Genomic DNA, 52592 nt, shown 5'->3' with positions numbered 1-52592 from the left:
AGGGCCGGGTATAGGGGGGGGGGAGAGAGATAGACAGACCCGGGTATATGGTGGGGGGGGGAAGAGAGAGATAGACAGACCCGGGTATATGGGGGGAGGAAAGGGACAGGAAAATAGGATAGAGAGGAAGAAAATGCAAGCAAAAAGAACTGGAGTTAGCATGAGAGCCATACAAGATAGAGAGACAAGAAAACATGGGTGCTTTGTATATTGTATATACAGATACATTATACAGGGGGAAAGAGAGATCTGGTATGGAGGGAATAAGGGCCAGGTATATAGAGGAGATGAACAGGGAGAGAGACATACACAGAGAGAAAAGGGAGGCACAAATATTGTATAACGAGGGGGATAACTGCACATAGTGAGAGAGGAAAACAAGGGCAAGGAGGAGAGATCCAGAGAGAGAGAGGGGGCTCACACTTAGAGACCCAGTCAGAATGAGACAGGAGGGAGAGTGACAAAAGGGCAATAGCGGGAGAGAGTGACTTGTGTAGTTTGCAAATTTTATGTGTAAGAAGATAATCTCATTCTATGCCAGAGTTTTAACTACCCACCCTATTATTAATATTTTACGAAGCAGTATCAACACTAAAACAATAATAATACAAAATACCAAGGTGTAAAGCCCAGAACCTGGAATTCAATTATATTTATTGTAAATATGATCTCTGTTGGTGTAGCATAATGCAACTGAAAATTAGCTGGGGATAGAGGGAGAGACCTTCATGGTAAAGAATAGGAAGAAAGAGAAGTATAGCTTAGAATTGAGGAAGAGAGACTCACAAAAAATGGAGAGTGACAGGAAAATGGGATAGAGAGAAAGAAAATGCCAGCAAAAAGAACTGGAGATAACACGAGAGCAATACAGGATAGAGAGACAAGAAAACATGGGATAGAAAGAGTGGCAAAAACAGCAAGTAGAAGAGGAGTGACAGAAAAATAAGCGATCGTGTACAGTCCCCATCTTATCTGGACGAAAGAGGGAGAGAGAAACTGCAGAAGAGAATCGAAAATAGCAGAGATGAGCAGGAGGTAGAGACCAAGAGACAAACATTGGAAGGGAGAGAGGAAGAACCAGGAGAGCAAAAGCCTGAGAGAGAGAGACTGCTTAAAAATGCTGCTTCCTATGTGAAACCTGCCACGTACAAGATCATTTTAATTCAGGCGCTCCATGCTGATTTTTATTTCTGATTTCTTGCAAGGGGCATGGAGGACTATAAAGTGCTGCTGGAACAGTTTGAGAAACCTTTCCAAATCCTGCTTCACACGCTGACCCAGGGCATATTGGGAGCTACTACTGCATTTCATATTCTGCAGCGTATCCAATCCAAGCAGTCTCTCCATTGGAGAACCTTTACAGAGACACTGTGCAGGTCTGAGCCATTGTTGGAAGGGAAGGAGCAGAAGCTTAGTCTGTAAGAACCTTTAATTGTGAACAATTCTGAGATTTCACCAAATATGTGAAACATTTAGTAAACCTGAATCCGCATAATTCATTTTATTGCATAGTTCTGTACACAGGTCTCTGGAGTGGAGTGCAAGTTTTTTCTCTTTTCATCACTTAATTTGAGGGTTGATTATTTTCTATTTTTCTCTTTGTACCACTTGCCGCATATGTGCCAAGATGGCAGGTATTGACTTCCTCTTGGACATCTGCTGTTGATCCAACTATGAGGAGATGCATAAAGATGTGCATTGTGACTGTCCATTTGACCTTTTTGTCTCTCCTTGAGTTGGAAGCACTTGTCTTCCTTTCGGTGATTCCTTGTGGCGGCACAGCTGAGAACTTTCCATGGCGATCAGGAGCCTTTGTCTTTGACTGTACTTTTGGTCATCCCGACTTCAGTTCTTGCCCCTACTTGATGTCTGTTGTTTTTGTCTTTTCAAGGACTCAAATGTTTTCTTTGTGAGGAGCACTATAGAAATGTAAGTTTTTGTATGTGGGAATCATGAAACCAAACCTCTCTTACCAGAGACTGGAACCTCAATGCACAACTTTGCCATAATGCCCGAAGCTTACATGCTTAATTGTGGACTACTAGAAACCTGGTGCTAAATGAGATTCAAAAGTTCTACCCCTTTACGGTGGTGACTGATATTGGAGTACAGTTTCATTGTTGGTGGCCACCTTCTGGCACTTTCCCCAATTGGCCCTTTGTGTTTGAACCTGGACAGTGAGTGCCAGCAAACTTACCAGCTGAGCCCAATCCCATCCTTACCTGCTACTGATAAGGATGTATGTCCAGCAAGGATCATTGGATCAGAAGTAGGTACCTTGGTAGGCCCCCACACCCCTCCCCGATGCCCTCAGCCTGGAGGTGCTGAGACTAGTTGTACAATCCTACCACTGCTTCAGCTGAGATCAGCTAACTCAGATCAGACCAGACCAGGAATGGAACCTGGGACTTTCTTGGTCTGTATTGCTTAGTACTACACGAGGCAATGCATTTACCTGTGAACTCAGTTAAAGGAATCTTTAACCCAGCAGGCGTGGTATTACACTAAATGGCTAAATGTCTTTTCACTTTTTGTACAATTAAACCACAATGCGGTTTCTTAAATTGCTCCATTATATTTTGATGAAAATTGATACAGATTTATATAAGGAACCCACCTTCATTAAAACTGGATTGAAACTGTCAACATTCATTTCATGTAGGACTCTAACAGACAGCATATAGAGCAGACCTTCAACTCAGCAGTATGGTTAGCATTTGAACTCGGGTCCCAGAAGTGAAAGTGCCTCCCCATAACCTCTACTCACCTTATTTCAGTGGTATGTAATTAAAGCATCACATATTCATTGGGCAGTTAATTATATATAGGGCAAGTGATTTATCACTGAGATCCTCTGACGTTTCCACTGCCTCTACAAAATTGTGTTACTCAGGCAGCAAGTCACATTGGGGTAAGTGTAAAAAATTGCAGGATTTGTTGTCGGATTTCATATGGTTAGGTCTAACAATATGTCCAGCATATACGGTGACATATATATGTGTGTATGTAATAAGTTGTGGTAACAGTATTGTGTCTCTCAGCTATTTACTAACAGTTTTGTTGTTTGCTCTCTCTTAGAAAGCCATTGTTTTATTTTTTACCAGTGATGGTCAGAAGAAACCTCTTGTCTTTTCTTCACTTGGGCAACACCATTGTACCTAAAGACTGTCTGCATCATCTTATTCTGCAGTTGAGGCAAAACCCTGCCAGTGATCTCTGGACACAGAAATTAATTGATGTCCTGGAACAAGATTTAGAAAATGGACTATGTCATTTGATGTATGTTTCACATACAGACCGATCTCAGCATCAATTAAAATGTCTCCGTCAAAAATTAATGGGGATTTCTGAAGACCGTGCCGGTTCTGAGAAAAGGTTAGGATGGTACTTCAGTCAACAACAAAACAGCAGCGGTAATGAATCCTCTGAAGATGTAGAAGGCAAGTCAGTATTAACACAGAACTCTAAGAAACGGAAAATCTCTGTGAAAGATTCATCTCCTTTGGATAATGATGATGATGAGCAAAATGCAACAAAGAAAATAAAACTGTCGCAGGATATTGTCTGTTTAGATCCCTTTATTGGCAACAAGAAGCAAGATGTTACCCCAATGACTGGGAACTTGGAAAAAGTACAACTTATCCATACACAAGTCCATAACAAGTTGGATATCGTTGAGGTGGAACAGAAAGTACCTCCAAATACAGAGAAAAGACTTGATTTGCCAGAACACGTCAAGGTACGTCATTTTTATTCAAATGTAGGTCGAGGATGTTTGACAGGAATTGTTTATCATGTGAGTTTTACCCCGTAATTTGAGTGACTTATTCCAACCAATATCGCTCCAGAACCTTATGCTATTGGTTTAAATAAAGTTAAATTTTAAATAAATTCCGGTATTAACATTCTGGAAAGACTATTTTTCAGACAGAAGTACAGAGGATTGTGAATGATTTGCTCTCTGAGGGTGTACCATAGTTATTGCTATGATGCACCACAAAAGGGAGGAAGGGCAGGAGAAGAGTATGGTGGCATGTAGAGGAGGTAGATAGAGGAGCTCTGGACCCATGCTCCTTCCCTTCCATCTATCTCCTTCATTTTGTATCATTGTAGTGCAGTGATAGCCCTCTCAACTGAGTCAGAATATTGTACATTCAAGCCCCACTCCAGCACTTGAGCATATAATCCAGGCTGACACTTCAGTGCAGTACTGAGGGAGTGCTGCATTGTCAGAGGTGCCATCTTTTGAATGAGATGTTAAACCAAGGCCCCATCTCCCAGTTTACAGGGATGTAAAAGATCCTGTGGCCCTATTCAAAGAGGAGCAGAGACTTTACACACTGTTGTAGCTAATAATTCCTTTGCTGTGATGTGCTTCAGGGCATCCTGAGGATGTGAAAGGTGCAGTTTTAATGGTCTTTCTTTCTTCGTCTTTGTCCTGCCTTGCTCTCAAATCTCATCTCCTGGCCTCACTTCCTGGTGTACTGCACTGTCGCTGTGCCAGTCTCTTATCCCACCCATTACTGCTCTGCTGAACTACATTTCTGTCATGTCCCAGAGTCGTTTTCTTCCTCAAACAGACCCATAGCCTAACCCTACTCTAACTTGGGTCCCTGTGGCACAAGTTGCTGGTGCTCTTTGAGCATCCTCTCAGGCTGCCCTCTTTCCCTTTCCCAGTGCTTACTGTCAGTTACAGTACCTTGGTGCCACTCCTTCATGCTCCTTCTTTCCAGGACTCTTTCCATCTCATGCCCCTTCTGATTTCCCCTCCAAATACCTCCTTCCAACTTCCACTGCAGCAACCTTCAAGCTTGCCATTATCTTTGCAATGTCCTGCAAAATATCTGTGCTCTCTTAAACAAGATCCTCCTATTTGGTCTTATCTAGGATGAGTGCATTGACACCCTGAATCTGACTGAAACCTGTCTTGTGAATGGCAATTTTTTCCCCCCTCTCACCGAGCCCACCCCCACTCGATTACACATTTTAACATGTTCCCGTGTCTGAACTGCTGTGGAAGCAAAGGGGGCTCATCTCCAGATCTTACTTCAGCTTAACGTACTTTCTCCACATTAGATTTCCTCAATCTCCACCACCCTTCCCACCTCTCCTTCAGGATCCTAATTGCTTAGCATTCCTTCTGGTACCTTCTTTGCCTTCCTTACCACTCTACCTCTGGCCTCAGTCTTTACACTGAGCAACTCATCATCTGCAACTTTTGCTGCACCTGCACTACCTCTTGCCCTATCTCCTTTGGCTGATTTTTCTGCCATCTCTGTCAACTACCCCTCCCCCCCCAACCTCACCAAACTGCCCCATCTGCACACATTGCTGCTCCCTCCATCTTGTTATCATGAGGCCATGCTATCTTGAAGATGATGATTAACATGTTCATTTGCGATTACTTCATCTGTTTATAGGATGTCTGCCCCTAAATCCTCCCCCTCTTTCTGATCCTGGAAAAATCAGCCCCTCGCTTCCCTCACAAGTGCTCTATCTGATTTTCAGTCTCTGGCCTACTACTGATATCTTTTTAAACTTAATTCTTGGGATATGGGCATCGCTGGCATTTATTGCCCATCATTGTCTATCAATCAGCTCTGTGAATCCACAATAGTCTGGCCTTCACTCTCAATATTCTTCTTACTACCAGACTCTGGATGCTCACACTCTTATCCTCCCAACCCACTATAACAGCCACCTCCACGGGCTCAAGATAATGGGCAGAAGACCCATGTACATATGGCGTATGATTGTCCCCTACGAGATCTCCTGAAGCAGTATTGCTGCTTCCTGTCTGCAGTATGATCCTCATATTACTCCAGGGTCATTCAGGGAGCAAGAACAAGCCCAGACTCCTCCTACCATTATGTTTATGTGCTTTGGGAAGTCCTGAGGATGTGAAAGGTGGTATATAAATGCAAGTTTTTTTCTTTATCTCTTGATTTGAGTACTTCATTGGCTGTGAAGTACTTTGGGATGTCACGAAAGTCACTATATAAATGCAAGATTGTTCTTTCTCTCTTGTATTTGTTACATTCACATAGTTGTGACACTGACACACTGTTCACTAGTGCTTTATCTACTGTGCAGATTGTCCAAAGGCTGGTGAATATGTGCTGGTACTTGACCCCAAATAATTTCCATATCAGCCACTAATACTGGTCCCACTCAGCTCCAAACCTTCATTCCTGCTCCATCACCATCGTCGCCTCTAATGTTAAATGTGAGCAGCTCATGGTCTCCTTAAAATCAAGGCTACATGCTCGACTGCCGCTGCCTCCTGCACCCTCACCTCTCGCTCATTTTGGTTCTTCTGCCAAATATGTCACCACCCTCCTTCGGTCTAAAGGAAGAATCTTCTGGTAAAGTTGCTGTTAAAAAAGGCCCACCTTGTGGTAGCCCTGCAGAATTCCTGATAGGTTTGACGGCTTGTGTTACAGTTCTCCCGGACCAGTAAATCTTATCCCAGTATGCAGTCCTTTGCCTTTTTGCCTATTTGAGTGGTGTAACCCAGAGGGCAGCATCAATGGGTCAGAACATAAGCAGCAGCAAAGACCACGGCAAAACTGACAGCAACAAAAACCCCAGGCTAGAATTACATTGGTGTTGGACATAAAGGAATCACACTGCTGTTGAACATGAATCTTCCCCAACTCAACTCGTGCTAAAGAGAATTAGCATCCTCTCCCATTGGTTTGAAGTTGGTGAGGAAGATGTGGAGAGTTGCAATTAAAATTAAATTTGATTCCTCCATGTAAACAAGTCATACAATCTACATTAATATCTCAAGATTCTTGAGTTTGTAACACTGTGATGCCCAAGTACGTTGAATTCAATGGATAATGTGTTAATAGCAATGCCTGCTATTAGTATTTACAGTGCCACCTCTAGAGCAAATAATATCAGCCTGTTAGGACCAACACAGCTAAAAGATGTATATTTCCTCCAGCTTCCTGTGAACAAACCACAGGAGATTCACTGGTAATTCTATACTGAAAACATGAAATCCTGGTACATTTAGATGTAATAAACATAGAATCATATGGACCATGGAGTGATTACACAATACCTGAAATGGAGACCAATAAACTCGAGAGAGAGAGAGAGAGACAGGGGAAACCAAAATGGAGACCATTATTTAATGACACAGGAGGTCATTAGATGTGATAATTGATAGAGCAAGCCTTACTAATTGATTTCTCTGCATAAACTTCCTGGTTCCAAACCTGTTGAATGATGTATACTGTTTTTCTTTAACAGTCTTCTGTATCCAGACTGAGGGATCTGTTTGAGGCAGACTCAGACGTAAGTGTTCTTTAAAGTATCTCTGATCAGAATGTCTACACAAAACAAAAGCTCCTTTTTGAAGGAGGGATGTATTCAAACTGTAGAAAAAAATGTTCATATGTCTTCTATTTGATTGGTAATTTGCAGCAGTGCTTTTATTCACCAGAAAATAAAGCATGCTCATTCTCGTCCACTGGATTAGTATTGGGCAGAAAATAATGTACTAATTTGACTATTGATATCAATCATATTTGGACAAAAAATAGTTCATTATTAGTGCCATCCAGCACCAGTGATGTACAATATATTTAGTTTCCCAAATCAAACCAGTGAGCGCAGAATACTGCCGTCTCTTCAAGGAACCATGATTATATAGAATTTACAGCACAGAAACAGGCCATTCGGCCCAACTGATCTATACTGGTGTTTATGCTTCATGCAAGGGTGATGTGTGGCTTGTGGGAAACTTAATAATGGAAATAAAGTTGATATGAGTTAATTACTGTAATTATGTGAAATCTTGTTGATGGGGGAGGTGTTGGGTGTTGAAGATGTAGCTCTGAAATCAAGTTTATTGTGTTTGTGATGATTACAGATAGATGCAACAGCAGGTTGATACTATCTGTAAACTATTTTTATGAGGAGGTTTTTTTTTCTCCTTTCAGAAGTTGGAACCATCCCAAGAACTAAATATCCTCAATGAATGTAATCCAAGTCAGGTAGGACCAGAGTGTTTTTTTTAAAGCAACACCGTTTGCAGTGAACTGCACTTCAGATTGTCTTTATTACGGTGGCATCCTGTTCTGCCAAGTCTCACTGGCCTGGACTTTCCGTTTTGGGGGCATCTCTGGTGGGGTACTTACCCAGGAAATGCTCCCTTGACCCTGGCTGTATTTCCGGTCCCCGGGATAATTTGCATGAGGGAAGGAGGCTCCCAGTCTCTGCGGGAGAGTCGCGGCAGAGCTGGGATGGAGACTTGCTGCGACAGGCCCCAGGATCGCTGCGTGGGGGAGAAAGCAACAAAATGTTGAGCTTGTGAAGAAAATTGAATTTTTTTGTGTTACTGTTGGGACCTTTGCACACTCGCATTCAAAGCCCCTTCCACTGCACCCCTGAGACTCCCTCTGCTGATCCGAGAATGCTGAAGGCTGGGCCCTTAATGGCAGCCCTTGAATTCGGTGTTCAATCAGTACATGGGGTAGGCACATTTTGTGCTACAAGGACTACCCTCTAGAAAAGAGGAAGGAGGCGGAGCCTGTCCCCAACTCATGTCAGGCCCTATCCACTCTAAAGAAAAAAAACCGGTACTTTTGACAGTGTGAGATTCTGAGAACACAAACATAGTGGCCCCATCCTGCTGGTTGTCTGGTAAATTTAAAGTTTTGTTCATAACGTTTTCAGTGATTGATTTGCACATTCCATTTCTTGTAGCTGGAGAAACTCTGTTTATTATTGCGGTTGTCTGATCTCCCAGAGCACCTCCTGCCCTTGGCCTGCAACAGACTGATCTCGCTGTCATCTGATCTCAGTTACAGTAATGCGACTGTGCTTGCTCGGAACCTCTTCTTGTCGAGGGTATGATAATTTGTGTGGTATAATTTGGAACTACATTCTTCAATTCCCTCTTTTTTTTTCCAGCTTGGGCTTTTCAGCCATTTTAATTTCAAAGGGCTCCTCTGCTGCCCATAGCAACGCTGGGCACCAGGGATTGACAGATGTCCCTTGTGTCTTGGCACATATGACAGAAATACATCATCCAACGTATTTTCTATTATTTGCAGAGCATTGCAGCATGCTCATCCATATATGGGCAGACTGTGTCACTTCCACCGGGAAATCCTGGAAGTGGAAGGGACGAGTGGGGAGCCAGCAGAGTGGCTCCCAAGGACGTTTTCAGCTTGTCCATCCTAGTTACTATGGGACTGGAGCACCTCAAGCAGAAAATCTAGTTTCTATTTATATCTGTAATGCAGGGGATGTGTTGATACTATTTTCAGTACTTGATTTCTACTACAGTGTCACTATATGCTTGTTAATGATGCTTCACAAGATTGGAGTACTGCATCCGTTGAGTGTTGAATAGTCTTGGGATCTGCTCATTTTAGAGGTTAGCTGATGCAGAGCCAGTGAAGATTTGTATTTATGTATATATGCATTGATATAAATAATATGTAGCTCTCCTAATGGTTCAGATAGTAAAGGCAGTGTGTAGCTGAACCTTAAGGGTCAGTAGTTTCTGAAGTTTGGTTCATAGTATGTGCTGAATTAGTTGATTTCAATCAGCTTAGCATTAGAAATGTTCATTGCTTATCCAGTGATGACCCCCCCCACTGCTGAAAGGGCCACAAGGAGAGGATCAGGCTTGGCTTTGGTGCCCTCTATGGTCAAATAGTATGTTAATACTCATTTTATGGACTGACACATGAAGAAAGGCTATCTAGACTAGATACTGAAAGCGCCTGTAGATGTCCCCAGGAGTATGGCCTTCAGTAGAGATGGGGAGAAATAATAAATAAATAAGTGGATTGTGTATATTTGCAGGTACTCTCACTGACAGAGCCTGCGTCACGCTTTCTAACAGTCGCCATCACTTCATTTTGCAAGAAGTACGCACGTCCATCCTGCAATGCTTTGATCGGGCCGCTCCTTCAGACTCCAGACTTGGGTACGGTCAGGCTCGAAAAGCTGTGAGAGATGCATTGAAGCCACTGAACAACTGTTATCTCTGACTAACTAAGAATGACTAAAACACTCCTTACGCTGGTGATCTGTGCAACAATTTTTGTACTCTCTTTCTTGCCTCTTTTTAACTGAACACTAAGCCAACATTCGCCTTTTATTCTCCCTGTTGGGAGGAGATTAGCCAGTTCATCACTGCAGTGGTCAGCATCTTGCTGTATGCAAAATTATGGATATGAACCTGTGTTTTTTCACTTAGTGTAACAAGGTATTGGAGCAGAACATGGGAACATAGGAATTGCTAGACGAGAAAAGATCGAGGTCCATCTAGTTCGCTTTCTCCCATTTTGGTAGTCAATAATGGAATTGTTGACTAATCACGACAATCAATCTCTATCAAGAGTCTACAACAGACCAGGACAGGAGGCGAGGAAAACTCCCAGTGGTGGAAAGCTTTGGGAAGCATAGGTCCAAAGTCACCCGTTCTTCCCAAGCATGCTGCACTTGCCAAACGTCATGTCATAAATTATTAACATACCGTATCCCAAAATATTATTTTCTGAAAGAAATCTATCTAATTTGCGTCACCAGGCTGCCACAGTTAGCTTTGAATTTGCATAATCTATAGAATACAATTCTGTGAAGTTGCAATCTTTCTGTAAGTTACATTTTTGTTTCTAGTTAGAAACATGAAATCTGTTGAAGTAACGTCCTCCAGTGCTCTGATGATGCTGCTCTTATACCAGCTGCTAGGAGATGCTGAAATGTACTCCAGGTTGACTCATTGAGGGTTGGATTGCTGTGGATGCTATTTGTATCAACGCTGTAAATCCCTTCAAAAAGATTGTGTTTGCAATGTCACTACAGTTAACGTCCAGGCGCCAATACCCCCATCGTGGAACTTTTCAATCTTTCTATGTGAAACTTCCTTTCTGAGTCTCAACCAGTTGTTTAACTGAGATTAAGAGCCCTCAGTGCGGGCAGTTGTGGGCTTGCACCTGTATCTTTCCACGCTGTGCAACAATGCATTACGGCAAATTTCAGTCTCTATCATCTTAATCAATAACTGTAAAGTAATTTTTTTATATATTGAATTTTACTGAAATAGGCAATAACTGTTAAAAATGCTTTTGCCTGCAGTTTAATGGGAACACTCAATGTTTTCGGATTCTTTACAGGAAATGTTCAAGTGGAGCTGATCTGCAGACTTACAGAAGACTGCCTCGAACCAGAGCATCTAACAGCGATTTTTGGGTTGATTTATTCTATTGATAATTAAAGTTTACATCGCATGTATATCTCGTACTATTCCTCCCTTAGAAAAACATATTTGAAAGTATCCATTCATATGGTTAAATGGAAGACAAATCTCAGGGAACAAAAAGTCCTTCATTCTTTCTAAATCCACCATTGAGAGTCTCGATTAGTGTCTCCCTCCCTGCTGGGCCACTTTGCTGGTGGCATTAAATCGAGGAAGCCTCCGTGCAAACAATGGGGACGGTGGCTGCAGATGAGCCATCGGGCTATTTTGGAGCTGCATTCCCAGCCTGTATTGTGGTTGAGGGGTCTGGTGCCACTCAGGCCAGTTTAAAGTTGCAGCCACCACTGTTTGCAACACAGCCACTCCATGTTGGTCAACTTTACCAAAGAGACCTAGCAGTGAGGGAGGCCCTACCTGAGGGTCTTTATGGTAACCACAAAATTGATGTTTTTAAAAATAAATTTAAGGCATGAGTATCATTCACGTCCATGGAAAGAGGGAGTATTTTCAACAAAACCTACTCCGAGATTTTATTTCCCCTTTAATCAGTAATGAGGGAGGATAGAAGAAAGAGCTACTTTTATGCAAACAGTCTTGAAAGCATAGCTGCAGAAGGAATCCTTATGAGCACCCTCGGCAGGTTCAATGAAAAATGACCAAAAATAAACATTAAGATCTGACTGTTTTGCACAGCTGTGGTTTGGGGACCTTGCATTATTTTCAAAATCTCTGCTGCCAATGAGATATTTTCTCTACTTTCAGCACAGATCTTGTGCTTATGACCATGTTCACAGGAATAAATGGGGAGAAATATGAGTTTAAACCAGCGCTCTGCAACTTTCACTGGTATGTAGTTAGCTCTGATTGAATCCAGATCAACTGGTAAAATAAGTGTCCTGTGAAATCACTTAGAAAGTGTAGTCATTTGTTTTGTAAGCAAATGTGGCAGCACACATCATTGAGATGAATGACCAGTTAATCTGTTTTTGGTGATTTTGGTTGAGGGCTAATTGTTAGGCCAGGACACCGGGAGAACTCTCTGCTCTTTGCAAAAGGGCTATGAGATCTTTTACATCCAGCTAAACAGGCAGACGGGGACTTTGTTTAATGTCTCATCCGAAGGCCGGCCCCTCCGACAATGCAGCACTGAAATGTCAGCCTACATTAAGTGCTCAAGTCCTGGTGACTTGAACTGACAACCTTCTGAGCCAGAGGTGAGAGTTTAACCACTGAGCCAAGCTGACATGTAAATTGGTGAATAAGTCACACCAGCATTGTATCTTGTGTAACTTGTAAGTGATTGGTTTCCACAGTGACAGTCAGTCTTGGGACGAGTTTACTTGCCTTTATTGGGCAAGAATAGTTGAAGGGAGACTCCACGTAATAGTATATATATAGCTACAATAAGGATGTGGTCTGTGGAAGGTCCTGATGAGGGCAAGAAAAGAATGGAGAGAATTGAACAGGTTGAATTATGAGATACTTCTGTATAATAGATTTGTATATGTGAACAATAGTGTCTTTTATATAAAAAAACTATTAAGATTTTCTTTTAAGTGTGTTGGCCATTCTTGCTAAAATCATTAATTATTGTGATATACTTACAGACAAGTCATGTCCATAACGTGGAGTGAAGAAATACTTTCTGTGGTCCATACACTGCTTGAGAGGAAGGTGAGCAATAAAAGAAAATAACAAAGTTGGAGACACCACAAGACACTATGTATAGTTTACAATATTGAGCATGTGTTAACAGCAGCAAAACTAACCAGTTGACCTAGAAATAAATGGCAGGTCCAACTGGATCAGACGAGTATCTGCCAACATATAAAATACCATCTATATTTGTGATTTGCATCAGATTCCTAACTAGCCCTGTTCTATTCTTGGGCAAGGTGCCAGAGGGCAGCTGGAACAGTGAAACTGCACCCCATCAAGAGGACAGAATTATATCTCTTTTTTTGACAGTACTGACTTGGAACTGTTTCTGTTTATATACTATCTTAGTTAATGGAGCTGCTCTTTTTATTGGCTGAGTAAATAATAATAGATAGACGTATTCTGAATTACTATCAGATATGTATATATGTTCACTGAAAGAAACATATACAATTCTGGGAAGATTAGTGGCAGGTCAGAAGATTGGACAATATAAAGAACAGCAAAGAATGACTAAAGGAATAAGGAGGGAGAAAGTAGAGTATGAGAGAAAGCTAGCTCGAAATATAAAAAGATAGTAAGAGGTATTTAAAAAGGAAAAAAGTAAAGTGAGCGTTGGTCCTCTGAGAGTGAGTCTGGGGAATTAATAATGGAGAATAAGGAAATGGCAAATGAATTGAACAGATGTTTTGCATCCGTCTTCACTGTAGAGGATATAAATAACATGCCAGAAATAATTGTGAATCAAGAGGTGAAAGGGAGGGAAGAACTTAAAACATTTACAATCACCAGGGAAAGGGTTCTGAAAAATATTAGAACTAAAAGCTGACAAGTCCCCAGGTCCTGACAGACTTCATCCTAGGGTCTTAAAATAAGTGGCTGCAGAGATAGTAGATGCATTGGTATTAATTTTCCAAAATTCCCTAGGTTCTGGAAGGGTCCAATCAGATTGGAAAATAGCGAATGTAACTCCTCTGTTCAAGAAAGGAGAGACAGAAAGCAGGAAACTACAGGCCAGTTAGCTTAACATCTGTCATAGGGAAAATGCTAGAATTATTAAGGAGGTTATAGCAGGGCACTTAGAAAATCTCAATGCAATCAGGCAGAGTCAACACGGCTTTGTGAAAGGGAAATCGTGTTTGACTAATTTATTAGAGTTCTTTGAGGAAGTAACAAGCAACGTGGATATATGGGATCCTGTGGATGTGGTGTACTTGGATTTCCAGAAGGCTTTTGACAAGGTGCCACATCGAAGGCTACTACACAAAATCAGGGTGCATGGCATAGGGGGTATCATATTAGCATGGATAAAGGATTGGTTAGCTAACAGGAAACAGAGAGTAGGCATAAATGGGTCATTTTCAGGTTGGCGAAATGTATTGAGTGGAAAGCCACAGGGATCAGTGCTTGGACCTCAACTATTTACAATCCAAATCAACGATATGGATGAAGGTACCGAATGTATGGTTGTTAAATTTGCTGATGACACAAAGGTAGGTAGGAAAGTAAGTTGTGAAGAGGATATAAGGAGTTTGCAAAGGGATATAGATAGGTTAAGTGAGTGGGCAAAAATTTGGCAGATGGAGTATAATGTGGGAAAATGTGAACTTGTCCACTTTGGCAGGAGGAATAGAAAAGCAGTATATTATTTAAATGGAGAGAGATTGCAGAACTCTGAGGTACAGAGGGATCTGAGTGTCCTCGTACATGAATCACAAAAAGTTAGTATGCAGGTACAGCAAGTGATTAGGAAGGCAAATGGAATGTTGTCATTTATTGCATGGAATATAAAAGTAGAGATGTTTTGCTGTAGTTGTACAGGGCATTGGTGAGACCACATCTAGGATACTGTGTGCAGTTTTGGTCTCCTTATTTAAGAAAGGACATAATTGCTTTGGAGGCGGTTCAGAGAAGGTTTGCTTGACTGATTCCTGGGATGAGGGGGTTATCTTATGAGGAAAGGTTGGACAAGTTAGGTATGGATACATTGGAGTTTAGAAGAATGAGAGGTGATCTTACTGAAACATATGGGGGTTATCTTATGAGGAAAGGTTGGACAAGTTAGGTATGGATACATTGGAGTTTAGAAGAATGAGAGGTGATCTTACTGAAACATATAAGATCCTGAGGGGACGAGAAGGGGTAGATGCTGAGAGGATTTTTCCCCTTGTGGGATAGACTAGAACTAGGGGCAACAATTTAAAAATAAGGGGTCTCCCATTTAAGATGGAGATGAGGAGAATTTTTTTCTGAGGGTTGCGGATCTGTGGAACTCCCTTCCCCAGAGTGCGGTGGAGGCAGGGACATTGAATATTTATAAGGCTGAGTTAGATAGATTCCTGATTAACAAGGGAGTCAAAGGTTATAGTAGGTAGACGGGAAAGTACGGTTGAGGTCACAATCAGATCAGCCATGATCTTATCAAATAGCCGAATGGCTTGCTCCTGCTCTTAATTTGTATGTTCGTATGTCCATGTAATATGTACACTTAATATAATGCTCTCCTCCCAATCAGCTATTGCAGGTTTACCTCCCAAGTCCTGCTTACATTTTGGTTCCATGCTCTGTGACCATCCTCATTGATAATATAAATCACCAACTAAGACTATTCTTACCTGCATATCCTAGCAATAGAAAGGCAGCCAGATGGTGGAGATAATATTTCAAAAAAAGAAAACGGAGCCGGGTTAATAGGAATTTGTGTACTTCCCAGTGTGGATTTAAAATCCAGTATTAGCCCTTCTGAAATGCCTCACAATCTGAAGAAATAAGAACTTGCGCTTATGTAGTCCTTTATCATTTTTACTGGGGTGTCCCAAATTGCTATACAAATTTACTTATTTTTTGAAATGCAGTCACTGTTTGCTATGCAACTTGTTGGTTGCTCACATAACAAAGTCTCACAAACAGCATATTAATAAATGACCAGATCACTTGTTTTCATGGTGTTGGTTGAGGGAGGAGCCAGGACTTGTTCTGCTATTTGAACAATTCCCATTCTGTTTTTCCTAACAGGTAGAACTAACGTCTGAACTGTTTGAACAGTTTGTTCAAAAGCTAAGCCAGCAGGCTGGGAGATTCAACGCATCTACGAAATATGCCAAGATGGTCCTAGCTACACTTACGAAGTACCAGATTTATGTGAGTATTACAGCTGGGCTTTGAGGAAAAACTCAGGCTGAGATCTTCACTCATTTTTCAACAGAACTGCAGGGTGGGGGGAGGGGGATGTAACCAGAGTCAACCAGCTAGCTCCCTGCTCACCACCCCCCCCTCCCCCAAAAAGCCTTTAGGGTATCCTGCCAGAAGTGGAGCAAGGAGGGGGGCAGACAGACAATATGTCAATCTATCTATAGGTGGGTGTAATGGAATAATATACAAAAAGAGGAAGTGCGCATCTAACTTGTGTCAAGGGATGCCTGTTCATTGCTGGCTGAGGTGGGCCGCATGGGTCCCATTCAAAATTTATACATTTTTAAATCTGGTGATCGTTTGCATTGGCTTTTCTGACATTTAATTTTTATTTTTGGAGATATACAATGGCAGCACTGAGGCCACTGGCTAACATCTCTGATGTCTGCCAAAATTATGCAGTTGACCCCAAAGCCAGAAAATCGGCTGAGTTGGAGGGGCATCTTTGTGACTGGACTAATCCTGCTGGGCTGAAAATGTGGCCCAGTCGTACGACAGTGGAAAATTTTGACTCTTGCATCTGATGTACTGTATTAATTTAACAGTACAGTTAAATGGTCACATTGCAGTGGAATGAAACATTCTTCCCTTTGTAACCACTGGACTCATTAAGTACTCTAAGGTCAGATAATTGTGCAGGTTAAGTGGCAATATAACTTTTTTCTAAATGTTTAGAAAATTATAGGAAAAACAGATTGCTTTATAGTAAAGAGAGAGAATGTTTCCAAGTGGCTCTTGACTGCACCATGGAGACTACCTGAGTAGGCATTTAGTTAAAGTCCTCTTTATTTGCCTCACAAATGGAGTGATGGCCTCAGCCAATTATTCTTAATTATGTCACAGAATGGGGATTTCAATGTACAGTCCCCACCTCTTACAGCGGGCACGTTTTTTGCGATTTGCCCGTTAGACGCGATGGCCGGTATAACACGTACACAGTCTGTGGATCGTATTAGCGACCCAGTTTAGACAGTTTGAGGGCCCATGGCTGATACCTGATACGGAACCACGTCGCTCCATCAGTCACCTGCAGCGAACCCATGGCCCTGCCAGCACCATTCCTATTCATTATTGCTGGTCATGGTTGGATGCTGTTGGCAATAGAGTCCACTAACTGTAGCCTGATAGCGCTATAAGGATGTTGTCATCGCTCATCAGCATCCGCAGCTCCCTGAACGAACCTCCTGACTAGACTTGACCAAGGACCCCGGCTCCAACCTCACCCTTGTCTTGTACCAGCATTACTTTTTTCTGGAAAAGTTTTTTTATATATAAATTGGGTTGAGTGGGAGGGCAGTAAGGGTAGCTTCTCAACTTAGGAACATAAGGGTCAGAAAGTAAATGGAGGGCTGCTCAAAACTCGGCTAACGAATGCAGTGTTGTACCTGCCATACAGACCAGAAGGTCCTGGGTTTGATGAAGGTAGTAGTGCTACAATTGGTTTGAGACTTCTGGGCTAGGCTCCAGGGTTCTTGCTTCTAAATATTATCCAGTGACCCTAGTTGGAAAGTACCTGTCATGTGAGGACAGGATTGAGCTTGGCTACGAAGAAAGCTCCCCTCCATCTCCACTGTCAAGCCACAGAATCTGTAGAACCGTCACAGAGACCTTCAGGAGAGGAGGGAAATTAAAAGAAAATAATTTGTAGAAATGATACAAAAACATATTGACTTTTTTTTGTTGTTGCTTTTTCTAGATAACACCGGCTCACAAGAACACACTGTCCTGTGCCTTGGTTCGACACACGACATTTCTGAGGAAGTCAATGCAGGCAGCACTAAAGCACATCAATGCAACGTGAGGTGCTTTTCTAGTTATCTAAAACAGCAGAAACAATGGTGGGACATGGAGAGGAACTGTGATAATACATTTGTTATACATCTAGTTTGGTCGGAGTACATGTCTCTTCAGTTCCATAACTTATGAACCACAGCAAAAATTGGAATAGGTGACGAATAGCTATGAAGATATCCACACAGCTATATTTAAATTAAGTTGAGGATTATGAGGCTGTGTAGTGTATGTATCTATAATAAATTTGCTCTGCATGTCACTTTTGTGAGCATCACCATTCCATGACAATGCCTGCAGCTGCATCTTTCCACCACTTGATGGTGCTGCAGATCCCTATATTGACAACTTCACAAATGCGTTGAAGGAAAGTAGCTTTCTACTGCCATCAGGTCTGCAAAGCACAAGAAATCCACTAAAGTTTATATAAATGATAAGACTTATCTGCACTCGGCTCCTGTTGATGCAGGCCACTGGTTGGAGTTACAATGACAGCCAGCACGGATTTGTTAAAGGTAAATTGTGTTGGACCAGCTTGATGTTCTTTGATGAATGGAAAGGGCAGATGAAGCTAGTGTGGTTGATGTGTATGTGGAATTTCAAAAGGTGTTTAACAAAATACCACATAACAGACTTATCCAAATTAAGGCCCATGGGAGTAAAGGAGCCTTGGCAAAGTGGATACGAGACAGAAAGCAGAGTAGTGGTGAACAGTTGTTTTTTCCAGACCAGAATGCAGTGGTATCACCCAGGGGTTGAAATTAGGACTACTGCTCTTTTTGATTACATATTAATAACCTGGGCTTGGGTATATAGGACATAATTTCAAAGTTTGCAGATGACATGAAACTCAAATGTAGTAAACAGAATAGTAACAAACTTTGGGAGGACATAAACAGACTGGTGAAATGGACAGACATGGCAGATGCAATTTAATGCAGAAGTGTGAAGTGATACATTTTGGTAGGAAGAATGAGAGGTAATATAAATTAAATGGTACAATTTTGAAGGGGGTGGCAGGAACAGAGACCTGGAGGTGTACATCCACAAATGTTTGAAGGAAAATTTGCAGGGCTATGGGGAAAAAGCAGGGGAGTGGGACTCTTTCAAAGAGCTGGCACAGGCATGATGGGGCACATGGCCTCTTTCTGTGCTGTATGATTCTAGCACAAGTTGAGATGGCTGTTAAAGCATACTTGGCTTTATAAAACAGGCAAGGAAGTTATGCTAAACCTTTATAAATCAATCACTGGTTAGGTCCCAGCTTGATTATTTTGTCCAATTCTGGGCACCACACTTTAGGAAGGGTGCAGAATTTTACTGGAATGGTAGCATGGAGTTACATGTAGAGATTAGAGAAGCTAAGGTTGTTCTCCTTAGGGCAGAGAAGGTTAAAGGGAGATTTGATAGAGATGTTCAAAATCATGATGGGTTCTAAATAAAGTAAATAAGGAGAAACTGTTTCCAGTGGCAGAAGGGTCAGTAACCAGAGGACACAGATTTTTAAAAAAAATTCTTCTCACTTTTTTGCCAAAGTACAAAGTGGTTTTGATCTAGAATGCACTGCCTGAAAGGGTGGTGGAAGCAGATTGAATAACAACTTTCTAAAGGGAATTGGATAAATACTTGCAGGGGATTGGGACTAATTGGACATCTCTTTCAAACAGCTCCCACAGGGGTGATGGGCCAAATAGCCTCTTTCTGAGCTGTCTCATTCTATGATCCCCAATTACCTTTTGAAAGTTACTTGTGAACAGTTTCTCCTCAATTTTGAGCACCTCTTAAATCTCTCCTTAACTTTCTTGACATAACTGAAATCCCTCACCCCTGGTATTCTGGTAAATCTTCTCTGCACCCTCTCCAAGGCCTTGACATGGTACACAGCTCCTAACTGTTAGAAGCAAGCACTTCTCCAGAGGTAATGAGGGAATGGTGCCCACTACATGACAACCTGCAACTACACTCTTCTGCCTGCAGTGCTGGCTGTGACTATAAAGGTTATGACTACGCAACATTAATTAGACAGTCATTTCAAGCAGCCACAGGGGAACAGTGTAATATGTCCATGCATATATTAATCACCCGAGTCAGTCACATTGCACAAAAGTGTGTGCAGATTCTCCTTTAATAACAAACCCCGAAGTGAGCAGATGCCAACGTATTTGGTGCTTTCTTGGTGTCCAGCTGTGCCATTCTTTCATCCATTTTAGTGCTTCTCCTAGATGCAATCTGAGGGCCAGTACCAAGAGAAGCGGTTGGTTGCTCCTGTGGGACTGAGGTGGCCCTCCTCACATGGCAGGAGAGTGCTGCTGCAGGTTGCAACCCTGGGGCTTGACTAAGCAGCTCTAAGTGATTAGAGGGGAAAGGGAAGATGCCTGGGATGTGGTGCAATCCTACACAACAGCAGCCTCAGGTAGGTCCAATTCTAGCAGCCATAATTCCACTAGGGCCTGTATTTGCATCCTCACTGATCTGCAAGCAGCACCTCCCAAACCCACAACCTCCACCACTCATAAGGACAAGGCCAGTGGGAGCCACTTCCAAGTCACACACCATCCTGACTTCGACATACATCATTGTTCCTGGGTCAAAATCCTGGAACTTCCTATCTAACAGCATTACAGGAACATCTTCACCACATGGATTCAGCAGTTCAAGATGGCTCACCACCTCTTTCTCAAGGATAACTAGGGATGGGCAATAAATGCTGGCCTTGGCAGCAGTACCCAGGTACGAAAGCTAGTACTCAAGGCTCAGTTTCCTCCAACCACCAGTGACGACCTGTGCTTCCTTGGAAGAGGAAGCACACACTATTGCTGATGTCGTGGTCTGCTGCAGCTTCCCTGTGAATTCGCCACACACTCCATCGATACCAGCACCGAAGAAAAAGTTCGATGTGGACTCCAGTCACAACAGTCAGTTGCCGCACAACCCGAGACTAACTTCAGAGCCTGCACGTGGGTGTGATATTCAAACATCCTTCTTTACAGGTGACTGCTCTCCCCAGTAACAGGGAGGGGGAACGCTCCATAATCATTTGATCTTATGGCAACAATACCGCAAAAAAAATTATGCTTCCTTCTTCAAAAAAAGGTATTGAAGCTGTAATTTTATCAACACAAAGCCTGCACTTTGTGGATAATTAACACCTCATCAATAGCACGCCCTAGGTGTTCATGAGTAAGTAAAGCCTTCTGGTGCGTACACATCCTAAGTCAGGAAGTGTATCTGGAAGAGAAAGTGCAAGAATTGAACACAACTATTTACAAAATGTTTTATTTTGACAAATTGTTAGCACAAACATTTAAAAAAATATCCCTACTCATTCATCAATAGTAGCTCATCATTGATCAGGTTACAAAATGTCAAACTGCCATTGATCCCCATGTTAAATATACATTTGCCCCAATTCTTAGTGGATGGAAGGAAGCAGCAAACTTTATATTACAGCTATAATGAATCTATATTATTCAACTATTTTACCTTTGGTGTAGTAACTCAGCGTCACTATAGTATATAGGTCAGATTACCCACAGTCATACATCTACACAGTTTGGTGAAATAGCCAAAACCCCAGTGAACAAGTGAATGTTAATCCCAGCAATGAGCATGGAATTCAGCACAGCCAATCCCTGAAATCCTATACCAAATCACCACAATATGAACTGCTCAATCATTCAGATGTATTGCACGAAGCCACTCACTTTCTTTACAAATGTAATACATCTTCTCCAATCTAAAAGGGCTTCAATTGCTGAGCGGTTACAACTACAGGCAATAGCAAATAAAGTAGCTTAATAGGATGTCACAGTAGAACTAGCCCAAGAAAAAAATTCTCTCAACTCCACTACTTATATTATGGATCACAGTGTAAACGGACTTTAGTTACAAATGCCTAACTGTATGGCTTAGCCTGCTATCTACAACAGCACTGCCAAAATGTAGGATAAACAAATGCTATCAATATTCCACCTGCTGCATGCAGTAGCACTGCTCCACACAGAAGACTAATGGCTCAATCAAAGCCATCTTAATCATCAGAATCATCATCAAAATCCTGATTAAAATCAGACAGATCTGAATCAAAAAGTTCATACTGAAAGTGCACCAAGTTCTCTAAAAAGGAATCATCGAGGGAAAGAATACCAAGAAGGTGAAGGGTACGGTCATAGTCGTCATCCTCATCGTAATCATCGTCATCATCGTCTTCCCAAGTAATTCCCAATGGAGGCTGTAGGATAGATAACAAGATATTAAATCCTCCAAGATTTCAAAGGTCAGTTGTGCAACGGTTCTGATAAGGTTCAATCTGAAGTCAAACAGCAGTTGATTATATTCTTAATTTCCTATCCCAAACCAAGGCAAGGATTTTTTTTTTAAAAAAAAGCTTTATAATGGTCATAAAAAGATTGCTGTTTTCAATCTTTGATTGCAGGCCTAATGTGTAAATAGGTTAAATTTATTGGTCAAAACAGGTCAATATAGTGAATCAGGTCTCCAATATTAATTCTACAAAGTTGATCATTTTTATAGATTTGCATGTTCATTTGACCGAGAAGCAGTTTCTCAAGCAAATAGTTAATGCCTATACAACGGGCCCCCCAAACAATTTCATACAAGGGGTGGCAAAATATAGTCTTCCTGACGCTGAGCTATTAGTGGCACCAAGCAGATGTGAGAAGCTCAAATGTATGTGCCTTCTCTCTCCTTATTACTACACCCATCCACCAAAGAGCTGTTGAGCCAGATTTCCAGAAAACATTACTTTGCACTAACCAAAAAAAGTCAATCTTCAACATTACCAAATCTGGTCTGCGCCATAAACATAGGATGGAGGAGGTCAATAAGGGGTAAATTACCATGAAGGTTATGAACAGGATTTATGCCTTTGTTAAATTGTACCAGATAAGAGTGCAAAACATTGTTGAATTCGGGTATATTTAGCCCATTCAATTAACAGGCTTCAGCATGTAAACAAGCATAATCTGCATATCAATAATACATACTATCAACAGTTTCACTTAGAAGAAAGCCTACATACATCAAATGTTGAAAAATATTTGAAATTTATGTTCAGTTCTTTTAGTTGTTTTTTTGGAAAGGAAGAATTAACTTTTGTTTTTGGTGTCACTATTATATTTCACCAAAGAGCTGTTGAGGACTCAACTTAATTTAAGGACAACTTGCAGTTTAAATTTGCCTCGAGACAAGTTAGACGGTTAAATACAGTTAGTCTGTCATAGAATATATAATATATAATATTTTCTTACACGATTGCTTCGGTTCCTTGACTGATGTCGGGTGGGCCGATAGCCCTCTGGAAACTCATGCAAGTATATGCATTCAGATTTAAAAGGACATCTGCCATTACTTCGAAGAAAAAACTTGCATCGTATTTTTCTGTGAAAAGAGTTCGTTATTACAGATGTAAATCAACTGCGTGGCTGGGATAGGATACAGTTCAAAAAAAATTTCTCCTCTTCCACCAATTTTCTCAACTCCCCTCATCTAAGGCCATCAACTCCTTGCTGTGGTAAGTTCCAAAATGCCAGCCACCCTTATACTTTGCCCGAATAACCATTCTTCACATGCCGCCTAGACAGCCTCTTTCAGCAAGCTATATGACTTGAGGGCAAGCTCAATCCTACATGTACCTCCATCAGGAAGAACGGATAATGATCAGAAATCCTAACCTATTTACCCCCTTCCTTACCCTGGGACGTTGAGTCTAATTGCATCATCCTCACTACGATCAATTAACTAACTAACTGGGGATTGCACCTGGGACCTTCCTGATCTTTGGCGGTTCAGTTATTTATTGCTTTAGCCAGCTGAGCCATTGCAGGAGTGATGAAACGTTTAAAGTCATGGTATAATTAAACTCTGCTTTTTTTTTTATATAAAAAAAGTATTCACATTAGATTGAGACAAAAATGCATACCATGCTACTGGAAAGTTAGTTTTGTGAACAAACTAGCGCTTAGCATGTTGAATGACTCGCTTACACTTAGGAGCTTGGGGGAACACAGCAGAACACTCACCAAGCTTCAGACAGGTCCATGTAGGGGGAAAACTTCTTCAGGGGGCCTTTATAATACAACAACTGATTTTAGATGCTTTTACCCCCAGAATAAGTGCTTAATAGGGTACTTAGTTCTGTATTCACATGGGTCACAAGTAAAAATGGAAGCTAGAACCAATTTGAAAAACTAAATGTGATATGATTGATTCAAATTACAGCCTTTCAAGTGGTGTTTTTTCTATGGTGTCTTCGCTGTTCTATATTCCAATGAATCAGTATATTTAAGTTACTACATGAGCCAATGCAAAGAACAAGACAATTGATTCCCCCCCCCCGCTATGAACAGATTGAATGCAGTACTTGCTGCATGCAAGATAGAGCTTCAAAGATTCTATATAAACTGTTTGTAACAATATACACTTAAGTCTCATTCGCAGACCATTATCAGTTGTAGCTTGTTTGGGGATAGTGTTCAAATTCTCCAAATTCATGTAGTAGAAACCATCTAGCTTCGAAGAGCTTCAAAAAGGCTTGAAAAATCTGGCTGAGAACCATAACTCTCCTTTTTGTTCTTTGCAATCAGAAGGAGAGGGGAAGCACAAAAGAACTTCCACTGAGTAACACTACACGGAGTTTCATGGCCCAGAGCAAAACAATTGAGTCCATTTGGGGAGTTTCCTCTTTTTACTGATAAATCATTGAAACCACTTTCTTGCAAATGGTTCTGGCCACTGCTGAGGAAATATTCCAATATAATCAGCATTCACATGATTTTCTATACTGATATTATGATCCTAAACAGAGTCTGCTCCCAAAGGGACTGGGACATGGGAAAGTGCTTGCATTTTGGAAACTCAAGTCCAAGGCTTCTGAACTGGTGATACTCACATTTAGCAGGCTGAAGCATCCTTGGAATGCAAATTCCAGGAGGTGGTCACCCCACAGGCTGAGCATATTAGTGAGGAAGGGAAGTGTGAGATCATCCATCAGGGCAAGAGGAGTAAACAGGAGGCAGTGCACCAATCTCCTGAAAGTGCTGAATTGGTAAACATATTCAATACCAAGTACCTGCTGCAATGAAAACTCATAGGAGGGCATCCACCAGCATTGGCACTGTGGAGCAACTGGTTATCAAAGGGGAACAGACAAGTGAAGTGCAAAAGCAATAGGGATTCTACAGTCAGGGGAACAGACAAGATACTTTGCAGTGCTAACACAGGGTCCTGAATGGTGCATTACCTCCCAGGTTAAAGGGTATCGTGGAATGGATACAAAATATTAGAGAGAGAAGGGAAACAATCAAAAGTCATAGCTCACATTGCAAGCAGTGGCACAAGCAGAACTGGGATCCTGAAAAGAGGCTTCCAGCAATGGTCAAAGAGTCAGTAACTCGTGGTCAAAAGTTTATCACAATTTATCTTTTTTAAAAAAAGGATTGTTAGATCATGGAATGCCCTACCAGAAACATTGGTGAAAGTCAAACTACAATTTTTTTTTAAAAAAAGGAAAGCAGGTAAGTATATGAAGAAGAAAAGTTTTGAAAAGGTACAAAGGGCAGAGGAATGCAACTAAGTGGATAGCTTGGCCAATTGTGTCTGTGGCTCTGAATGACCTCCTTCAGTGTTGTAAAATGCTTTCACTAACCTTGAAACATCATACCACGACTTATCTGAGGTATATCACCTAACAAGGTGCAGCCAGAAACTAATGAGGACAGTGTCTAAGTTTGACTCAGTCAGTTGCTTGGCATAAAGAGAGAAATAGTAGAAGAGGACCAACTGACAACAAATTTCCCATAACCTAATGAATGCTCCAGGAACCCTAATTCAACAAGTAATTACCAACTTTGCATCTGAACTTTAGAATACAAAGGACATAGCACCAGGCAGTGATACTGCCTCAATTTGTTGCCACCTGTGCAATGTAACTACAAGACATTTTAAATGTGCAATTCTGTCTTGCAATGGGCCTTGCTCTTCCATCAAGTGGACCTCATGCAGTCCCTGAGCCAGAAGCTGCAGCTCCTGTGATTTTCTACCCCTACAAATACCTCAACTCTTTAGGACTCTTATTCTAGATAGTAGTGCTTACAGCATTTTATTTCTCTCAAAGCCACTCTACACAACAGTATTGTCAATACATGACATTCAAGCTGGGCTCGGATTCTGAATTAATTAGATCCGTAATTAAAGTGCAACTACACAATAGCACAAGCTTATGTATAATGACAGCAGAAACTACCAGGTCTTTTGAATCTATAAATCATTGCACTACACAAACACTAACATTAGTTTAATGTTTCCTCAAAGTCCCATTTCCAGGAGGAGTGATTCACAAATATGCGTTCACATCATCCAAAGTGAGGTTTTCCTGGCCAAATTAACACATTAAATAAAGTTAAGAATGTAAGCCACCTTCTTGAACGCAGACTTGGGCCTGCAAGCTTTCTTAAGCCTTACTCAGCCTCAACATTAAATTCAGAGACTATATTACATTTACTGTTACTACTTGCATCTATAACACCTTTAACATAGAAAAAAAGTCCCACAGTGCTTCACATAAATCAGACAAAACTCAACACCAAGCCAAAGAAGAAAATATTAGGAAGGGTGACCAAAAGAGGTGGGTCCCAAAGGAAGACACAGAATTTAAGAGAACGAATTCCAGAGCTAGATGGCTGAAGGGAGTGGGTGATGTATAGGAGGCTAGAGTTGAAGAACATAGAAATTAGGAGGAGCAGGCCATTCGAGCCTACTCCACCATTCACTATGATCATGGCTGATCCTCTATCTCAATACCATATTCCTGCTCTCTCCTCATACCTCTTGATGCCTTTTGTGTCTAGAAATCTATCCATCTCCTTCGTAAATATATTCAGTGACTTGGTTTTCAGAGGGTTGTAGGGCTGGATTTTGAGATAGGGAAGGGTACTGCTGTAAAGGGACTTGAACACAAATTTCAAATGTAGGGCATTTGGGGACCAGGAGCCAATGTAGGTCAGTGAGCACAGCGGTGATAGGCAAGCAGAATTTGAGGAAGAGGGTACGGACAACAGCTTTAGATGAGCTGAAATTTATGACAGTTAGAGGATGGAAGGCCGGCCAGGAGAACACTGAAAGAGTCAAGTCTGGAGTTAACAAAAGGTATAGATGAGGGTTTTAGCCACAAATGTTTAGAGGCAAGGGCAGAGATGGGCACTGTTGCAGAGGTGGATATAGGCAGCCATTGTATTGCAAAGGATACGAGGTTAGAAGATCAGCTTGGTGACAAATAAGACACCAAGATGACAAACAGTCTGGCCCAACCAGAAACAGAGGCCAGAGAGGGCAATGGAATCAGCGGCAAGGGTACAGAGGTTATGGCAGGGGCTGAAGACTATAGCTTTGCTCTTCCCAATGTTTCACTGGAGGAAACTATGACTCATCCAGGACCGGATATCAGATAAGTAGGCCAATGACAGAGGCAGTGGAGGGGTCGAGAGAGGCGGTGAAGCGGTACAGCAGAGTTTTGTCAGAGCTTACATGTGGAACCTGGCCTCATGTCTTCAGATGATGTCACCAAATGGATGAGAGGGAGGGAACTCCCTAGTCTTCAAATAGTGCAACAAGATCAGTAATGTCCACAAAAGGCAGACAGGGCCTTGGTTTAAATATCTCAACCAAAAGACATCATCTCTACAATAAAGCACTCAATTCAGTATTCCACCAAAGTATCAGTCTAGCTTGATTGTTCAAGTGTTACGGAGCTCGAATCCACAATCTTATGACTCTGTTCCAACCTAGCCAAGCTGGTACTAGGCATGTTGGCCATGAGGGTTTCTTCTCAGTTTTGTCTTCATACAAGTAGGAGCCATTCCTTTATGTTTAACCCAAACTCTATTTTGCAGGCAGGAGAGAGAAGGCCTCCAACGTTAATAAAATTAAGATCCGTTTAGTGATTACTTCCAATAGTAACAGCCCACATCACCAATGACAACAGCAGGAAGGAGAAACTAAACAAGTACAAAAGAAAACAACCATATAGAATTCAGTACTAGGTATGAGGGTACTGGCTGTGAGGTCCTTTTAAGAGATTTACAGTATAGTTTTCCCAAATGTATATCAAACTCTACATATAGTATGTTAAGTGTAAGCAAGTAAAGAATGCAGTAAAGACAGATCATGCAAAATTGAATGCAATGTCACTGCTTTACATTTCAGTTTCATATAACTTAATATTTTATATACCCATTTTCATCACATACACTACCAGTAAATGCAATGTGTATAAAGTAAGTGTACATATCTGCCAGGTCATTTTGGAAATAAATTCCCCACCAATTCTGCTTTAAAATCTAATCTGTTTAAGTTAGGAATTAATGTTAAAATACAAACCAAGTGGAATAAAAGGTGAAAGATAGAGTATTTGATACCTACTTCTTTTCAGCTTTGAACTTGTCAATGAGCATCTGTTTCTGTTCATCAACTACCCAGTACTTGTGTGGTATGTAGTAGCTGGACACTACTCTACATTCAGGGCATGCCCTGCAAAGAAAAGATATTTGAAATTCTTAATTTTCCCCTCAGTGCGTTCAAAGAAAAAACATTTTCATCACAGCCCCATCCACAGTCCACAAGACTGTCTGGGCAGTACTTTCATAAATGCCATCAGCAGCATCCCTTTGACTTTAACTTCCAAGACCGATCATGTAGTTTGATTTAAGATTTGCTTATCCAGATATTTAGAAAAATGTTCCAATTTGAGATAGGCATATTCTCTACCTCCAGACAGCAAACATCTACTTTCCCTTTCCTACAAGGCTACCAAAAATACTTTCAGGCATTCAACAGCATCTTTAAAACTGTGTTTTTGAAATTGTTCCTGAACAGTTATCAAGAGGCCATTGTAACATCTGTGCTGTACTTGCACACCAAGTTAACTGAAAGACAGCCTGGCACAATGCAACTCAAAATTGTAGAAACTGTAGGCAATACAGCAGTTTCCCCCACCCCTCTGCCACCCCCAGCCCTTAAGTTAATTCTCCTAAAATTTGAGACAAACAACTCAGCACACATGGTGATTGGATCTAGCTGTCTCTCCTCTGTACAGTTCAGCTACTCACTAGATAAACCTGGTGAGCTACTGGGCAAGCCCTAGACTACATATTCATTGAGATTTGTATTCTTTAAACATTTCTACAATTAAGAGTCAATGATCAGATAATAATAGTGACATTACTAACAGCTCCAATACTGAAGTTGTTTAATTTGGTGACATTTACTTACTTTATTATCTTACTGGTAAACCCCTTGCTGTGTCGCCATTTCTTGATACAGGTCACACAGAAAGCATGGTTGCAGTCAGGAAGAATTGCAAAGCAACGGTCTTTAGCTGGTGTTTTTTCATAGACCTTGTCCATGCAGATTCCACAAATTATATCTTTACTCATTTCAAAGGCCAGGTTTTCAGTCCACTTTTGCTAAAATTTAAAAGTAAAATACATTTACTAAATCAGTGCTTCCTTGAAACTTGAATTCCTTTTTTCACTACTTTGCATCACAGTTCTAGTGTCTAAGCTGTTCCACAAGTTAGGCATTTATAACCCAGGCAAATTCTACTCACATCATGGCAGAGATGCCACCCCCAAAAAACAGAACTGATAGATCTGCTCAAAAACCTAAGGGATTATCCAAAGTATTAAATTTCCCTCAAGTTTTTTTTGGCAGGGGAAAATTACAGTAAGATGTGCTGCCTTGAGTTATGCAAAGAGGGCTGAATAATCAAGTTTTTTTTCCCTAAAAAGACCTCTTCAATCTCCACCAATGCTATAATAGTGTGGCAACTGCCCTCATTAATCAAGGAACCTGCTGGTTTTAGAATCTTTACTAAATTGTACTTTGTAAAGCTCCAGAAACTAGTAAATTTCCCTTCATAGCCACCTGGGATATGCCAGTTTGTTCAAAGATAGCAATCAAGAATTCTCTCAGAACCATAAGGCCGTAGCAAAGTTCAAATATTTAATTTGAGGATGGGGGAAAAAGGGTAAGAAAGAATTCTAAAAATGTAGTCATTAAATAGTGACAGGCAGGTGGATTCCTTTAGAATAGCTGAAACTGCATACCTTTGTAACAGATTGAGAAGCCGAAGAATCTTTCTCCAAGTCAGTTTGAGATATGCCTTTGACACAACTGCACCCCTCCCTGGACATACAATGGAAAGGACATACTGCCGGTGATGTTGGTGCATAATCTGAAATGAGCAAACAATTCAACATGAAAATCTGACTAATTTTGTAGAGTATATACAACAGGAGGACACCAAAAATATTTACAAGTAAACTCAGACAGGAAGTTCACCATTTGCACTTGTAAAAATTCAAACACCTTCTCTGACAAATTACATCAAATATTTTCACAAGATCTTGCTGCAACAAAAAGCACAAGACCTATATTTTCCAACAATGGAATTCTTAAACAACAGATTTGAAGATAATTGGGTTGCAGTCATCTGTGTTTTGAAGTGAAAATATTCACTTTTACGGTTTATAAAATTCAACAGATGCAATACACATGTTCATTTCTGATTGACATAGAATTTACAGCAAAAACAGAAACGGGCCATTCGGCCCAACTCTTCTATACCGGTGTTTATGTTCCACACGAGCCTCCTCCCACCCTACTTTATCTAACCCTATCAGCATATCCTTCCATTCCATCACATCACGTACCTAACTAGCTTACTTTTAAATGCAACTATTCTATTCTCACATCACGTACCTAACTAGCTTACTTTTAAATGCAACTATTCTATTCGCCTCCACTACTCCATGTGGTATCAAGTTCCACATTCTAACCACTCTCTCGGTAAAAGAAGTTTCTCCTGAATTCCTTACTGAACTTATTAGTGGCTTTCTTAGATTTATGACCCCTAGTTTTGGATTCCCGCACAAGTGGAAACATCTTCTATACGTCTACCCTATCAAACCCCTTCATAATTTGTATCTTCCTTTTGTCCGCTCCTCATCTCCTGAAGGTGATGACTAATGCTGTGATTCTACATCTGTTGGTAGCCTTAATCACCCAAGTGGCCCTTCTTCCGATATGATGGCAGGTTATCCAGGCCCACATTGGTCATTATCGACATTTACTTGCCAGTACTGATCACTGGATAGTGATTAGAAGTATCCCATTTTTCCCCCACTCATTGCCACGAGACAGTGAGACCAATTGTACTACCTGTATCATTACCCAGCTGAGTTCACCTAATTAATTGCAGATTTACCAGTATTAGTATTCTTAGCCAGAGGAATGCAGGAGGTTATGAGAATTTTTATAGCAGGCCCTGGCCCAAAAGTACTGATTTGGACAAAGCATTTCAATTAGACTTAGCGCATGCATAACCACGTTAGCCAGTTTTCAGCCATGGACCATTATATGTGCACAAGAGTCGGTGCTGTACTGCAATTCTGAGTCATTGTTAAGCAAGAGGGAGACCGAGAAAAAATACATCATGTTCCAATTTGCAACATTTTCTGCTCATCTGTATTGCCATTGTTCTGTCCACTTGCAACTTTTTATTTTGATTCCTTCATCAGACTCAATTGATCCCTAACTTAGTACCATCTATGAATTTGACCAACTTGCATGTTTTGAAATCCAGGCAGTTTATAGAAATTAGAAACTGTAGGAAGACAGCCTCTAAAACACATTACTGAAGTTCTGATAAAACAAAGGGATAATACTTGAACACTGGGAAAGCTGAGACAAAGTCTAATATGTTAGTTTCATCAGATGTTCCCAATTAAAACCTGATGCCAGGTGGAGCTAGACCTATCAAGGTTGCAGGCCAGACTAATTAATATGCACTTGGGCAGATACCAGTATTACAAGTAAGCAAAGTCCTCCAGTATTTCAGATATCAGACAGTTTTAAATTGGGCACTAGAAAAAGGAAGTCTAGAACCTAAATGTGAGGGTTTTTTTTTGTTCTGGGATGGAGGCAACACTGGCAAGGCAGTATTTATTTCCCATCCCCATGTGCCCTGAGGGCATTTAGAGTCATCCTCTATCAGGGGAAAACTCTCCAGTGGCTGGAGTCATACCTAGCACAAAGGAAGATGGTAGTGGTTGTTGGAGGCCAATCATCTCAGCCCCATCACTGGAGGAGTTCCTCAGGGTTGTGCCCTAGGCCCATCTTCAGCTGCTTCATTGATGACCTTCCCTCCATCATAAGGACAGAAGTGGAGATGGTCGCTGATGATTGCAGAGTGTTCAGGTCCATTTGCAACCCCCCAGATAATGAAGCAGTCCATGCCCGCATGCAACAAGATCTGGACAACATCCAGGCTTGGGCTGATAAGTGGCAAGTAACATTCATGCCACACAAGTGCCAGGCAATATCCATCTCCAACAAGAGTGTCAAACCACCTCCCCTTGACATTCAACAGCATTACCATCAGTGAAGCCCCCACCATCAACATCCAGGGGGGGTCACCATTGACCAGAAACTTAACTCGACTAGCCACATAAATAGTGACTACAACAGCAGGTCAGAGGCTGGGTATTCTGCAGCGAGTGATTCACCTCCTGACTCCACAAAGCCTTTCCACCATCTACAAGACACAAGTCAGGAGTGTGATGGAATACTCTCCACTTGTCTGGATGAGTGCAGCTCCAAAAACACTCAAGAGGCTCGACACCATCCAGGACAAAGCAGCCCGCTTGATTGACACCCTATCCATCAACTTAAACATTCACTCCCTCCACCACCAGCGCACTGTGGCTGCAGTGTACACCATCTACAAGATGCAATGCACCAACTCACCAAGGATTCTTCGATAGCACCTCCCAAACCTGTGACCTCTACCACGTAGAAGGACAAGGGCAGCAGGCACATGGGAACACCACCACCTGCACATTCCCCTCCAAGTCACACACCATCCCGACTTGGAAATATATCGCCGTTCCTTCATAGTCGCTGGGTTAAAATCCTGGAACTCCCTGCCTAACACTGCGGGAGAACCTTCACCACATGGACTACAGCAGTTCAAGAAGGTGGCTCACCACCACCTTCTCAAGGGCAATTAGGGATGGGCAATAAATGCTGGCCTTGCCAGCGACACACATCCCATGAATGAATAAAGAGGGATAGCCCTGATACTCCAATATTGGAAACTTGCCAGCAGTACAGGAAATGGAAACTGTGGTTAGCTAATCTTAGATAAGATACTGTTATGCACTTAAATAATGGTTGTACCAATGATGATCTACACTGTCTGTTAATAGATATCTATACACTCAATGAATAACCTTGTGATTTGGTTAACTGTGTAAGCAAAGATGTGGGTAAATAAAGTGGTGTTAGTGCAATCTCATCTTTGGCAATTCCAGCAAGAAAGAATTAATTACATTTCACTCAGTGTACTGCAGCTGTATTGTAAACCAACAAATATCAAATTTGGACTGGGTTATTCAAGATGATTCAATTTAGACACTTTATAAACCTTAGTGAATGGTAAAATTCCAATCCAATTCTCCAAGGCATACATGCTAGAAAAATAGGAGGGAAGTAAAGGAGGAAAGATTCACCAGATACTGATTACCTAATGGGAATTCAAATACAATATATCTTACATAATTGAACATTCTATCTTACAAAGGATTACGGGTGCAGATCCCTGGGACACTTCACTCAGTATATCTCTGCAGACTGACATTGCTCCCCTGACCAACACACTGCTTTCTTTCAGCCAATTTCTTATACACCTCAAGCTTTTACCTATAATACCCACTGCTTTAAGCTTGTGGAACATTCTTTCATGTGCAACTTGATTAAAGGCTTTCTGAAGACCAGATACACATCATAGACTTTTCTAATATCCTCTTAGAATGGCACGTCCTCACAAAAATCAAGGTGTGTAATTTTTATATAGGTGCCAGCGCAGATCCCTTCCTTCAGATTTGTTCTCGATAATAAATTCTGCTATTTTGTTGATGCAAGACTACAGGCTTGCAGTTACCTGGGCTTGTTACCACTTTTTTTTGGAAGGCAAGTACCAATTTGGCTGGTTTACAATCCATTGGCACCTCTTCTATGCTCTTACTGATAGTCAGCATTTTCTAGATTTCATTCTTACCAACTTACTGACAGGCTTGCAAAGCTTCTTTGCAGTGTGTTTAAAAGCAGCTTTTATTTCTTGATTACTTCCAGAAAAGGGAGGGCAACAAAATAGCTTGGGAAGTTAAATTCAAGAACAGAACTCTTCTTCCCACTAAAGAAGTAAAATCTCCCCCCCTCCCCCAAGTGATACTAACATTTTGCAGTATTAAGCACCAACACCACTTCCTGTATTTAATGTTGCATTATTCAACATTTGCAATCTTGTAGGAGAAATGCAAGTGCCAATAAATTCGTAACACTTGCATTTTATGCAAGGTCATTGTTACCTACCATGCTCCTGAAACTGTTGGGGTACAAATTCTGCAGCAAGTCCCCATCTCTCTGAGCACTTAGAAGGCGTTTCATTCTCTTTATCTTCTTCAACCTCCTCCTCCAACTGCATGCCAAAACGCTCCGTATTTCTACCCAAGTGAGTGAAACTCGAGACAGCAGGTTCAGAACCACGTCGACCCCAAGTGGCCTTTGCTGTAGTTGAGTGGACACTACATTCTACAGCATGGGAATGCTGGGAAAATCCTCCCGGCATTCGCTGAATGGCAGGAGCAGAGCTCCGTCTGTTTCCTCCAGTGCGGCTGCTAGATTCCACACCATGGTAACTCTGGGATGATTCTCCTTCCCTCAGCTGAAGGGCAGGCTCAGAACCACGTCTGCTCTCTGATGACCATCCTCCAGTCTGTCTGGTGTGTTGATATCTAATACGAGATTTTTAGGCATTGTTCATTGATGCATTTTATTACAACCTCATACAAAACAGTCTTCAGAAAAGCAGCCATTAAGTATCAAGTCCCAAATTGCTAGGAAACTACATATATAACCAACCTAGCCAACCCCACTGTATTGAACCTAACAACCCACTCCAATGCACTTGGGTAGCAATTAAAGGGGAATTACATCCATGCTGAAGAATGGAGTATTTTTCCCAATTTTTTTTGGCCTCCCTAGTCAAAGAACTTAGCCAGCATAAAATTTCCAGTATGCTGCCCCAAAAGGTCCAATCAAATCCAACCTCAGAACACGTTAATTGTCCATTAAACTCGCAGCAAAAAGTTAAGGCTCGTACTTAAGATGCCAAATAACACTTTAAACGTGATAATTGTTAATGCAATGCCAATCAACCTCTCTGGCCCAGAAAGGAACAAATTAAACTGTTGAGTTTCATTCCTGCATGTAGTAAATCCTTAGAGATTTGATACATTTTAAAATTCTAATTTTTCTTCTTGCTTTTCCTCTGTCATCTTCCCCCCCTCTCTCTCAATCCAATCTCCCTTTCTCTCTATTTCCGATTTGACTAATTTACACACACTAATTCACCCTCCTTCTTTGTCGTTTGTTTCTTTCTCAATCCTTAAATCTCAATGGTTAAGGAGTTACCAATGCTTTCTAAATGGTGAAAAGCTCAAAATAGTGGAGGTCCATGTATATAGATCATTAAAATGTCATGGACAGGTATGGAAAATAATCAAAAAGGCTGGCCTTTATGTCTAGAGGACTAGAATAAAAGGGGTAGAAGTTATACTACAGCTATACAAAGCCCTGGTTAGGCTACACCTGGAGTACTGTGTTCAGTTCTGGCCACCGCACCATACGAAGGATATATTGGCCTTGGAGAGTGCGCAGCATGGATTTACTGGAATTGTATCTGGACTCCAAGAGTTAAATTACAAGGAGAAATTACACAAACTAGGGTTGTATTCCCTGGAATTTAGAAGATTATGGGGTGATTTGATAGACAGTTAATATATTAAGGGGAACTGATAGGGTAGATAGAAACTATTTCTGCTGGTTGGGGAGTCAAGGACTAGGGGACATAGCCTAAAAATTACAGCCAGGAGTAAAGTTAGGAAACACTTCTATACACTAAGGGTGGTAGAAGTTTAGAACTCTCTTCTGTAAACAGCAGTTGATGCTAGCTCAATTGTTAATTTTAAATCTGAGGTTGATAGATTTTTGTTAACCAAAGGTATTAAGGGATATGGGCTACGGAGGGTGTATGGAGTTAGATCACAGATCAGCCATGATCTCACTGAATGGCGGAACAAGCTCGAGGGGCTAAATAGCCTACTCCTGTTCCCATGTTCCTAACACTACCACCAAAATCAAGACACGTCCAAATTATGGGAAGTTATATACTATGCTATGTGCCGATTATTGAATTGATTTGAGACAGCCCAGAGTTGGCTGAATTTCAACTACGTTCCAGAGGTGGAAGGATATCACTACATCACCTGTTTTCCCCCCTCACCCCCTAAAAAAATTAGATTACTGAAGTTTGAAGAGAATACTGTAGTGTTTATAAATCAAAGACAAGGATAGCCTAATGTTGTTAAAAGGGAATTGTTACAATCCCTGTACAGGGAAAAAAAAAGCTTTGTATCAATCATGTTGACTGCTTCTTTAATGTAGTTAATACAGAACACTCCAACACAAACTAAAGGCTAGTCAGTCTGTGCTGTGATTATCCCCCTTCAATAGCTTTTTTCCTGCTGGCACAGATTGTTTGCCATATTTGCCTACATATGCTGTACACCAAAAACAATATTTACGACGTGAAGCACTTCAAAGCGCGATTAAAAGGTGTGACCGAAATGCAAGTATTCATTCTAACATAGGTAAAGTCCATAAAGAAGCATTCACAATATTACGAATGCCTACAATTGTCCAAATACAAACCTGCAATGTTCTCCATAGAAGCAAAATCCATTTAAATAGTGCCTACAGATCTGGGACGACTTCTGCATAGACAGGTCATGTGAGTAATAACAGCTCAGTCCCCATTTGCAAGCTCCATGGACGAAGTTCCTGGAAAACAGACATCAGTAAAAGTGCATTGTTGTTTATTTTGGTCTTTTTTGTGCTTCAAATCAGGATACTATAGATTCCCCAATGTTAGCTGTTACGAACTCAAGATAGGAGCCATTTACAATATGACAGAATTAGAAACAGAAATGAGAGGGAGGTCCACGATGGATTAATAGGTGGGCTCTAGATGGAGATGGTTTGACAGACCGAATGCCCTTTTCTTGCTGAGGATTTTCTTATGAAAGAATGCTTTTGAGACCAAGTAACAATGCGCTAAGATTCTAAAAGCTCATCATTCCCATTATGATAATTCTCAAAGTTTGTACCTAAACACTCATCATCCACCTCTTAACTCTACTAATTTCAGGTATTATGGCTATTTAATAGTTGTAGGCAGGCTATGTTGGTGCAATCAAATTTGTTGGAGGCTAATGCTGCAGGGCAAAAATGATCAGTGAATGCTAAAATTTCATGGGTGAAATCTACAGATGTACTAGTCAAAAAATAAGGTTCTAAATGTGACTTATCTGTATTAAGTTTAATCTGCTTGTGTTTTGTATTTTGTCCAACTCTTTGTATTTCCCAAGCGGCCCCCTGAAAATCAACTGCCCTTCCTAGTTGGGTATCATCTGCAAATTTAACTAAATCTGCAATGAGTTTCAGAACTACTTGACCAAATTGTTTTTTAGCAATGGAAATGCAGACCAAGCATTTCACTGTTGAGTATAAGCAACACCAGAGGCCAAGTCAATTTACCTCTATTATTGGATTCTTGCTGCAAGAAGCAACAGGAAAGAGACACCGTACATTTGGTCATAAAACTGATTGAATTTTCTTTTTTTTTTAAACCTTTGAATGTTCACGCCTTAACACTAACAAAATGGTCTATGTGTGGGATTTGCAAGCCATGATTAATTGGCCTAGACTTCCAATATGTCTAACAGGTCCCATAACCAAGAGCAGGTTTAATTACTGCCTGTTATGACAATAGCTGCTACACTAGTTCAGGCTAGCCAAACAATGGTACCAAAGCCCCCAAAAGTCTGAAACCTTGTGTATTTAAGTGAGTCAATATCCTATGATGCTCTATTCAAATTTCTATATTGATGATTCGTTTGCCACACACTTAAAACAGTAAACATTTTCGCAAGATGCAGACGCATACAAGCTCCATGGCGCAAGTTTCTGCCTTCCCAATTAAAAATTACAAGGGAAAAGACAGGCAAAATCCTACAGCTACACAGAGGAGTTGACTGCCTCCTTGAACTAAAAAAATCGAAAGTTAGCATTTGGCACAGTAAATAACCATCACATCAAAAGTAGAATGTTACAAGGGAAGAATGCTGTTACAGGGCTAAGTCTAAAGGGGGGGGAATTACACTCCAATTAATCTTTATGAACTATGGTTCTGCACCTATAACTGCACTACAGAAAAAGTAGTCTTCTCCTCCTGTAATATGGATACTGCCCTCTGTTACAGCTTTTAACATTGGTTTCTTTGGTCTGGGAGCTACACAAGCCAAGAACGCTACAGTCAACAAGAGTGTCTTATAAAAGATCACGCCGCAATGTCATATAGGAACACTGGCAATCTTGTACCACCAAACAAACCTTGGGAAAATTGCCAATAGTATTGTGCAGCCTGACAATTTTAAAGTTGAAGTTTAGAAAAACCTTCCAGCAGCCCACTTCAATTATTAAAAGAGCCAACAATTCAATTCTTTTCCAGTCGTTTTCAGTCACTGGAAATTTCACCAGTTAATGGCCAGTAATCATTCCATTTGTGCATTACAGTACACATTTGGAGTCAGGCCTTTCCCACTCAGGCACTTTTGATTACATTGGTCACTCACTTTGCCAACACATTCCTACTTGAAGTATTGGACACCCATTCTCACCTGGGCTGCATCTGCTCGAGAACTAACTGCAGTCCATCCAGTAAGAGTTACTAACAGACTGGCTGCAAAAAATTATTTTAAAACATTCCATCACCAAAATTAACAATAGAACTAGAGCCATAAACATGATTCAAAAGATAATTGAAGCTTTGACCAATGGAACAGGACTTCTTGTTTTCCTTCTGCATTGCTATTTAAAAATATATACATCTTTGCTTGAGGGAGGTTATACCATCTCTTCTCTAAAGCTGCATTTAACCCTACATCCTCAGGACCCTTAGCTGTTTTTATAATGGTGCCTCTTTAGTTCAGGTTCTGACAGACCAGAATCCACATTGCCAAATCTGACTTCCCAATTGCAATGGCAGAATTGGGAAACTGGGTCTATAATTTTGCCACCTGGATAAGGAAACTGAATTTAGCAGGGTGCTAGAATACTAATTAAAACAGCAGCAACATAGAACAATTTTTAATACTTTACCCATGGATGGCAGCTTGCCACCAATAGTACATACAAAGTCAGGAACCCTGTAGCACCAAGAAAATGGATACCATCCATTAATACCTCCGATGACAACTTGAACACTAAGCAGCTTGCCATAAGCAACAAAAAAAACCCCATCCTGCTTTACTGTCTAGCAAAGCTGCTTTTCTGCTGCTAGTCTACACAGATCTTGGGTGAAGTTAACAGTACGAGCAAAATAACTCCTGCATGACAGTGAAAACAAAGTACTTCATTGACTGTACATTTTGGGACATCCTGAGGTCGTGAAAAGAGCTATATAAATACAAGTTCTTTCTGTCGTTTATTCTGTACAAGCTTGGGCAGTTGAAGCCACCTTGCAATATAAACAGGGCAACTCCGACAGCAGAACCAGAAATCAGCATTAAAAGCAGTACTCCATACAAATAAAGTCCTTCAGACCACTGTAGGAATCTCAACTAGCAGCCCAAGGTTCCAACAAATTCAAATACTTCACACACTCAGCAACGCAAACTGTTACCTTTTCCTACAATTTTAATGCTTCAGTCTCAGTTCTACGTTTTGGTGGTCAATTGTAGCCTTTAGCACTGGTACATCCAGATCACAATCGTCACTAACAAGTAACTTTTTAAAAAAAGATTGGGGTTCCTAAAATGAAAACGACAGAAAGCCAGTTTTGAAAGCTCCCTTGTCCGGAGCACCTCAAACAAATGGATAGCTCCTTTCAGGCCCCAACACGTTCAACTGCAGTCAATAAACAGAAAAAAGGCAGCTCAAAACAGGCCAGCTCTTTGAAAATAAGTTTGAAAGAAATAAGCTCATAAGTACATCACTTTTTTTTGGGAGTTAAGCAGCTGGATATTTTCTTTAGTATAGCTTCACTGGCCACTCAGGTAAACAGGCCTCATGGCCAGGAATGGTGCTTTCCAGATCAGAGGGGACAATATCTAGAAGTGATTGCAACCCAGGAATCACAACAGAAAATCCTTACTCTGTACACCAGCTATAGAAATCACTTATTACATTATTACAGCCCTGACTTGATAATCCTCTTTTCAGAGAGCAGGCTGGGTGTACACACTTACCCAAATCAAGACACAGACTTTATATCAACAAGATAGAAAAGCAAACAATAAACAGGAAAACAGTGCAATATATAATTCTCTATGTTCCTCAAAAATTAAATTTGGACAGGGATTGCCAATATAATTCTTGAAAGATGCAGTCTTTGTCAGATGGCACCAGCCAATTCTTTAAATGTCTCAAACAGTAATCAAAGTCTCTAGGGCAGTGTCCTAGGCCCAACCATCTTAAGCTGCTTCTTCAATGATCTTCCCTCCATCATAAGGTCAGAAATGGGGATGTTTGCTGACGATTGCAACATTCAGGTCCATTCGCAATGAAGCAGTCCGGGCCCGCATGCAGCAAGATCTGGACAACATCCAGGCTTGGGCTGATAAGTGGCAAGTAACATTCACGCCACACAAGTGCCGGGCAATGACCATCTCCAACATGAGAGTCTAACCACCTCCCCATGACATTCAACGGCATTACCATCGCCGAATCCCCCGCCATCAACATCCTGGGAGTTACCATTGACCAGAAACTTAACTGGACCAGCCACACAACTACTGTGGCTATAAGAGCAGGTCAGAGGCTGGGTATTCTGCGGTGAGTGACTCACCTCCTGACTCCCCAAAACTTTTCCACCATCTACAAGGCACAAGTCAGGAGTGTGATGGAATACTCTCCAAATGCCTGGATGAGTGCAACTCCAACAGCACTCAAGAAGCTCGACACATAAAAACACAGAAAATAGGAGCAAGAGTAGGCCATTCAGCCCTTCGAGCCTGCTCTGCCTTTCAATGAGATTATGGCTGATCCTCTATCTCAATACCATATTCGCGCTCTCTCCCCATACCCCTTGATGCCTTTTGTGTCTCGAAATCTATCTAGCTCCTTCTTAAATATATTCAGTGACTTGGCCTCCACAGCCTTGTGATAGAGGGTGGTGAACCTGTGGCATTCTCTGAGTGAAGAAATTTCTCCTCATCTCAGTCCTAAATGTCCTAACCCATATCCTGAGACTGTGACCCCTCCCCCAATCCAGGGGAAACATCCTCCCTGCATCCAGTCTGTCTAGCCCTGTCAGAATTTTATATGTTTCAATGAGATCCCCTCTCATTCTTCTAAACTCGAGTGAATACAGGCCAAGTCGACCCAATCTCTCCTCATACGACAGTCCTGCCATCTCAGGAATCAGTCTGGTGAACCTTTGCTCACTCCCTCTATGGCTAGTATATCCTTTCTTCGGTAAGGAGACCAAAACTGCACACAATATTCCAGGTGTGGTCTCAACAAGGCCCTGTACAACTGCGGTAAGACATCCTTGCTCCCGTACTCAAATCCTCTTGCAATGAAGGCCAACATACTGTTTGCCTTCCTAACTGCATGCTGCACCTGCATGTTTGCTTTCAGTGACTGGTGTACAAGGACACCCAGGTCCCTTTGTACATCAGCATTTCCCAATCTATCACCATTTAAATAATACACTGTCTTTCTGTTTTTCCTTCCAAAGTGGATAACTTTGCATTTATCCACATTATACTGCATCTGCCATGTATTTGCCCACTCACAACTTGTCTAAATCACCTTGAAGCCTCTTTGCATCCTCCTCACAACTCACAATCCCACCTAGTTTTGTGTCATCAGCAAACTTGGAAATATTACACTTGGTTCCCTCATCCAAATCATTTATATATTTTGTAGATAGCTGTGGCCCAAGCACCGATCCCTGCGGTACCCCACTAGTCACCGCCTCCCACCCCGAAAAAGACCCGTTTATTCCTACTCTGTTTCCTGTCTGTTAACCAATTTTCAATCCATGCCAGTATATTACCACCAATCCCATGTGCTTTAATTTTGAACACTAACTTCTTATGTGGGACTTTATCAAAGGCCTTCTGAAAATCCAAATAAACCACATCCACTGGTTCACCCTTATCTATTCTACCAGTTACATCCTCAAAAAATTCCAGCAGGTTTGTCAAACATGATTTCCCTTTCATAAATCCATGTTGACTTTGTCTAATCCCATTGATATTTTCTAAGTGACCTGTTATCACATCCTTTATAATAGAATATAATTTTCCCTACTACTGATTTTAGGCTAACCAGTCTGTAGTTCCCTGTTTTCTCTCTCCCTCCTTTCTTTAAATAGTGGGGTTACATTTGCCACCCTCCAATCTGCAGGAATTGTTGCATAATCTATAGGATCTGCTTTGTCCTAGACACCATCTAGGACAAAGCAGCCCACTTGATTGGCACCTCATCCACCACCTTAAACGTTCACTCCCTCCACCACCGTAGTTGCAGTGTGTTCCATCTACAAGATGCATTGCAGCAACTCGCCACGGCTTCTTCGACAGCACCTCCCAAACCCACGACCTCTACCATCTAGAAGAACAAGGGCAGTAGGCGCATGGGAACACCACCTATACATTCCCCTCCAAGTCACACGCCATTCTGACTTGGAAATATATCACCAATCCTTCATAGTCACTGGGTCAAAATCCTGGACCTCCCTAACTAACAGCACTGTGGGAGAACCTTCACCACACGGACGGCAACAGTTCAAGGCGGTGGCTCACCACCACCTTCTCAAGGGCAATTAGGGATAGGCAATAATGGGCCTTGCCAGTGACGCCCACATCCCATGAATGAATAAAAAAAAATCCCAGGCCGTGGCTTATTCTTTGACATGTGTCCAGGAGATTTGCAATCGCCCTTTCAGCTAACCTGAAACAGAAGCAACAGGTAATTGTATGTCACAATCACTTCAGATCAGCAATTACTGACAGGAATATTCAAGTGAAGAAAGAGAATTTTTCATCACTTGTGCGCCAGGCTGGGTGAACAGACAAGGCATTTCTGAGCACTTGCAGTGTTACCACTCACAATAGAGTAGTACGTTGGGGATTACAAATACCACCCACCTGGGTTGATTAACCAATTAACATTTCAGACAACCATTATGTGGGCCATAAACTCACACGTTAAAGAAAACCTAGCAGTCACACTGCCTGGCTTGAGCGATTACTTTTGGCTAAAAAGGGTGCTTTGTGTGACCTTGGGTGTTAACTCCTTCCATGCTGTTTCTAGCAATACAAATTGTCTGCATATAGTGACACCACAAGTCCCAGCCAGAACGGAGATGATTGCTGGGGGAATTGCCCAATCACAAGCAAAATACTGCAGATGCTGGAAATCTGAAATAAAATAAGAAAATGCTGGAGAAGCTCAGCAAGTCAGGCAGCATCTGTGGCGAAAGATACAGTTAACATTTTAGGTCGAAGGCCTTTCATCAGAACTGGAAGATGTTAAGAGTGTTAAAGTTTTTAAGCAAGTATAGAGCCAGAGAAAGGGGAGTGAGGAAAGAACAAAAAGGGAAAGTCTGTGATATAGTAGAGTGATTAAATGACAAAAGGGATGATGGTGCAAGACAAGGAAGGTGGTAATAGGGCAATTTAAAAAAACAAAAGATTGATCAGGAGTAGCTGTAAATGGCAGCAGCAGAACCATTACCAGCACTAGCTGACCGAAAAAAATGGGAGCAGTGGTTATGATCTGAAATTATTGAAATCAATGTTGAGTCCGGAAGGTTGTAAATTGCCTAAACGAAAGATGAGGTGCTGTTTCTTGAGCTTACGTTGAGCTTCACTGGAACAACGTAAGAGGCAGAGGACAGAGGGGTCAGAGTAGGAGTGGGACGGGGAATTAAAATGGCAAGCGACCGGCAGGTCAGGGTCACACTTGCGGACAGAGCGGAGGTGTTCAGTAAAGCGATCACCCAGTCTACGTTTAGTCTCCCCAATGTAGAGGAGACCGCATTGTGTGCAGCGGATACAGTATACTAAATTGAAAGAACAAGTAAACCGCTGTTTCACCTAGAAGGAGTGTCTGGGACCCTGGAGGTGGGAAGGGAAGTGGTCAAGGGGCAGGTGTTACATCACCTGTGCTCGCACAGGAAGGTGCCGTGTGTAGGAGAACGGGTGTTGGGAGTGATGGAAGAGTGGACGAGAGTGTCGCGAAGGGAGTGGTCCCTTCGAAATGTTGAAAGGGGAGGGGAAGGGAAAGATGTGTTTGGTGGTGGGATCGCACTGGAGGTGGCAGAAATGGCGGAGGATGTTACCATATTATGGTTATGGGAGAGAAGGGAAGGGGTGAGGGCAGAAGTGAGGGAAATAGGACAGACATGGTCGAGGGCCCTGTCAACTACAGTGGAGGGGAACCCTCAGTTGAAGAAAAAGGAAGACATATCAGGAGCACTGGTGCAGAAGGTGGTATCGTCAGAACAGATGCAATGGAGACGGAGAAACCGGGAGATGGGAATAGAGTCCTTACAGGAAGCGGGGCACGAGGAAGTGTAATCCCCCATCAATAACGCCTGGAGACCGCACTGCTGTAAGTGACTGATTGATTTTATGCACATAATTTTGTATTATGTAACTATCCACCACTCTGCATTTTACTGGGAAACTTTGCTGTAGTTTCGGTCATGAGTTCTGTTTGCTGTAGCTCACAGAGACTGTTTAAATAGACTTTATTTACTGTAAAATAGACTACTTGCTGTAAGTCCTGCCTGGCCTCCAATTCATTGGCTGACACAGTTGCGTCAGTACTCACTTCCAATCAAAATAAAAAGTTTCGAAAAAAAAATCAACACACCCAAAAATCAATTTTTGCCACAACAGGACTTTGATTACTAAGGACACATTATAAAGCCATATCCTGGAATGCAAAACCACAACAATAATTTTAGCTGCTACGTGACATCTACAACAACATAAAATTAACCTCTTATCAACAGCAACTTGCTTTTATATAGCACCTTTAATATAGTAAAACATCCCAAAGCGCTTCACACTGGTGTAATCAAACAAAAACTGACAACAAGCCACATACGGCGATTTTAGGACAGGCGACCAAAACCTTGATCAAAGAGGTAGGTTTTAAGGAGCATCTTAAAGGAGGAGAGAGGTATAGAGACATGGAGGGGTTTAGGGAGGGAATTCTGAAGCTTTGGGCCTAGGCAGCTGAAAGCATAGCCACCAATGGTGGAGCGATTAAAATCGGTAATGTGCAAGAGGCCGGAATTGGAGGAGCACAGAGATCTCATAGGGTTGTAGGGCTGGATGGTAAGGATGACATGAGTATAATAGAGAGAGAAATGACCTTAGTTCTAAAGACCAAAATGTAGAATCAGTTTGGGTAGAGATAAGAAATAGTAACGGCAATAAGTCACTTATGGGAGTAGTTTATAGGCACCCCAACAGTAACCACACTGTAGGACAGGGTATACAGGAAGAAAATAGGGGGTTTGTGAGAAAGGAACAATAATCATAGGTGATTTTAATATACATATAGATTGGAAGCAGCCAGAGATCTGGTAACGTGTAATGAGACAGGATTAATTAATGATCTCATTGTAAAAGGAGCCTCGAGAGAGCAGTGATCACAATAGGATTAAATTTTGCATTCACTTTGAGGGAGAGATGTGTAAGTCTAAGACTAGTGTTTTAAACTCAAATAAAGGCAATTATGAAGGCATGAAGATAGACCTGGCTAAAGTGAACTGGGAAATTAGGTTAAGGAATAAGTCAGTAGAGATGCAGTGGCAAACAATTAATAAGATATTTCATAACACTCAGCACAGATACATTCCAGTGAGAAAAAGACTAGGGGAAGGACGTACCATCCTTGACTAACTAAGGAAGTTAAAAATAGTATCAAATTGAAAGAAAAAGCATACAATTCTGCAAAGTTTAGTGGCAGGTCAGAAGATTGGACAGAATATAAAAAACAGCAAAGACTGACTAAAAGAATAAGGAGGGAGAAATTAGAGTACGAGAGAAAGCGAGCTAGAAATAAAAAGATAGTAAGAGTTTCTACAGGTATTTAAAAAGGAAAGAAAAAGTAAAGTGAGCGTTGGTCCTGAGAGTGAGTCTGGGGAATTAATAATGGAGAATAAGGAAATGGCGGATGAATTGAACAGATATTTTGCATCCGTCTTCACTGTAGAGGATACAAATAACGTGCCAGAAATAATTGTGAATCAAGAGGTGAAAGGGAGGGAGGAACTTAAAACAATTACAATCACCAGAGAAAGAGTTCTGAAAAAAATTAGAACTAAAAGCTGACAAGTCCCCAAGTCCTGACAGACTTCATCCTAGGATCTTAAAAGAAGTGCCTGCAGGGATAGTAGATGCATTGGTATTAATTTTCCAAAATTCCCTAGGCTCTGGAAGGGTCACATCAGATTGGAAAATAGCAAATGTAACTCCTTTATTCAAGAAAGGAGACAGAAAGCAGGAAACTACAGGCCAGTTAGCTTAACATCTGTCATAGGGAAAATGCTAGAATCTATTAAAGGAGGTTATAGCAGGGCACTTAGAAAATCTCAATGCAATCAGGCAGAGTCAACACGGCTTTGTGAAAGGGAAATCGTGTTTGACTAATTTATTAGAGTTCTTTGAGGAAGTAACAAGCAACGTGGATATATGGGATCCTATGGATGTGGTGTACTTGGATTTCCAGAAGGCTTTTGACAAGGTGCCACATCAAAGGCTACTACACAAAATAAGGGCGCATGGCATAGGGGGTATCATATTAGCATGGATAAAGGATTGGTTAGCTAACAGGAAACAGAGAGTAGGCATAAATGGGTCATTTTCAGGTTGGCAAGATATAACGGGTGGAGTGCCACAGGGATCAGTGCTTGGACCTCAGCTATTTACAATTTATATCAATGACTTGGATGAAGGGATCGAATGTATGGTTGCTAAATTTGCTGATGACACAAAGGTAGGTAGGAAAGTAAGTTGTGAAGAGGACATAAGGAGTCGGCAAAGAGATACAGATAGGTTAAATGAGTGGACAAAAAATTGGCAGATGGAGTATAATGTAAGAAAATGTGAACTTGTCCACTTTGGCAGGAGGAATAGAAAAGCAGTATATTATGTAAATGGAGAGAGATTGCAGAACTCTGAGGTACAGAGGGATCTGAGTATCCGAGTACATGAATCACAAAAAGTTAGTATGCAGGTACAGCAAGTGATTAGGAAGGCAAATGGAAGGTTGTCATTTATTACAAGGGGAACAGAATATAAAAGTAGAGATGTTTTGCTACAGTTGTACAGGGCATTAGTGAGACCACATCTAGAATACTGTGTGTAGTTTTGGTCTCCTTATTTAAGAAAGGACATAATTGCTATGGAGGCAGTTTAGAGAAGGTTCACTCAACTGAATCCTGGGATGAGGGGGTTATCTTATGAGGAAAGGCTGGACAAGTTGGGCCTGTGTACACTGGAGTTTAGAAGAATGAGATGATCTTATTGAAACATATAAGATCCTGAGAGGACTTGAAGGGGTAGATGCTGAGAGGATGTTTCCCCTTGTGGGAGACTCTAGAACTAGGGAGACCACTTAATTTTAAACTGCGTCCCCATTTAAGACAGACACAAGGAGAAATGTTTTCTCCGAGGGTCGTGAGTCTGTAGAACTCCCTTCCCCAGAGAGCGGTGGAGGCAGGGTCATTGAATATTTTTTAAGGCTGAGTTAGATAGATTCCTGGTTAACAAAGGAGTCAAAGGTTATAGTAGGTAGATGGGAAAGTACAGTTGAGGTCACAATCAGATCAGCCATGATCTTATCAAATGGCAGAGCAGGCTCAAGGGGCCGAATCCTGCTCTTAATTCGTATGTTCATACGGAGGTGGTCACAGAGATAGGGACGGCCGAGGCCATGGAAGGATTTGAAAACAAGGATGAGAATTTTAAAAAGAGGCGGTGCCGGACCGTGGGTCAATGAGCACAGGGGTGATGGGTGAACGGGACTTGGTACGAGTTAGGATACGGGCAGCAGAGTTTTGGATAAGCTCAAGTTTACAGAGGGTGCAAGGTGGGAGGTCAACCAGGAGAGTATTGGAACAGTTCCGTTTAGAGGTAACAATGGCATAGATGAGGGTTTCAGCAGATGAGCTGAGGCAGGGGCAGAGACAGAGACAGGCAAAAATATGAAGCAGGCTTTCTAGCCGTAACCAGCTGATTAAATTATTTGCATATGCTGATACAATGCATCTGCACACATCACATCCATATAATAACTTCCGCTTTAAAAATAAAATTCCACTTATTTATAATTCCAGGCAGTCTGCAAAAAGCAGCCAAGGCAGAGGGGAAAACCACCTTCTTGCAGGAGTAGTTGCGATACTGAAGTCTGATCCTCTACTAATTCACCCCAGTAGGAATAGGCACTTTCAGGTACAAAACTTAAAACCACGCAGAGTAACCAACTTAGTTCATAGCGAAATACACCATCCAGCACTACAAGTGGTAAAATTCTCGAGCAGCTCCAAGCAACTATCAGGCACAGCACATGTTTTATTTTAGGCTGTTCCACAATTTTAACGGAAGATATTCCCAATACCCATAAGATTCTTAAAACATGCAAACCTGTATTGCAAACGTCCCCCTGCACCCCCCGCAATCCTTATGCAGATATGCACAAAACAGCGCCTGACATTGCAAAAAAGGTAAACAACTTTTGGTGCAGTTGCTGGGCACGGAGGCTTGGGTGCCCAGGGCCAAAAGCGCTCCGACCGAAAAAACTGGGCCGACTCCCGCTAAAAGTGCATGAGCAAGCAAACAAAAAAAAAAGCCGCCGGAGCCCCGACAGTAATTTTCCCCGCTGCATGACAAAGAGCGAAGAGCCCGGCTGCCCTTTGCGACTTGCACATCCAGGTGTAGAGCGAGGCGCTCAGCACGAGGCTCCAAAGCGCCGACCGAGCTCGAGTCCTGGCAAACCCCGGAGATTGGGGGGAGGGGAGGGGAGGGGCTGCGCGCGCCGAAACCGTTACTTCAGCAACAGAAGAAGGAAAAAAGTTTTTTCTCTTTCCCCGGAGGAAAAGAATCGGAGCTGCCTTCTCCCTTCCCCCTCCTCACCCTCACCTGCAGAGGATACGCCTCCGACGCGGAACACTTTCTGACCACCCCTCCGCCATCCCTCTCGTTTCTTTCCCCTACGTCACCAACCGTAATACGGCCCTGCGGCCCCGCTTATTACAGGCCGGAGGCCGGAGGCCGAGTGGCTTCGCCGAGGGCCGCCTCCCACTTATCGACTGACCAATCGCTGCAGAGCATCCCTCCCCCGTGATCCTTTACAATCCACCAATCATAAGGGGATATCGCTCAATTTACCGCCATCGCGATCTTAATAGGTCCACAGTTTAGCCAATCAAATTGAACCTCTATTATGATGCCAAGGCCCGCCAGATTTAAATGGTGATTGTGAGCCAAGAGTTGATGGGTATCTCAGAGCCACGATTGACTCACCCATGGAAGGGGGCATTGCTGATTGTTTTACAAGACCAGATATATACAAAGGAATATGAGATGGTGGCATTCAGTTACTGATCATATCTACTCAGTTAAGTTTCATAACCAGTAGAAATTTTTTTTAAAAACCATAATCTCTGGAAATCTGAAATAAAAACAGAAAATACTGGATCTGTACCGCAGGCAGGTCAGTCTTCTGAGGAAGGGTCTACACTGAAAACATTAACAGGGACTGTGCAACCCTGTACAATTGCACAGGACCCCAAGCCAGTCAGGGACCCTGAAAGTACACCTATGCAATGGTAATTGCTGATCCCTGAACATTATGACTGAAAAAGAGCCAACTAGGGGAGAAAATATCCTGGCCTTGATTATGAGTAATAGGGACACTCAAATCTCTAACACAAAGGTGGGTGAGGCTTTAAGTACCAGTGATCATAATGTGATCACATTTGACATTCCAAGAATTGGAAAGGTTACTAAAACCCAAACAAAATTGTCAAATTTTAAGAGGACCAACTTTATGTGCTTGAGAAGTCTTGTCAGAGTGGGCCTGGGAGTTTGCAATGGACCAATGTGTACCCATTCAAAGCTTAAAGGCACTCCTACCTGGTTGAATGGGACGACCAAGCAATTCATAAACAAGAAAAAAAAGCATTTAAGGCCATGAAGGAAAATAGCACAGAATTAAAATAGATTCCATACCAAAAGGCATGCCTGGAGTGTAAATGGACATCAAAAGAAAAAAATCAAATTGAATATGGCAAAAAGTGAAGGATAATAAAAAGTTTTTTAGTCATATTAAGAGAAAAAGGAAAATGAGGGATGGAGTGGGGCCACTGAAAGTGGGATCAAGTGGGGGCCTGACAACTAATGACACAGGCTGCAAAAGTGCTAAATAAGTTTTTTGCCTGTCTTACATAGAATTACATAGAATGTACAGCCCAGAAACAGGCCATTTGGGCCAACTGATCCATGCAGTGTTTATGCTGCACACAAGCCTCCTCCCACCCTTCTTCTAACCCCATTAACATATCCTTCTATTCCTTTCTCCCTCATGTGTTTATCAAAGAAGTTGCTCCTGATTTCCCTATTGGATTTATTAGTGACTATCTTATATTTATGGCCCATGGTGCTGGTCTCCCCCACAAGTGGAAACATCATCTCTACGTCTACCCTGTCAAATCCTTTCATAATCTTAAAGACCTCCATCAGGTCACCCCTCAGTCTTCTCTTTTCTAGAGAAAAGAGCACCAGCCTATTCAATCTTTCCTGATAGGTATAACTATCAGTTCTGGTATCATGCTAGTAAATCTTTTTTGCACTTTCCCCAGTGCCTCTATATCCTCTTTGTAATATGAAGAACAGAGATGTTCACAGTACTCCAAGATTCGATACAAGTTTAACATAACTTCCCTGCTTTTCAATTCTATCCCTTTAGAAGTTACCAAGGATGAGACAGGTGACTTATTTGATCTGTAAAGGAACTAGAGGATGTTGCAGAGGTAAGTTGTAACCCTATTCACATTACTACCAGTATGGTTGCCGAACAGCTATGCAAGCTTAAGGTAAATAAATCTCAGGGCCGGATGATAAGATGCATCCAAGGATCCTTAGGGATATAGGGGAGGAAATTGCAGGAACTCTTACACAAATCTTCCAGAAACCGCTGAATACTGGAGAGGAGTCTGGGGACTGGAAAAAGGCAGATGTTACTCCTATTTTTTTAAAAAGGTAGCAAAAGTGACCCAGGAAACTACAGACCACTGAGTTTGACATTCATTGTAGATAATATTATGGAAACCCTTATTAAAGATAAGATCATGGAGCACCAGGATATAAATAAAATCATAAAAGATAGTCAGTATGAGTTCATGAAGGGGAGGTCTTGTCAATCTAACTTACTGGTTTTCTCCGAGGGTGCGACAAAAGATCTTAATAGGGGTAAGGTGGTGGATGCGGTGTTCTTGGATTTCAGCAAGACCTTTAATACAGTTCCTCTGGAAAGACTGGTGCTGAAAATAAAGAAAGCGTGAATCAGTGGAAATATTTTACGATACGTAATTGGTTGGCCAATAGAATCCAGAGAGTAGTAGTACAGGGATTGTCATCAGCCTGGGAAAATGTTATCAGTGGGGTCCCACAGGGGGTCTGTTTTGGGACCTCCTTTAATATCTTCATAAATGATCTGGAGCTAGGAGTCACAAGCACAATAGCAAAATTTGCAGATGATACAAAGCTAATGAAGGTGGTAGACTCTAAAGCTGAACAAGATAAGCTACAGGAGGATTTGAATATACTTGGAAATTGGGCAGACAGGTGGCAGATGAAATTCCATGTAAAGAAATGCAAAGTACTTCACATGGGGATGAAAAAAATCTAGGAAGGGATTATTACTTAAATGTAAAGAAAATTATGTGCAGAGAAAATGAAAGAGATCTGTGGGTCCTGATTGACAATAAATTGAAGCTATTGCAACAATGCTTGGTGGCAGTAAGTAAAGCAAATCAGATGCTGGATGTATTAAAAAGTCAACATTGAGCCAAAATAGTGTAATCCTGCCACTTTATAAGCCATTGGTGCAACCACACGTAGAATGCTGTGCACAATTCTGGTCGCCGCAATACAAAAGATATTGCAGCTATTGAAAGGGTACAGAAAAGAGCAACCAGAGCGATTGAGAGGATGGAGGGAATTAGAACATGAGGAGCAACTATGTAAATTGGGCATGTTCTCACATGAAAATAGAAGATTGAAAGCTGATTTGATTGTTTTTAGGTTTCTGAAGGGACTAGATAATATAGGCCATGACAAACTGTTTCATCTTGTCCAGAACAGTAGAACCAGAGGACATGGTCTGCGCTTAAAGGGGGGTAAATTTAAAATTAATCTGCGGAAGTATTATTTCAGTGAGCGAGTGGTAAATCAATGGAACAGGCTTCCCAGGGGGATGGTAGAAGCAGATA

At 41.6% G+C, this 52592-nt stretch overlaps 2 protein-coding genes across 2 annotated transcripts; one reads left to right on the top strand and one right to left on the bottom strand.

The window, feature by feature from the left end:
- Positions 1-110: 110 nt before the first annotated feature.
- On the top strand, positions 111-18134 carry fance (FA complementation group E). Its single transcript, XM_068007370.1, has 10 exons — positions 111-1418; positions 3079-3739; positions 7264-7308; positions 7956-8009; positions 8722-8865; positions 9832-9955; positions 11148-11223; positions 12838-12904; positions 15905-16030; positions 17778-18134. Exons 1-10 carry the CDS (start codon positions 1210-1212, stop codon positions 17880-17882), a joined length of 1611 nt encoding a protein of 536 aa, XP_067863471.1. The 5' UTR covers positions 111-1209; the 3' UTR covers positions 17883-18134.
- A 2998-nt stretch (positions 18135-21132) lies between these two features.
- On the bottom strand, positions 21133-49410 carry mkrn4 (makorin, ring finger protein, 4). Its single transcript, XM_068007369.1, has 8 exons — positions 49240-49410; positions 36722-36850; positions 34322-34743; positions 29995-30122; positions 29159-29352; positions 28310-28417; positions 23143-23272; positions 21133-22103 (listed from the first exon to the last, which is right to left on the bottom strand). The coding sequence occupies exons 1-8, from the start codon at positions 49290-49292 to the stop codon at positions 21903-21905; spliced, it is 1365 nt and encodes a 454-aa protein (XP_067863470.1). The 5' UTR covers positions 49293-49410; the 3' UTR covers positions 21133-21902.
- Between the last annotated feature and the right edge of the window lie 3182 nt (positions 49411-52592).

The sequence above is a fragment of the Heptranchias perlo genome, chromosome 27, assembly GCF_035084215.1.
Source record: "Heptranchias perlo isolate sHepPer1 chromosome 27, sHepPer1.hap1, whole genome shotgun sequence".
NCBI lineage: Eukaryota > Metazoa > Chordata > Chondrichthyes > Hexanchiformes > Hexanchidae > Heptranchias > Heptranchias perlo.
Note: the sequence above shows the minus strand (reverse complement) of the source record. Positions and strands in the feature narration are given on the sequence as shown.

Excerpts from the sequence above, each read along its gene's own strand:
- fance (XM_068007370.1), top strand. The coding sequence starts at position 1,210 with ATGGAGGACTATAAAGTGCTGCTGGAACAGTTTGAGAAACCTTTCCAA. Across the intron at positions 3,740-7,263 it reads ATTTGCCAGAACACGTCAAG|TCTTCTGTATCCAGACTGAG; the intron begins GTACGTCATTTT and ends TTTCTTTAACAG. Across the intron at positions 7,309-7,955 it reads TGTTTGAGGCAGACTCAGAC|AAGTTGGAACCATCCCAAGA; the intron begins GTAAGTGTTCTT and ends TTCTCCTTTCAG.
- mkrn4 (XM_068007369.1), bottom strand. The coding sequence starts at position 49,292 with ATGGCGGAGGGGTGGTCAGAAAGTGTTCCGCGTCGGAGGCGTATCCTC. Across the intron at positions 29,353-29,994 it reads CTTCTCAATCTGTTACAAAG|CAAAAGTGGACTGAAAACCT; the intron begins GTATGCAGTTTC and ends TTTAAATTTTAG. Across the intron at positions 22,104-23,142 it reads CAAGGAACCGAAGCAATCGT|CCTCCATTGGGAATTACTTG; the intron begins GTAAGAAAATAT and ends TCTATCCTACAG.